General features: G+C 53.4%; 1 pseudogene; it reads left to right on the top strand.

Annotated features, from left to right (window-relative positions):
* Window positions 1–14,385: 14,385 nt before the first annotated feature.
* On the top strand, window positions 14,386–66,755 carry LOC142076266 (scavenger receptor cysteine-rich type 1 protein M130-like; annotated as a pseudogene).
* Window positions 66,756–71,293: the final 4,538 nt, after the last annotated feature.

Raw genomic sequence — 71,293 nt, 5'->3', positions numbered from 1 at the left:
CCATGACCTGAGGGATTTGGGGATGTCCTGCCCATGTCCCAGCCCTGAGCCACGGGGTTAGAGGTTCCGGGTCCCTTTCTGGTACATGACGTTTCGTTTGGGGGTGTCCAGCCCATATCCTGGCCCAAACCCACAGGATCTGGATTTCCCTGTCCCTCTCTGGTCCATGACCTGTGGGGTTTGGGCTTGTCCAGCCCATGTCGTGGCTCTGACCCATGGGGTTTCGGGTGTCCTTTCTTTGTCTGGTCCATGACCTCTGCGGTTTGGGAGTGTCCTGCCAGTGTCCTAGGTGCCTCCCACGTGTGTTGGGGTGTCCTGTCCCTGTCTGTTCCATGACCTGTGGGGATTCGGAGGTATCCTGCACGTGTCTTAGTCCTTAGCCTCGGGGTTTGGGGTTTCCTGTCCCTTTCTGGTCCATGGCCTTTGCTGTTTGGGGATATCCTGCCAGTGTCCTTGCGCTGAGCCATGGGGTTTTGGGTGTCCTGTCCCTTTCTGGTCCATGACCTGTGGGGTTTGGGGGTGTCTTGCACGTGTCTTGCGTCTGAGTCACGGGGTTTGGGGTGTCCTTCACGTGTCTTGCTCCTGAACCACGGGGTTTGGGGTTCCGGGTCCCTGTCTGGGCCATGATCTTTGGGTTATAGGGACGTTATGCCCATGTCCTGGCCCTGAGTCACGGGGTTTTGGGTTCCCTGTCCCTGTCTGGTCCATGAGCTGTGGGGTTTGGGCTTGTCCAGCCCATGTCGTGGCTCTGACCCATGGGGTTTGGGGTGCCCTTTCTTTGTCTGGTCTATGGCCTGTGGGGTTTGGGAGTGTCCTGCCAGTGTCCTTGTGCTGAGCCATGTTGTTTGGAGTGTCCTGTGCCTGTCTAGACCATGACCTGTGGGGTTTCGGAGGTGTCCTGCACGTGTCTTGGCCCTGAGCCACGGGGTTTGGGATGCCCTGTCCTTTCTGGTCCATGGCCTGTGGTGTTTGAGGGTGTCCTGCACGTATCTTGAACCTCAGCCACGGGGTTTGGGATGCCCTGTCCCTGTCTGGTTCATGACTTGTGGTGTGTTGAAGTGTCCTGTCCCCATCGTGGCCCTTACACACGGGGTTTGGGGCGGTCCGTCCCTGTCTGGTCCATGACCTGTGAGGTTTGGGGATGTCCTGCCCATGTCCCAGCCCTGAGCCACGGGGTTGAGGGTCCCGGGTCCCTGTCTGGTCCATGACCTGTTTGGTTTTGGGGTGTCCAGCCCATGTCCTGGCCCTAACCCACAGGGTTCGGCGTTCCCTGTCCCTCTCTGTTCCATGACCTGTGGGTTTTGGGTTTGTCCAGCTCATGTCGTGGCTCCGATCCATGGGGTTTGGGGTGCCCTTTCTATGTCTGTCCATGACCTTGGGGTTTGGGAGTGTCCTGCCAGTGTCCTTGCTGTAACTCATGTGTTTTGGCATGTCCTGTCCCTTTCTGTGCCATGGCCTGTGGAGTTTGGGGATATCCTGCCATTGGTCTTGCGCTGAGCCGTGTTGTTTGGGGTGACCTGTCCCTGTCTGGTCCATGAGCTGTGGGGTTTGGGCTTGTCCAGCCCATGTCATGGCTCTGACCCATGGGGTTTTGGGTGCCCTTTCTTTGTCTGGTCCATGACCTGTGGGGTTTGGGAGTGTCCTGCCAGTGTCCTAGCTGCGACCCACGTGTGTTGCGGTGTCCTGTTCCTGTCTGTTCCATGACCTGTGGGGTTTCGGAGGTGTCCTGCACGTGTCTTGGCCCTGAGCCATGGGGTTTGGGGTGCCCTGTCCCTGTCTGGTCCATGACCTGTGGGGTTTGGGGGTGTCCTGCACGTATCTTGGCCCTCAGCCACGGGGTTTCGGATGCCCTGTCCCTGTCTGGTTCATGACCTGTGGTGGGTTGAAGTGTCCTGCCCCCATCGTGGCCCTGACCCACAGGGTTTGGGTGACCTGTCCCTGTCTGGTCCATGACCTGTGGGGTTTGGGGATGTCCTGCCCATGTCCCAGCCCTGAGCTACGGGGTTGAGGGTCAGGGTCCTTGTCTGGTCCATGACGTGTATCGTTTGGGGTTGTCCAGCCCATGTCCTGGCCCTAACCCACAGGGTTTTGTGTTTCCTGTCCCTCTCTGGTCCATGACCTGTGGGGTTTGGGCTTGTCCAGCCCATGTTGTGGCTCTGACCCATCGGGTTTGGGGTGCCCTTTTTTGTCTGGTCCATGACCTGTGGGGTTTGGGAGTGTCCTGCCGGTATCCTAGCTGTGACTCACATGTTTTGGGGTGTCCTGTCCCTGTCTGGTTCATGACCTCTGGGGTTTGGGGCTGTCCTGCCCATGTCCTGGCCCTGAGCCATGGGGTTTAGGGTTCTGGGTCACTGTCTGGGCCATGACCTGAGGGGTTTGGGGACGTTCTGCCCATGTCCTGGCCCTAACCCACAGGGTTTTGGGTTCCCTGTCCTTTTCTGGTCCTTGACCTGTGGGTTTTGGGCTTGTCCAGCCCATGTCGTGGCTCTGACCCATGGGGTTTGGGGTGCCCTTTCTTTGTCTGGTCCATGGCCTGTGGGGTTTGGGAGTGTCCTGCCAGTGTCCTTGCGCTGAGCCATGTTGTTTGGGGTGTCCTGTGCCTGTCTAGACCATGACCTGTTGGGTTTTGCGTGTCCTGCACGTGTCTTGGCCATGAGCCACGGTGTTTGGAGTGTCCTGTCCCTTTCTGTTCCATGGCCTGTGGGGTTTGTGTATATCATAGAATCATAGAATCATAGAATCATTAAGGTTGGAAAAGACATCTAAGGTCATCGAGTCCAACCATCAGCGCAACACCACCGTACCCACTACACCATGTCCCTAAGCGCCTCATCTACACGTCTTTTAAATACTTCCAGGGATGGTGACTCAACCACTTCCCTGGGCAGCCTGTTCCAAGGCCTGACCACTCTTTCAGTAAAGAAATTTCTCCTATTGTCCAATCTAAACCTCCCTTGCCGCCACTTGAGGCCATTTCCTCTCTCCTGTCACTTGTTACTTGGCAGAAGAGACCAACACCCACCTCGCTACAACCTCCTTTCAGGGAGTTGTAGAGCGCCATGAGGTCTCCCCTCAGCCTCCTCTTCTCCAGTCTAAACAACCCCAGTTCCCTCAGCCACTCCTCATCAGACTTGTGCTCCAGGCCCTTCACCAGCTTCGTTGCCCTCCTCTGGACACGCTCCAGCACCTCCATGTCCTTCTTGTAGTGAGGGGCCCAAAACTGAACACAGGATTCGAGGTGCGGCCTCACCAGTGCCGAGTACAGGGGCACGATCACCTCCCTGCTCCTGCTGGCCACACCAGTTCTGATACAGGCCAGGATGCCGTGGGCCTTCTTGGCCACCTGAGCACACTGCCGGCTCATGTTCAGCCGGCTGTCAATCAGCACCCCCAGGTCCTTTTCCTCTGGGCAGCTTTCCAGCCACTCTTCCCCAAGCCTGTAGCGTTGCCTGGGGTTGTTGTGGCCCAAGTGCAGGACCCGGCACTTGGCCTTGTTGAACCTCATACAGTTGGCCTCAGCCCATCGATCCAGCCTGTCCAGGTCCCTCTGCAGAGCCTTCCCACCCTCCAGCAGATCAACACTCCCGCCCAGCTCGGTCTCGTCTGCAAACTTACTGAGGGAGTACAGTAATCTATACATTTATAATTAGATCTAAGAACCTGATGGGATATGACTGGAGCTATATAATTAAAGTCACATCCAATGATTTTAGTAAAATTGCAAATGCAAAAATTTGAGTGATTTTTAGTGTCTACCTTCGTGCCCTCTACAGATATAAAACTACAAGTAGTTCTCAAACATACGCAACCTTTGCAGTGTATATTAATATGGTTTTAAGGTCAGCATTGGGGTGAATTTCAAAATGACAAACTTTCTGATCAGTGTCAAGACAAATATCTTGCATATCGATAGCATTATTCTCACAAATGAACCCTTGTTGTTCTCGTACAATGCAAGATTCTAAATTTACAGTCTGCCACTCATTCCCTGTTTTTCGAGCCCCTGCCCTATGTTCAAAAGGGTAAAGTAGGGTCTTGTTGTGATTCAGTCCTAACGCTATAATAGGGTGGATCATATATACTGTAGCTTTGCTAATAGTTAATACAAAAGCCTCAACTGTGTGTGTAGCAGGATCATAAGTAAAATTCACTAAGTTCCATTAAGACTGAAGTTTGTTTTCGAAGTCATTTGCGTTGTCCCAAATTATGTTCCGAATTTCAGTGGGGAAGATTCCCTCTTCACCCTCTCTTAGGACTGAAGCAGTTACTGATTGCATCCACAATTGTGCCTGAATACAGCTGAGAGCTAGAGAAACATTATTTTGGAGCCCACCGAGTGAGTTCATGATTATCTCATGGTCTCCTCTGTTTATTCTTTCCCAATCAGGTAACACTTTTGACAGTAGCCACTGATGGGTTCCCAGAGCCAATAGGGAAGATCGTAAAGGCTGGTGTAATTTTGTCGGCTCGGTAGTAGAGGCAGCCAATTCATTCATTATTACCTCTGCGTCAATGCTATTTAGGACCCCTGACCCTGTACCTAAAATACCAGTTAAGTCTCTTGATATTCGTCTTTTATGCAGCCAGGTAGTCCACCCCTCGTAAGAGGTTTGCAAAAAAGGAGAACAGGCCGGTTGAATTTCTGAGACATTGTTCTGCATTTGTAATTTAACTTGTTTAAGGGACCAATCCGGGTTAAATAGCATTTGTTGTTGTCCTGTATTCCTTATTACATACGGCCCGACTTCATACACTCTAGGTTTGAGCTTGAGTGCATGAGGTGTGACCGGTGTGACCGGTGTGACCGGTGCAACAGGCCTTGCCACAGCATTTATCCTAAATTTAAATGAGAGTCCAATGTTATCCCTGGCCCAGAGACAAACCACCTCAGTGGTTCGTATTAGTGTGAAGTTATGCCAACATTCTAATTCCCTTCCGGTACAGGCCGTTATGTTATTTGGAGGGCAGACTGTATTTGTCATGCAGTCCTCCTTGTTTTTAGGGCAGACTTCTGTGGTATCACCTATGGGACAGATGTTCCGATTAATAATCTGGGATGCCTTTTTATGGGTAGTAGTCCCATTAGTCATTCGGCATCCCACTTTGATCTCTTCTCCTACAGTCCCCTGGAGCTGATGAGTTTCTGTAGTGTTACCCCATTCCCCTCTCAAGTATACCTGGCTTCTGTGTATGACCACAGTAGATAGATTTAAGCCTCTCAGATCAGACCCCATGGATCCCAAATATACCCCATGGATCCAGTATATTTGATATAAGCCTGAGACCAAAGCTGCTTAGTATTATCCTGGCTAGAAGTGCTTTCCCATCCCCAAATCATAATTATGACCGTGAAAAAAATAATTTTCCCGGTTGGGCTTGCGTGACCTTCCACAGAGATTTGTGTGCCGCCTTCACTCTGGTATGATGGATCCAGGCATTCTGTTCTTTGATTTTGATTGCTGTGAAGGAGGTGAGGAGTACCTGGAATGGTCCTTCCCACTGCAGTTCCAAAGCCTTTTCTCTGCAAGAGACTTTACATACACATAGTCTCCAGGTTGTATGTTATGTACAGGCCCATCCAAACCCCTGCTTCGAGTCCCAACCACATATTTCTCAACTTTCCTGAGTTGTTTCCATGTAGGAGGAAGCAAGTTGTTTTCATGTAGGAGGTCATGACTTCATCCCCAACTTGTGTGGACATCCCTTTCTGTACTCTGTAGGGTCGTCCATACAAGATTTCAAAAAGGCCAAGTTAGTTTCCTGTCCCAATCTGCTGTTTGATTAAGTGGTTCATTTTTTCTACTTGGCCACTCGACTGAGGGCGATATGGGGTATGAAGCAGCCAATCTATGCCCAAATGGCGGCTAATTTGTTGTACTACTTTGGAGACGAAATGTGGTCCTCTGTCAGAAGATATGGTTGCTGGAACCCCAAAACATGGTATTATTTCTTGTATTAATATTTTAGTTACCTCCTGAGCCTTGGCTGTCCTGGTAGGGAATGCCTCTGGCCAACCTGAAAAGGTGTCAGTTAATACCAATAAATATCGATACCCCCCTTTTCTTGGGAGTTCTGAAAAATCGATCTGCCATTGTTGCCCAGGCCCGTTGCCTTTCCCAATTTGGCCCATTTCTGGTTTGGGGGCATTCTTGGGATTTGTCTGGAGAGAGAGATCGCACTGCTGTGTCACTTGCCTTACAGTAGTGTATAGATTCCTAGCTACGATTTCTTTGATTAGTTGTTTATATAGAGCCTCCGCCCGCCAATGCCTCTTCTTATGTTCTTCCCTTATCAGAGACCATGTTAGATAGGAGGGAATGATTAGTTTCCCGTGTGGGGTGAGAGCCCACCCCTCTCTATTATATGACCCTTCTAGATCTGCAATAAGCTTCTGATCTTCTTTTGTATATTCTGGCTTACCTTCTAGGGAGATTCGCCCGTCAGGGACTAAAGCCCCTTCTATTTTTACCTTTGCCTTGGCTGCCTGTTTTGCCTCTCTGTCTGCCAGCTCATTTCCCCTTTCCAATTCCAAGCTCACTTTCTGGTGTGCCTTGATGTGTATAATTGCCACTTTCTCAGGGAGTTGTACTGCCTCCAGCAGTCTCAAAATTTCCTCTGCGTGTTTAATATTCTTCCCTTGAGAGTTCAATAACCCTCTCTCTTTCCAGATTGCTCCATGTGCATGCACAACTCCGAAGGCATATCTTGAGTCTGTATAAATGTTTACAATTTTTCCTTGGGCCAATTCCAAGGCACGGGTTAGAGCGATTATCTCCACTTTCTGTGCCAAGGTATTTAGGGGCAAAGGCCTTGATTCTGTTATCTCCTGACGAGTGGTAATAGCGTATCCCGCGTATCTTTTACCACTCAGGACATAGCTGCTTCCCTCTGTGAACCAGTTCTCTCTGTCTTCTACAAGGCTGTCTTTCAAATCTGGTCGGCTTGCGTATGTTGTTTCAATGGTTTCTAAGCAGTCATGATGCACTGGTTCTGTGTTTCCCTCTAGGAAGGAAGCTGGGTTGGCAATGTTAGTGACTTTTATTTCCACATCATCCTGTTCTACCAATATAGCCTGATATCTTAGAAATCTTTGGTGAGAAAGCCAATGTCCGCCCTTCGCTTCCAGGACTGCAGATACTGTATGGGACACCAGCACAGTCATTTTCTGACCCAGAGTGAATTTTCGGGCTTCTTGTATGTTTAGTATTACAGCTGCGACTGCCCGCAAGCATCCAGGCCAGCCCTTCGCAGTTGTATCCAACTGTTTGGAAAAGTAGGCAACTGCTCGTCGATCGGGACCCAAATTCTGTGCTAGTATCCCCAGAGCAACCCCTTGTTTTTCGTGGGAAAAGAGGAGAAATGGCTTACTCACATCTGGGAGCCCCAAGGCTGGAGCTGACATCAAGGCTTTCTTTAGTTTCTCAAAGGCTCGTACGGCCTGGTTGTTCCATTCAAGGTGTCCCTGGCTGGTAGTTATTAGGGCATATAATGGTTTAACAAGCAGTCCATAATTATACATCCACAGCCGACACCACCCAGTCATTCCCAAGAAAGTCTGTAACTCTTTCACTGTTCGAGGTCTCGGGGTTTGGCAGATTGCCTCTTTGCGGGCTTGTCCCGAGGTTCTTTCCCCAGCACTGATTTCATAGCCTAAATAAATCACTTTGCGCTGTATTACTTGGGCTTTCTTCTTAGACACCCGCTACCCTTGGAGCCCCAAGAAATTTAATAGACTCACCGTCCAGGTGATACAATCGTTCTCTGTTTTGGTGGCAATCAGGATATCGTCCACGTATTGTAGCAGTTTTCCTTTTTCAGACGGGATTTCCCATGATTCCAAGTCCTTTGCAAGCTGATTGCCAAAAATGGTAGGGCTATTTTTGAATCCTTGTGGCAACACCGTCCAGGTGAGTTGAGTCTTGCGACCAGTTTTGGGGTTTTCCCATTCGAATGCAAACAATCTTTGGCTGGCTTCATGGAGAGGAAGGCAAAAGAAGGCATCTTTCAAGTCTATAACAGTAAACCTGGCTAATTCAGGTGTTAGTGTAGTCAACAGAGTATATGGATTCGCCACCACGGGGTAGAGATCCTCAGTTACCTTGTTTACGGCCCGTAGATCCTGGACCACACGGTACGACCCGTCAGGCTTACGAACTGGTAATATGGGTGTGTTAAAATTAGACTCACATTCTTTTAATAGTCCGAATTGTAAAAATTTTTCAATTATCGGCCAAATCCCTTCTTTATCTTCTCTCTTTAGGGGATATTGCTTAATCCTTACTGGTTGTTGGTTTCCCTTTTTAAGTCTAACTTCAACAGGTAATGCATTCTTTGCTCTTCTGGGTACATCGGTAGCCCATACCCCAGGGTATACCTGATTTAAGACTTCCTCCAAAATTTCTCCTTCTATGGAAGGACTGCTTAAGAATAAACTCAGGATTTGAATGTATTCTTGATCTTTTACTTTCAGAGAAATTTCTCCTTTTTCAAATATAATTTTTGCACCTAATTGTTCTAGCAAGTCTCTTCCCAATAGGGCCTTTGGAGAGTCGGGCATATATAGAAATCTGTGAATTCCCCATTGTTTTCCCAGTTTATATTTTAAAGGTTTACAAAAATACGCCTTTTCACTATGGCCAGTTGCCCCCTTTACCATGATGTAATCATTCTCCAGGGGCATCAAGGCTTGATTCAAAACTGAGTATGTTGCCCCTGTATCACCTAAAAATTCTACCTCTTGTTGTTCCTTCCCTAGCTTTATTATAACCAGTGGATCCGCTAGGGTGGATTCCCCAGGTTCCCGTCAGTCCTTTTTCACATGAGCTACCACTTTCCTTGCCTGATAACTTCGTCCTCTTCCCCTATTCATCGGACATTCTCCTTTCCAATGACCAAACTTTTTGCATCGTGCACATTGATTTTTTTCTAAGCGAGGCGGTTCTTGCCTTTGTCTCTTTTCCTCTTTTTCCCTTACAACTGCCACTGTTCTCCTTCGTACCTGTTTGTATGCTTCTTCCCTGTTACTAAATACTCTCCATGCTTCATCTAGCAACACCTCCAAATTTCTACTTTCTGTAGTGCGTAGCTTCTGGAGCTTGCGCCTAATGTCCCCTGTGGACTGACCCAAAAAGAGAGAGACTAGTTGTTGTATTCCTACCTCGGATCCAGGATCCAGCGGTGTGTTACGGCGCATTGCATCCCTCAGTCGATCCAGGAATTCAGATGGGGACTCGGAGGGACCTTGCTTAATTGCATATAGGGCTGACCAGTTTATGGTTTTGGGTATAGCCTTTTCCATTCCTCTCGAAATACACTCCTGATACCCCTGTAGTTTTACCATTTCTGCAGATCTGTTCGCATCCCATTTTGGATCTTGTAGAGGGAAATATTCCTTAACATCCCCTCCTGTAGTCCTATAGTATTCATCAGCCAAACTCCCTGCTGTTTTTAAAATCAATTGCTTTTCTGTTTCAGCCATATAGTCTAATAATAATTGTATGTCCTTCCAATCAGGGTTATGTTGTTTCACAATAAACTGGAAATGTTTAGTTACACTGATCAGATCGCTCCTATAATCCTTTGCAACCCTTTTCCATTCCCCTAAATCAGCAGTGGAAAAAGGTACCTTGATTAGCATCGTCCCGCCATCAGGCGCCACCGCCTCTCGAAGAGGTGCCTGTAAGACTACTGGGGCAGTTTTCTTTCTGGTGCGGGACGATACAGGGCTGTCCGGGGGGGTGGAAGTTTCGTCCGAGTCTTCCCTTTATTGATCTTTTCTTTTAACCTTTAATAAGATGCCGGGACTGGTTTTCCTTCCCGCACTGTCTCAGTGACTTTATCGGAGGTTTTCTTATCATAGAACCCTCTAGATATACAATACTGCTTTTCCACAAAATTCTACAATGTTTTCGTACACGAAAGATGAAGGCTCTATGCTATCATTCACTTCGTTCGTCTCCGGCCGCTCTCCCTGCAGAGATTACGGAACCGCGGATCAGAACTCCGCACTCGCTTCGCAGCTGTGCTGCGTCTCACTCATACAACACAGACACTCAGTCACACAATAAGTTGTTCCAACAGATGATAATATTTATGGCCATGCCACGTACAACTCCTCAGACTAGTTGTACTCCCACCCAGTAGCTGCAGCCATAAAGATGACCCAATTGCAATTGCTTACCCTTCTCCTGCTTCGTATATACCAGTCATTAGCAGGTCCGTCCTGGCTCCCAACACTGGGATACAGCAGAAACCTCGGATTCACTCGATCTACTCCCAAGATTGCTAGCGGCCGCTCTATCGGTCAGCGGATCCCCCTATTACCGTGAGGGTACCCTCCTACCATACGGGGACTATGCTGCACGCCAGACGTCTCTGTGCGATTTACCAGCAGCCCCAGCCATGCGTACGACTTACAGGCCCCTCTCCTAAAACATACCTTTCCTTTCCGCGGGCTCAGGAGGTTCTTGTCTGCTCCCAGGGTGAGCGGCTGGCAGCGGAGTCCCCTCCGAGGAAATGCTCGGGGCGCGCCCAGGGGCGTCCGCTCCCCAGCCGATCCCGCGGTGAAGCAGAGAGTCTCCTGCCTGGCTCGCCAAAACTGACGTGCGGATACCGGACTGCACAATCTATGAGATTGTAAAGTAGGTATGTTTATTCAGCGCTGGGCGGCACGGGGGGTAGTCCCACCAAAATCGTGCGCGCCTCAATGCAGCACTCACCATAAATATATACAGTAAAATATTACATATTCATAGAGTTTTGTAATACGCCTATACATATGCATGACCTGTCCCCGCTTTGTATTAAAATGAGTTCCAAGAAGTCATTTCCATAGACCCCTCCCATCTGCGCTTGCGCATTGCCTCCTAGTGGTGGTCGTCGGGGGTCGTGGGGATGAAGGCTGATAGTTCCTCTTCGTCACCGCTAGTGACCTTTTGTTCTTGCGCAGGCTCAGTTGCCTTCTTACTTTTGTCCATACCGCAGGGTCAGTTTTAGCTGGCTTCTTGAGACAAGTTTTTAGTCTTTATCAGGAGCTGTCCTTGTGAGGCGCCTCAGTTAATTTACGCCATAGCTAAGTTGGCCTTATCAGGCTGAGCCGGCCTTGTGAGGAGCAAAGTATCAAGCCCCTACCTACTGATTCAATCTTCTAACTCCTATTAATCATTCAACTACTAAAATTCCTTAATCCCTTCTCTCATCACAGCGGTGTGCTTGCCGTGGTGACAGTGCCTGGGTAAGGTGCTGCGACAGCAGCATTTCAATTTCATCTGGTACTGGTACCGCTAGCGGGGATCCAAGCACCACGTTTTTACTCTGTTCAACTAGGAGAGCTGCAGCAGCTGTCCTAGGGACACAAGCAAAGGATCCTTGACCTACCAGACTCTACTGGTTTTGGACAGGATGGTTAAATTTCTTCATGTACAAACCAGGTAGTCTGGCAATCCCAGAGCAGTGCAGTCACTCCGCTTGCTTCCAAAATCTCAAATGGCTTTACCTTGTCTGTTGTCCGGTGAAGGAGTGCTCCAGCATCTTGAGCAGCGGTCTGTCTCGGGGGTTTGGCCATTTCCCCAGAAGCAGCTATCGAGGGGCGGCAGAATCCTACAGCACCTGAAAAGGCTCGCATTTGCTTTTAGTAACTGGCCGGGGAAAATTTTGAATGGCCTTAATACAGTCCTTGGATAAACGACACTCCCCTTGTTGGAGAATGTAACCCAGGCATTTTACACTTCCCTTACAAACATCGTCACTTAGGTGGAGAAGCCCGATGGCCCTTCTCAGCAAAGGCAAACAGTAAGGTACAGCTGTCAGCTATGTAAGATTCCTTGGCTACTAATAAATTGTCAACAGATTGTACCAAAATGTACATTTTTAAACACAACATCCTGCAAATCTTTTACTAAAATCCTTAGAAAAAGTAGTGGACGGCCCAGCAAAGCCCTGAGGGAGCCTTGTCCGTGTGAGCTCTATCTTTCCCCAGGTAAATGCAAACGGCTGGATGAATAGGTATACGGATTTAAGGGAGGAAAAGTTGCCCCTGTATCTACTAGACAGGGGTGATGATGTTCATCAATAGAAAGGTTTAAGACCGGATTCTCATCACAAGGGGAAAGTATTTCATATTCAGAGGCTTCTACAGTGACTGCACCATAGGTCCCTGCTAACTGCCAATCGGGGGTGAAATCTAGCTGCCCCTGCTGCATAGAGCAGGGAAAGATTGCAGCATCGGATTGAGAGGTCCTTTTCGGAGGCTGGTTTTTGTTGGTGGTTGTTGTTTTGTTTCGTTTTGTTTTCTCATACTGGGCACTCCCACTTCCAACGCCCTTGTTGTCCACAATAATTACAACAGTTTACAACAGCCTCCTCTTCCTTGAGATCCACTGCTTCTAGAACTTTTTCCTCTGGCCCTACCTTGGAAATCTCCATCTCCTTGTCCCCTTAATCTAGGATTATTCTTCAACCCTGCTGCCAATAGACTAGCTCGCTGTTCCTGTTCTTTTCCTTTTCTTTTTTTTTTTATCCTTTTGCTTGAGCTGTCTTTCATCTTTTCTATTAAACACGGATGTAGCAATGCTGACTATTTCATCCAGTCCTTTGCCTGCCATCCTGGCACATACTTAGAAAAGTCTTTCTTAATATCGGGGCTGACTGATCTGCTAAGAAAGATACCATTAGAGTCCCATGGGCCACACGAACGTCACAGAGCTTCGCTTCCCCGACAGCAAGACCAAGACTGACCTCTGGCCCAGACCAGAGAGGGGGGAGGACAAAAACAACCCAAAAGTGCCCCAGGCCCCCCTCCCATCTCCGCCATCGTGGAAGATGGGGCAGCGCACACATGTCAGCAACGCAGGACCAGCGGTGCTGGCCCCATGCCTTCTCCTTGGACACAAAAATCACCTCCCAAAAAAAGACATCGTTGAGATGGGAAACCATGGTGGGGATGCGAAATCAGCATTGAGGACAGGACATCAGCAGCAGGATGGGAAACCACTGAGATGGGAAGTTGCTGTGCTATGAAAAATGAAACCATCGCAAGGCTGGCTGAAGCAGGCGCTGTCATAATGATCGCCACGGGGACGGACCCCCCAGAACGCTGATTGCCCCAAACCAACCCCACTCTGACCGACCGCCACGGCAGGTACAGCAGCAGGCTCCCGCTCCTCCTGGTGCTCCTGCCCCCCCGGTAACCCCCCAACCCGCGCTGCCCGCCAATATCTCACCCCATCACCTCTCGTCGCTTCCCCCAACAGAGAGGTTCCCTCTCCGGCTCCCGATGGCGTCGGAGGTGCCCGGCGTGAGCTTCACCGCCCCGGCCATGCCGCCACGGGTCACTGCCGGCATGCTGCCCCCTGTCCCGGGGCTGCCGGTGTCCTGCGAGCCTGCCCAGCTCCACACCGTCACCTCCCAGCTGGCCCAGGACACCGCCTTGCAGCTCCCCGGCGTGGTGCCGCTTACCCCCGTGGCTGCTCCCTGTCCCCCTGCCTATGGCTGGGGACAGCAGGTGGTGACGGGGACGCTGGTGCCCCGCCAGCTGATAGCTCAGCATTGGGTGCCGGGCCTCCCTGTGGTCCACACCCTGCCCGGCAGCACCAAGCAACCATTGGAGGCCTCTGACAATGACGTGGTGGTCATCGAGGACAACGTCCCTGCTGCCAGTCCCCACTGGCCTGCCCCGGCTCTGCCACCCAGCAGAACCAAGACAAAGCCTAAAGGTGAGGTTTGGGGGATGGCAGAGGCCGCAGGCGGGCGTCCTGTGCCCAGGAAAGCTTGCGTCGCCCCGGGGTTGGGCTGGCTTTGATTGCTTTTTCAGCAGGGGTGACCATCCCGGAGGCCCCGGAGAAGCCCCTGGACCTGCCCGACCTGGGGCCAGATGCCTTTGCTGAGGCCTTTCCTGAGCTGGCAGGGGACAACCTGCAGTTTCAGGACGAGCAGTCGTTCACCATGGACATCACCGACACGCTCGCCTGGCTCGACACCATGGACGGCAAGGACACCGTCCCTGATGTCCCCGAAGTTCCCATCAGCCCCTGCTTGATCGCCCTCCTCAACAAGTTCCCCGACCTCTCAGAGTACGTGGTGGAGGGCAGCTGCCCCAAGGAGCCAGCGGCAGCCGCAGGGCTGGGGGACAGCGAGGACACCACCCCTGATGAGCCCAAGAGCTGCACCTTGACCGCCCTCCTCAACGAGCTCTCCAAGTGCGTGGCAGAGGGCAGCTGCCCCAAGGAGCCAGCATCAGTGGTGGGGCTGGGGGACAGCGAGGACACCATCCCTGATGTCCTCAACATCTCCGACAGTCTCACCAGCACCGCCTTCCCCAACCAGCCCCCCGACTTCTCAGAGCACGGGGCGGAGGGCGAATGCCCCGTGGGCTGAGTGGCAGCAACGATGCTGGGGGACGCCGACCCCTTCTCGGGGGTGGTGACTTCCCCCTTGCTGGACACCAAGGGGAAGCAGGGCGGGGTGGCAGCGGTCCTCCCCACCTGGCTGACGGTGAGTCCCGTGGAGACTTCTGTGGAGAGTCCCGTGGAGAGTCCCTTGAAGGGTCGCCCAGAGAGTCCTCCGGAGAATCCCCTGAAGTGTCCTCTGCTGAGCCCCGTGGCTGCCCCCCAGCGCCATCCGCCCCACATGGCCCAACTGGCGGAGGAGGCGCTGCGGAGGCAGCCCCGGGTGGTTTTGACCCGCTTGCCGCTGTCGCTGGGCATCGTCTCCCGCCGGGTGGTGCCCAGATCGGGTGAGGCGGGCGGCCAGCAGGCCAAGCGCCCCGCGCCAGCCGGCACCCCCAGGACACAAGAGACCTCCCCGTGGGACAACATGCCACCCAAGAAGAGGAAGAAGATGGTGGTGTGCCGGGTGGTAAAACACTCAAAAACCCTGCGGGCGGGGAAGCCGGATGGGGACGGTGCGGCAGCAGGCAGCAGCAGGCAGCAAGCGGGCAGCAGCAAGCGCAGGGCATCTGACGGCAACAACGTGCCCACCAAGCGAGCCAGAACCCTGAGGGGTTCTTGAGCCAGGGGTCAAAGTGCTCCACACCCCCCTGACCGCTGTTGATAGGCTGATAGAGAAGGCGTGGAGCACGGATCCCTGCGACGTGCGACCTGCACCCGCCCACTCCCAGCCCTCGCCCATATCTCTCTTTCTTTCTTAAGTCATTAAAGGTTTGATGTTCGTTTCACAGCGCCTCTGCCTGCGGTCATTCGTGCAGCGGGAGGTGGGGGGGGAGTTAATGCAGCCCCGGCCGCATGCGTAGATCTGACCCTCCACCTCTTCACCCCAGTATATGAGGAACCCCCCATGATTCCAGACGGAGACATTTAATCAGAACCTTAATTCCTGGACTCGGGGTAAACGAACTAGAAGGAGCTCTTAACAGTCTATCCGCTACCATGGAAGCCGCAGGCAATCGCACAGTAGATGCCACTTCAGCCTTGCAACAGGGAAATTCTGCTTGAGCTTTGATAGTAGGACGAATCGTCTCGTACTTGATATGCTTACCCTGCAACAAGGAGGTGTCTGAGCATCGACTCACACCACCTGTGGCACCGATGTTAACAATCTCGACAAATCGAACACAACGTCCGTGCCATTTCCAAACATTTACAAACGATACATCAAATCGCAATACCTCCTGGTGGAGTTTCACCTTCTGACCTGTTTAGTTGGGCACCATCCGTAAATTTGCAAAACATAGGAACGAAAACTCTTATTAGTCTAATATTCTTTAGCCCGTTAAGAAGTTTGGTTTGGATTGTGATTAAGCTTTGCTTTGCCATATGTCCTAGAAGCAAACGACCAAACACACTGATAGGGATTAATCTTGCATTTCCCCCCGCTTGGGAAAGCCCTCCTCCTCCTCCACCACCTCTCCGTTCACCGCCCAGCCATTTCGCACGTGGAGAGGCAAGAGAGGCTCGCACTCTCACTCTGCAGGGCTGTTACCCCCACCGCTGGATCACGCCGTTACCACGCCGTAAGGGGTGGAGTGTGGCGAGACGCTCCTGGCCTCAGGGATGGCACGGGACAGTGGAAAGCGCTTACATAGCGTGCTTGCGCTGCTCACACAGCTGCACGGACCCACTCGCACACAGAAACCTGTGACCAATTGCATATAACTCCTTGCGGACCACCAGCCCTTCTGAGACACGTCCAGCTTTGTACGTAAAGGACGTGTCTACGTCAACCTGTCAGTCTTACGACTGAACAGAGAAGGCGTGATCCCATCAATAAGGTGCCCCAACACTGACTCGCGGGCCAGGGGTGCTGCCCAGCGAAGGAGATGTCCTTACGTCATGACGGAGAACACGACAGGTCGACAATTTCCCCGACTGTTGCTCATCAGCGGGTAAGATTAATCGTTAACGGTGTTGTACCTTGCTGCCTTGTACACGGCAAGTGAGATTCCCCCTTCTCTCTTTTGCTCATGCTTAGCTTGCTCCACTCAGGCTTCATTATATTGACTGTCAATTTATGTTATTATAATGAGGTTGATCAGACTTGGTCTGTAGGCTGTTGTTGTTTTATCGTCCGATACCCAAAGGACCCTTGCTGTGTGACAGGCGTTCACCTCTGATGGAAGTCTTAAGCAATAGCCCACGTTTGGCAAAGAAAGCTGGCGAGAAAGGCACCAGGACGCACGCAAAGAGAAAGCCCGACAGAAGTTTCCTCTGCCGATCTAAAAATTGAAGGGAAAAAAGGACTCAAAAACCACAGCGGCCTTTTCCGTCACCCCGATTTAAAGCAGAACAAGCAGCTTTTATTTTAACAGCGTTCAAGAAATCCCTAATAAGGCCTCCTTCAGAACACTGCTTCAGGGTTCAGGAGGCTCAGGTAGACCAGATTAAATGCTCAGAGCTACCAACACAGAACAGGGAAATCAAGAAAGTATTGTATAAAGCAGTATTTGTACAAGGAAGAAAAAAATTCAGCTTTTTCATGATTATAACAACTGTGATGTTTACTTCAGAAAAAGATGAGAATGAGGGAAAATACCCTGCCTAGGTTGAAGGTAGAGCATGACCAGTTCATGAATGACCAGCGATTACTCCGTCCAGAGAGGGCAGGAGGGACGTCCCAGGATTAGGGTGAATTTTACTTCTGAGGAAACAGCAGCAACAGCCTGGCAGCGTGAAGGCTACAGACGACTACCGAGAAGACTGCAGTGCCAGGCTTTTTGTGGGAGCGTTATCCTGCAATGGGCTTTGCCTCGGCAAAGCAGCGGCAAACCAAACAGTGCCACTTGAGCACTGGAACTACAACGGCACAGTCCCAAGGGGCCCGAGTCTGTAAGACTCGATAGACTTAGCTGAGAAAATGAGTCCAAATGAAACGTATCTCCAGGAGATAAAATTGTCGGCAGGAGCTGGCTCATCCTGGGACTCGGGACCACTCAGGCACACGACCTGCCGTCCAGAAGTACCCGTGAAAAGACCTCGACTGCACTTGAGATGTAAACGCTGCCAAGTCATCTCTTATTTGCATCACATACAGAGCAGCCAATTTAGCAAATTGACCCTTACTTCTGCTGAAACCTTCCTTACAGACAGCTCATTTTCTGTGTTCGTAAACTGTAGTTAAGACCTGTGCTAGCACAAAGGCTCGAACCCTGCCTACGGCGAAGAAGCCGTTTAGACAAGCCCCAGTTTTCTTTCCTCGCTGCTGGCTTGCTTCCCAGAAATCAATCAATACCCAAAGCTCTCTATGAAGACTGCATAAAAAAGCCAACTGCAAGTGCCTTTACTTGCCACTGTTTTTGTCAGGCAGCATTCTAGGAAGAAACTAGCTTGTCCTGCTTCTTTTGCTACAGCTTCGTTACTTTCAAAGACGACAGTTTTTACCTCTGCTACTCCAATACAGCCTCACAGCCCAGCAAAATCGTACTGCAGGAGGAAACCTTCACTCTTCCTCTTGCTTACCAAAGTCCAGGCAGTGTTAGAAAACAACAGCAAAAAAGCAGCGCGCTCCATGTTTTATGGAGCCCATTATATCAGCTGTTCAACATTAAGTCCGACTCCAGTCTGAACCCCAGAATAAGAAATGCCGTCTTAAAAATTTCCAGAAAAAAGAAGGCCTTTGAAGTGGCAAGACCAGAAAACGTTCATGAAAGCCCCATCATGCAACTACACATCCCTGATCACAGACCAACTGCACCGTCACCTGAGATAGCCATGTTCCATGCAAACTGGCAGCCACTGACATCTGGAAAATAGCTCAGGGTCTCTTGTTTATTAGCACAAAGCACGTAGGTTGGAATTGAAGCTGGGGAAGAAAACCATAGGCAGTCAGTCTGGTTTCATTCAAGTCCATTAGGAGAAGTCCAGTTCACATTTACGAGGCAGCCTCCCTAGCAGCAATAAGCGCAGAACAAGAGACCTGCCTTCAAAATAAGGCCCAGAGCCTGCTCTTTCAACAGGATGCACAGAGCACCAGCTGAGAACAACCCCTGCTTTCACTACGCCTAGCTCCACCGTCTACATAAGGAGATCCGCTCCCAAATGATCCCTAGCCCTAAAACCACAGATCTTCCCTAGGGCAATGCTAGGTTGTCCTGGTTTCGGCTGGGATAGAGTTAACTTTCCTCCTAGTAGCTGGTATAGTGCTGTGTTTTGGATTTAGGATGAGAATAATGTTGATAACACACTGATGTTTCAGTTCTCGATGAGCAGTGCTCACACCAAGTCAAGGACTTTTCAGCTTCTCAGACCGCCCTGCCAGCGAGGAGGCTGGAGGTGCACAAGAAGCTGGCAGGGGACACAGCCAGGAGAGCTCACCCAAACTGGCCAAAGGGATATTCCGTACCGTGTGACGTCAAGCTGAACAAAAAACTGGGGAGTTTGGCCGAGGGGGTGGGGCTGCTGCTCGGGAACTGGCTGGGCATTGGTCAGCAGGTGGTGAGCAATCGCACTGTGCATCACCTGTTTTGTATATTCTTTTACCATTATTATTATTTTCCCTTCCTTTTCTGTCCTATTAAATTGTCTTTGTCTCAACCCGCGAGTTTGACCTTTTTTCCGATTCTCTCCCCCACCCCACTGCGGGGGAGTGAGCAAACAGCTGTGTGGCGCTTAGCTGCCGTCGGGTTAAACCACGACACGGGTAAATACCAGAGCACAGGGACGCCTGGTCATCAGGTTAAGCTGGTGGGGAGAAGGACCAGAAAGAGAAAAGTAAGATGAAGGAAAAGACTGAGGAGCTGAGAGAGAAAGAAAGGTGCAGGGAAAAGGCCAGAGAGATGGAGAAATCAAGAAAAACAGGGACAAGGACTCTTGCAGAGAGATGGAGAAAGAAAACGTAGGGCTGGGGAGCAGCACAGAGGGATAGAGAAGGGGGGAAGGAGAAGAAGGAAGGAGGGACAGAGAAAGGCGGGGACAGGGAACGTGACATACAGACAGAGAGAGAAAAAGAAGGACAGTGAACAGGACGGAGAAGACTAAGAAATAAAAAGAGGGTCAGATCCGGACAAAGAGACCAAGAGGAAAAATAACAGCAATGGCCTGGAGGACAGAGGTGGAGGAAGAGGAAAGAAAGGCCGAGAAGCAGGACAGAGGAAGAGAGAACAGAAAAAAGGGAGAGCCGGCTGGACGGGGGGTATAGCGAGAAACGATGGGACAGGCAGTGGGACAGAGAAATAAAGACAGAAAAGATGGGAGAGGAAGCAGGACAGAGGCACAGCGAGAGGAGAAAAGGGTCAGGGAGCAGGACAGAGGTGGAGAAAGAAGCAGCAGGGAGAGAGGAAGAGAGGCAGAAAGAGGGAGCAGGACAGAGAAAGAAGAATAAGGATAGGGAGCAGAGGGAGATGGAGAAATAATCTGGGGTGGGCAGCAGGACAGAGAGGGAGTGAAAAAAGGAATAGGGTCAGGGAGCAGGACAGAGGGACACACAAGAATAACGACAGAGAGAGAAAGACCGGGATTTTGAGCCTCACAGAGGGATGGAGAAAGAAAGAGAGGGGTCAGGAGCCCTGTGGAGAGATGGGGGAAGACTGAAAAAGAAAGGGGGTCAGGGAGCAGCAGAGAGGGACAGCGAGAGTAAGAGATGGACAGGAAGGACAGCGACAGTGGGATACAGAATGACCAAAAACCCAGAGATGGCGAGAGGACAGAGGGAGAGAGAGACAAAGAGAAGGAGTGGGAGTGAGAGAGAGAAAGAGGAGGATGGGGACAGGGACTGGGACACACAAGCAGAGAGAGAAAAGGCAGGACAGGGAAGAGGCCAGAGAGATTGTGAAAGATGGAGAGGGATGCAGATCAGGACAAAGAGGCAGAGAACGAAAAAAACCATCACTGGGCTGCAGGACAGAGACAGAGGAAGGAAAAAAGAGGGGCAGGGAGCAGGACAGAGGGGGAGCAAGAAAAAACAAAGGGGTGGGTAGAATGGCAGAGACAGAGAGGGGCTTGGAAACTGGAGAGGGAGGAACAGGGAGCAGGATACAAGAACAGACAGAAGAAGAGGGGCACAGGGAAGCAAAAAGGTGACACCAGTGAGGGAAAGGCAGGGGGGGCAGGGGCACAGGGAGGGACCCGGACGCAGAAGGGGGGCGACACGGCCCCAGGGGCCCAGGACTCACCGCAGTTCCCGCTCTCCCTGCTGCCAGGAGAATGTTACAGCTCAGACACTTCTGCCCTGCCTCTCTCAGCTCTTACAACATGAGGCTTCCTGGACACACAGCCCCACGCACGCACACAGACACACACACTGCCTGGCCGAACCGCACTTTTGGTTAGGCAAAAGTCCCCTGCGGTGCATGTCGGCGATCTGGTCTGCTGAGGAATACTCAGAGGGACCCTTCCTCACCCGGAGAGGCCATCTGCCTCTTGTCAGCAGCCGGGGGCAGCTTCCAGCCAGGTCCCCTTCCTGTCCTTCTCCAGCCGCTTCACCTTTTTCCGATCTCTTCACCTTCAGCCCGAGCCAGATGCAGCCAACGACATCCCCGGGGGAGGATCGGACAACCGAGCCCTCAGCGCGGCCTCTGGCAGAGGGAAAGAACCGTCATCACCGCAGCCGGCCCCAGGCTGGAGCCCCTCCTGCTGCAGGAGCTCCTGCAGACACCGCTCCGTCCCCGCGCTGGCGCTGGCGGCACCCGCGTTAACGGAGGATCGAGCGCGCCCGAGGCCCCGCTCGCTGCTGCCAGGACAGGCCGTGGGGGGCCTGGGGCTGCGGGACAGGCCCCAGGGGAGGGGCTGGGGCCGGGGCAGCTGCAGGGGGCGAGCGGGGCTGCAAACAGCCGTTGGCTTTGCCTTACACCCTAACATATCACACGTGAGCCGTGTCACGAGAAAAACGTGCTCAATCACAACTTCCCGGCCGGATGAGCAAGGACACCACTCGTGGGTCTGCAGGTCAGAAGCCCAGTGCTGGTGCCGCCCCTCAGGTTCTTGACACCATGACAGGTCAACGTGAGACACTTCAAAGTGGCGTGCTTAGTGCTGGAATGCCAAAAATAAAGGAGAGATATGGCCTGGGTGGGACTTAAGAAAAAGAAAGGAAGGTCTTACTCTCTCTGTATCACATTTTCCAAAATGAAATGTGATATGTAAAAGGCAATCCAGACAGGATTAACAACACCAACAAGTAAAACAGATTTCCTGGATTTCTTCTGGATCATATAATCCCTCTCCTAAGGAAACGATCTCCCTGAAGATGCAAGACAGTCAGTGGCATTTCTACGGTTGCTCAGCTACATTTTAGTTCATCTGTTAGCACACAGCCTGGGTTTTAAAAGAGGTTCTAGTGGATAGAAGGGTCAGAGCTGAATTGAACTATCACACGAAGTCGACGGGAGGAGAATACAACAAAACGTATTTACCACAAACTGGTGTATACTTGACAAAGCAGGAATCAGTTTGGCACAGCAGACTTGCCATGCTCGAGATGCTGCTAACGTCTCTGTCAGAAGCTGTCGCTACGTTACGGGCTATTGTTATACCCATGAAACAGCCAGCCTTCACTGGCGTGAGGACTGGCGTGAGACCCTGTGAATTACTGTGCTCACTGACTCAGTCTGCAGGAAATAAACACATAAATAAAAATTAAAAAAACCCCACATGTAGCACAGAAGAGGGCCTTGTTCAGAAATGAATGGCTCTGCAGATAAAACAGTGGGTTAGATCAGTTTCTAATTAATTCCTAAGTTCTCTGTCCTCTGCTTTGACAGGTGCCGATTCAAGACCTCCCTGTACTCAGAAGCTCTACCGCTGGATACCCCAGCAGGAGCGGTGGGGGACAGCAGCCACATAGACCAAGACCTCCTACTTCTTCTTCCTGGCAAGTCAAGAAACCTTGAGGAGCATAAGAGTTATTCCTCTGACAGCAGAACGGGATGAAGGGACTTGAGACTTCTAGAACTTTATTTTGGTCACATTTCACAGTTCCTTCATAGCCACAAAGAATTTCATTAAGGAATTTTCATACCACTCAACTGGTAAAAAGGTATACAAGCCTTTTTATCCCGTTTTATCCTTTCACACTTGTTCCAGAAAACCATTTCCCACTCTCCAGCTCACGATCTCTCTAAGCAGAAAAGTCCTATCTGCCACACACTTGTCATAAACGAGGTAGGGTATGACAAAGTTTCAAATACATCAGTATTTAGAAAACTAGAAACTTTACAATGCAAAAAAGAAAAAAAAAAAAGAAAGAAGGCTGGTGGGGGGAAAATGTATTTTCTACCTTGAATGTTAGGTTCTTAAGCTGCCAGTATTTAACATTAACGTCTCTGTATTTCAAGGTCAGCATTGCAACAGGTCTGCCATTTGTGGATATAAGGGAGAGATTATCTGCCTTTCAACAGTTCAGGCGCCCCACCTACACTTATTCATGGATTTCTTTTTTTTTTTAAAATGTTTAAAAGGATAGAATCCGCTCCTCCAAGGTATAGTGGGCAAAAGAGCACATTTTAAGTGAACTTAAATTACACTTCTCTTGATTTAAATGCAAAAAGTTAGCTCCCCTGGTACATTCATCCACAAGAACGTTAACGCCTCCAACTTCATAGACACCCATAAATTATCTTTGTAAACAGCAAATTACTAAAAATGGTACAACACTCTATGAAAGGGAAAAAGAATGCACACAATCAGCATTTTCCTTTTTGACTGGAAAAATAAAAGCTCTAACAGCACATAAGCCTGAATTAAAAATCAATCCAATCCAAATGGATGTATGGGTTAGGGTATGCCACAGATCTGGACTTGACTCTCGAAAACACTAAGGAATTTTAGGTTCTTACGCAGAGGTTTAACGAGAGTCTTGGCAACTTAATTTGGGACATGAAAGGCACTTGCACTACAGCACCACGTGCAGTAAAGAAAACTGGTCTTGCGGTTCGATTCCAACGCCGCATCCTCAAACCAGACGAGGCTGCTACATCTGAGGAACAAGGATGGAATCTCACCTGCCATCCCGAAGTTACGCTGCGGCATTTCTTCACTTTTTGTCGCTTTCCTCGGGCCTGGTCAATCTTTTGCAGAGTCTGAAGCAAAGGCCCATAGCTTCTTCCTCTTTGTGGCAGTGGATGTCTGGGTTTTCACAGGTTGGTCTGTTGTGGGGCACCACTCGTACCCTGCCTTTGCCTTCCTAAATGCATCCTTCTACTAGAGAAGAAAAGGAAAATTACCAGTCATGCCATTCTACTATCCACAGGGCAACAGAATGCACTGCTTGTAAGATGATCTAATACAGTAAATAATCCTTAAACATCTTGATTTTTTAACAGTTCAATCACGTGCTTAGACTCTGACTTCCAACACAATTTAACAAGAAGAAATATTAAGAGAAGCAGAGCTCTATTTAAAAAAGTGGGGTGTCTCTTTCCTCTCCTGAAGGTTTATCAATCACCCAGAGCAGGCCGAAGGTCTGATCCTGCAAACTGCTCCCCGGTGCTTGTATGCTCACTCTGGGAAACAAAGACAGCTCTTCAAATTCTTTTGCAGATACAATCTTGGTTTACTTTCTCGTTTGAATGAAATTAAAACGTTCATTTAGCAACAAATGCAGCATGAATTTAGGAATTATGAATTTTCCTTGCACTCATTTTTCTCTAGTAGATCCGTATGTTAGAATATTTGAGTCTATTCTTTCCCAAACCAGGCACCGAGAATAAAACACTACCAGGATCATCTCATTTTCAGTAACTTCTGATCCATCATCCCAGCGTTCCTTCCAAAATGTACCATGCTGCATGGCTGCATAAAATAAACTGGGACCATTTGAAACTTCCTTTGGCCTGGAGCACACAGCGCACATCTCAGCTGTTTGCTAGATTCTGGGTCTGAGGCAGCAAAACGAACGAAGCCAGGCTACACACAGCGGGGTGGGGGGAAAAGGTCTGGATCCTGCACAGTTTGGGGGATGAGGGGAAGGATGGGAACCCACTTTATTCTCAGAATGCAACAGTGAGGTTTTCCAAATACCCTGCTGACCAGACCAAAACAACGTTTTTGAACGTCAGCAGCAATGAAAAGAGCACATTGCAGTATTTTAAACGTCTTGCTATGCAAGGTGGAGGATGGACGAATCAGAGGAACGTGGCACACATTCCAGCTGCAGAGGTCTGCCTAAAGCTGACAGGGACGTACAGCACTGGCTGCTGGGGGAGGCTACCCAGTAAGGACCAGTGCCGACCGCAGGGAGGAGGAGCCCAACACCTCCCCATGCACTCGGCAGCTCTCCATGGCAGCAAACGACCAGAAGAGCTGTTTTGTCCTGAAGCACGTGGCAGGGCAGCTGCAGGAAGTTTCTTCCGTGGTTGCACATCTTCCCACCCACCCAGCCGTCACCAGTCCCAGTTACGGCACAGAGAAACACCTCTGTTTCATGCACGTGCCCGCACAGAAACACAGGCAGAGGGAAGAAATCCCTGGGTATCAAATACAGAAATGGCACTGAAACCCTTGTCCTCTGACAGAGTCACTGCCGTGTTTCCCCAGACCAACAAACAGCGTGCCTTGGGGCAGGATCACCATCGCATGCGTATCGCTCGCTTTCATTTCCATCTTAATCTATCAGCTGGCACTTGCTACCTCCAGACTGCAGCAAGGGTAAAAACGATTCCGTTTACAAGCAGCACAGCACCGTGTGAACCCGCGGTGTGAAGTCCTGTGTTTGTAGAAACGGCTATAAATAATAAAAACCTGCAGGGACCGCTGACCCACACACGCGCTGTATTTTCTGAATAGGGCCTAGGGATTAAACCTACAAACTGAGGACTGCGACACCTCTCACCCTCTTCTCTTCCCCTCCGTTTGGTGTGGGAGCTCGTTTCACCAGTGAAGGTGCACCACAAAAACAGCCTCACAGAGGGGCAGGGCGGGGAGGGGATGAGGGAAGAGGTGGAAAGGAAATACGCAGAGAAGCAGCTTTGCTCCCGCTCGGGCCGACAGCACCTGCGGAACCACTGGCCGAGCACCGGCGGGGAGAAGCGTTCGGCTCTGCCACTGAACGGCAGCAGCCGGGGTTCGTCAGGCTGCTCCCTGCAGGAAACAATCGCCACTGCCTCTGTCTTGCCAGTGCAAGGACACATTCAAAAATGAAGAGTTTTCGAGCGAGGGAAACAAGGCTTGAACAATAATAATCGGGCTGGCGATTTTCCCAGGCAGCTGAATATTCCCAGTCCCTGAACAGGGCAGTTGCAGCGAAAGCCCTGGGAGAGTTAACAGAAAACCACACACCTCCTATTATTGTAGTAACTAAAAATGCCGGGGCGGCTCAGGGGGGCTCTGGGAGTCGGGCTGCCCGGTGCCTGTGCCCGGGGGTCTCTCTCCATCTCCTTCCCCTCCCCACCTCTCAGGTCACCCCCAGGGCTGCCCCAGCCGGCCCGGCTCCAGCTGATCGGGAGCCCGTCCCACCAGGCGGTTTGGAGCTCTCCCCCACCACCCCCGGGCGGCCCCAGCCCTCACCTCAGCCGAGACGCAGCCGCAGCAGAGACCGCGCCTCCCGAGGCCAAACATGGCTGCCGGGAAGCTGAGCGTGGGGAAATGACAGCTCCCGGCATGCCCCGGGAACCAACATGGCCGCCCGGCAGCCCCGTGCCCAGCACTACAGCTCCCAGCATGCCCCGGGAACCAACATGGCCGCCCGGCAGCCCCGTGCCCAGCACTACAGCTCCCAGCATGCCCCGGGAACCAACATGGCCGCCCGGCAGCCCCGTGCCCAGCACTACAGCTCCCAGCATGCCCCGGGAACCAACATGGCCGCCCAGCAGCCCCATGCCCAGCACTACAGCTCCCAGCATGCCCCGGGAACCAACATGGCCGCCCGGCAGCCCCATGCCCCAGCACTACAGCTCCCAGCATGCCCCGGGAACCAACATGGCCGCCTGGCAGCCCCATGCCCCAGCACTACAGCTCCCAGCATCCCCCGGGAACCAACATGGCCGCCCAGCAGATCTCTGCCCCAGCACTACAGCTCCCAGCATCCCCCGGGAACCAACATGGCCGCCCAGCAGCCCCATGCCCAGCACTACAGCTCCCAGCATGCCCCGGGAACCAACATGGCCGCCCGGCAGCCCTGTGCCCCAGCACTACAGCTCCCAGCATCCCCCGGGAACCAACATGGCCGCCCGGCAGCCCCGTGCCCAGCACTACAGTTCCCGGCATGCCCTGGGAACCAACATGGCCGCCCAGCAGCCCCATGCCCCAGCACTACAGCTCCCGGCATGCCCCGGGAACCAACATGGCCACCCGGCAGCCCCGTGCCCAGCACTACAGCTCCCAGCATGCCCCGGGGCGCTCCTTCCGGCTTTCTGACCCTGCGGGGACACCGTCCCCCGGCCCGGCCCCGCCCCCCAGGCCCCATGGCCCCTCCCCGGGGCTGCCCCGGCCCCGGTCCCGGAGCCCCGGTGGAGCCGGGAGCAGGAGGGGAGAGGGAGGGAGCGGCAGAGGGGGGTGGGGCAGGCGGTGGGGTGGCCGGGGAGGGGCGGGAGCAGGACAGAGGGCGGGGGAGAGCGGGGGAGCTGGGCGGGGAGTGAGGGAGGGAAAACACTGGTGAGGAGCCGCAGGGGGACGGGGCGGGAAGGAGGCGGAGGGCAGGGAGGGCGGGTGCGGGAAGAAAAACTGATCGGCAGCCGGGGAGAGGGGCAGAGGGAGAAGAAGAAGGGCGGGGAGGGGGGCAGAGGGACGGACTGGCACAGGCCGGGGGGGGGAGCGGGACGGGGGCAGAGAGAAGAGGCACCAGGCGAGCGGAGTGGCAGAGGCGTGGGACAGGGAGCAGGACAGAGGGACAGAGGGGTGAGGGGGGGAAGGAGGGGGGAGAGGCGGGGACAGACGCAGGGCACCGAGCAGGGGAGGGACGGGAACAGCCCGGAGAAGCAGAGGGATGCGGATCAGGACGAGGAGGCGGAGAAGGACGGAACAGCGATGGCCTCCAGGATGGAGAGGGAGGAGGAGCAAAAGGGGACGGGGAGCAGGACGGAGGCCCAGCCAGCGGAGCCGGGGCTACGGGCAGGAAAGAGGGGGCAGGCTGCAGGACAGGGAGGAAAGGTCAGGCCAGGAAGCAGGACACGGCGATAGAGAAGGACAGGGAGCGGGAGAGAGGGATGGAGAGAAAGAAAAAAATAGCAGCAGGCTATGGGACAGACAGGGAGGAATTCGAAAATGCAGACAGGGAGACAGAGAAGGAAAGAAAAAGAAAAAGACAGTTATGAGCTAAAGACAGAGAGGGAGGGATTAAAAAATGGGGGCAGGGGACTGGTCTGTGGCCATAAACATAAATGGTCATTGGCTTCTTTGACTGAACTTTCCACAAATGCCACAAGATACACTCAAGCACCCTGAGATGTCCCCTCCCTTTGCCGGCCCTGCACCGCGGGCAGCCGAGCGCCACACGGCCAAGCCCGCTGCATCTGCCCCAGGCTGTCTTGCCCTGGCTGGCTGCTGACAGGAGGGGACACCAGGTGGTGACAGCCTGGGGGTGACAGGAGGGACACCAGGTGGTGACAGCCTGGGGGTGACAGGACACCAGGTGGTGACAGCCTGGGGGTGACAGGAGGGACACCAGGTGGTGACAGCCTGGGGGTGACAGGAGGGACACCACATGGTGACAGCCTGGGGGGTGACAGGAGGGACACCAGGTGGTGACAGCCTGGGGGTGACAGGAGGGACATCGGGTGGTGACAGCCTGGGGGTGACAGGACACCAGGTGGTGACAGCCTGGGGGTGACAGGAGGGACACCAGGTGGTGACCGCCTGGGGGGTGACAGGAGGGACACCAGGTGGTGACAGCCTGGAGGTGACAGGAGGGGACACCGGGTGGTGACAGCCTGGGGGTGACAGGAGGGACACCGGGCAGTGAGAGGCCTGGGCAGTGACAGGACACCGGGTGGTGACAGCCTGGGGGTGACAGGACACCGGGCGGCGACAGCTCGGGACTGGCAGGCCCCCCCCCCCAGGGGGGCGCTCGGTGTTAGGACAAAGAGCGCGGGGCCGCCATGCCCACGTGACGCGGGCCTTTTGTCATAATGCGCTGGGTCACGTGAGGCGGGGGGTGGGTGCAGTGTGCCGTTGCGTGTGCACAGTGACACGCTCGCAGCGGCCCGTGCGGTTGTCGGCCAGGAAGGCCATGGCGGAGCGCCGCAGCCTCTGAGCGCCGCCGGCCCGCTCGAGCTCAGCCCGCGCTGCTTGCCCTGGCCTCCTCGGTGGAGGAGGAACCGCCGCGGGCCCTCACCTGGCACAGCGGCCGCGACGCTGTCTGCCGCGGTAGACGCCATCACGGAGCAGGCACCTCCTGGCCCCAACCACGTCGTGCGTCCACTACAAGTTCGCCTCCAAGCTGAACCATGACATGGTCACCTTCAACGGCCTCCACATCTCCCTGTGTGACCTCAAGCACCAGATCATGGGCCGCGAGGAGCTGAAGGCGGCCAGCTGCGACCTGCAGATCAGCAACGCCCAGACCAAAGAAGGTGCGCGGGGGCGGCGGGCGCGGGGCCTCGGGCACCGCCCGGCTGGCGGCGTCGCAGACCACCCTGCGTCGGCCGTGGCCTGTGGGAGCCGCGCTCTGCTCTTTGTGGGTCATCCCCACGTAGCGTGAGTCAGGCTGGGGCCCATGCCGCCAGCATGCGGCGGGACCGGGAGGGCAAGCGGCGCTGGGCATTAAGTGGGGTGGGAAGCCATAATGCGATTCGGCCACCATCGGTAGCTGTGACTTGTGTTGGGGGCCTCACAGAGCTGTTCTTCTGTGGTTGCTGTTCTGACAACTACCTTCAGATCTGTGTTGTAGACATGGAGCTAGGCGTAGAAGAGTACGTGGTTGATGTGTGACACACGGCGCTTACAAAAGCTTTGGTTTCCTGGAATTCTTCTAGGTAAAATGAGAAGGAAATGTGGGAGCATATCTTGTAATAACCAACTTGCCAGATTTCTTTGAAATGTGGCAGAGAAGGCTGAAAGTGATAGAAATAGAACAGATGGCTACTTTGAAGAAAAAAGTGGGTTTGGTGACTTAATTTTGTCTTCAACTTGTTTGACTCCACTGCAGTGGAAAACTGTTTTTGTGGCTGTTGCAGAAACTGCTCACCAGCAACGTTTTGGATCAAAAGTGTGTCTGTGTTACAATCTATGCAGACCCTTTAAAGCCATCTTGCACATGAGTGTATCTAAATTATCCTTTGGAATTTCCTGTTAATGTAACTTTTTTCCTACACCAAAGACGTTGTTATTGAGATGCTATTGAGCACCATTTCATCATTCATTTCTATCCGTGGTTTTTTTTCTGGTACTGCGTGTTAACCATATCAGAGCAGTACTGAAGTTTTATGGCAGAACATTTATGGTGAATATGTGTCAGAAATGTTCTTAGAGAAGTCATAAATTCTTTTAAATCTAATGAAAGGTGCTTGATTCTCAGAGAAAATAATGGTTTCTTATTACTTAGTAGGGTATTTCAGTTTGGTAATCTGCCATCTCGATAAGTTTGAATGTGATTAAAGACTTTGGGCTGTGACTTTTCACAAATAAAAAGACTTGTAAAGTGTTTTCATTCCTTAAACATTAAGTGTCTTTTTTTTTTTTTATGTGGTTCTGTGACACTCTTATAACAGGCTTTTCTTTAAAATGTGTACTAGTGGTTTTTTTCTCTTCCTGTTTCATGTATTAAAACTTAAACAGAGTAATACGTACGCTGCGGTAATTATAACTTCAGCCCTAGCCTTTAAAGTGGTTGGACCTAAAGCTTGCTGTTTATCTACAGATATTTAAACTATTTTCAGGAGAACGTCTGTGAAGAGACTTAACAGCACAATGTCAGGAGTCTTAGGGATGCCACTGGATTGCAGGACAGTCGTAGGTAGAGATCCATTTCAGCAGTCTTGACTTTTTCCTGTGGTATTGAATAAAACTGTCAAGAGCTTTTGAGAAATAATTTGCTTTAAGGGCTTTGCTGCAGAAGGGTCTCTGAATTTTGTCTTCAGTTGTTAATACACTTTCAGCTTGACAAATGCTAGCGGGCTGAATGGCCAACTGGCTGACGTCACTACGGTAATAGCTGGGTCTGTGTAAAACAGAGCCTTGAAACCAGAATGTTGGATGGTAATAAACTGTGATGGAGCCCAATTATCATCACCAGAAGAAAAAATGTTTTGAAATAGGCCAAACACGTGGATTCTGTTAGAGCAGGTGAGGAACAGAAAGCAAAGTTTTAGAAGAAAAATTTATGCTCATAAATATGTTACCCCATAAAGTGTTACTCTAATACACATAATACCAGTTTTACAAAGTGTGTTGCTTTGTTTTCATATGTAATCGGAATCCAGTGAATAAAAAGCATCTGCTTCACTGGGTTCTGTGAAATGTGGTGTTGCCTAACGGTGAAGTTAGAGAAGGAGTATCTTTCATACTTTAAAGAGCATCACTCTTGTTTAACAGTGACAAGATCCTCCTCTAGGTAGGTTGTGTTGCACTTTGACCTTTGTAAAATGAGTATAAAGTTTTGAACTTGGTATATTAGTGACACAGGTGCTTACTGAAGCTTTCGTAAGGGTGGTTTTCCATGTGAAAAGGCAAAAATCCCCCAGTGGTTTACAGAGCAAAGCTAGAGAACACATTTCAGTGTAATACATATGTATGCCGTATTTTTGGTTTATATGCATAACCGTGAATTTCATTTTTTATTAATCAGATGTAGATGCTTAAACTCACCTTCAGAAGATAAAGGAAAAAACTAGACCCGGATATTCTGCCTAAATGGGATGTTTGGAATTCTTACATGTGGACATAAAGTATTGGTTTTTTATAACTTGGTCTGTGCGGGAGTCCTGACTAAATGTTGAAATGATCTCGGAAAGAACAAAGTGAACCTTGAGTGAAGATGGCCTACTTGTTCAGATTTTTTCGAGTACTTTAACCTTTTACAGTTCAGAAACTGTTACTTTTCATAATGGAAATCTGGTAATAGAAGCAATGCTAATATAAGCTAAAAGTAAACAGGATTTTGAATATCAGTGGAAAAAAATTATATGGTGGACTCTTTCTAAGATGCTGGGAAGGCAAAATGGGACCTATTTGAAAAGGCGGGGGAGGGGGAGTGTGTCCTCTCCCATGCTTGCTATAGAGGCATGTTCTACAAAGGCAGAATTCCCTTCAAAAAGCCTATAATCAAGAATGATGCATTTAAACTTGTCTCCTTTTAATTTGATCTGAATTTCTTGACCTCTCTTTTATAATAAATTCTCAATATTGTGGAAGAACCGCGAACTCCAGACCTCCGGTTCCTTGAGTGCTCTTTCCTGCCCTGTAACATTCTGACCCCAAACACTTGGAGAATGCGCTCTTCTGCTTATCAGGCAAAATACAAAAAAAAAAAAACACCCAACAGTGGGCCTCTGAACTGGCCTCAATCCAGTGGTTTGTGATCTGGACCAGAAGGAATACTCTGTGTGACTCCGTTCAGCAGGTAGGAACAGCTGCTGTGGGCTTCTAGAGCTGCAGCTGGCGGGATCTCCCCGTTGTTTGTCTGGGCCTCAGCACTGGGTGAGCTCCTTCTCCATCAAAAAGTCCCAGTGAGGCTTTCTTGGCAGGTGGCGGTGCAGTGGTGAGATTTCCCTTTTGAGAAGAGCTCTAGGGGTCGGTTTCAGGATATGACTTCTGTAAAAGCTTCTGTTCTCATCATTGGTAGTCCTTTCTCCTACAGTTTGAAACTGCTCTGAAGTCCAGAGGAAGCTCGCTGTTCCTAGGGGGGAAGAGCAGGAGTGAGTTTCAGCAAAATGATTTCTCAGTTTTCTGAAGAAGCATTCTGTCATCTGGAAATCGAAGTAAAATTTTCATTTCATGGTTGAAATAATATCTTCTGGTAGGTATGTTTTGGTCTAAGAAAGATTCCTGCCCGTAGGAATAATATACTGAAAAATGGAGCATAAATGGTGAAATACTCCTATTTTGTGTGTGATCACTGAGCAAAACCACCCTGACAGGGCTTGAGGAGGTATACAGCATCTTTGGTTTTCAGACCATCATTCTGATTCGCTCTGCAAAGGTAAGGGCTTTGAATATTTAAAACTGTAGGCAGATTACAGGGGATGCCTGCTGATAGTGCTTTAAAATATTTAGTCATATCCAGCTTGTGTAAGTACAATAGAAAAAGCATTCTCATGGAGAGATCTTTGCATTTTAAGCTTACTCAGTCCAAGTGTCTCAGGTAGTTGGTTTTTTTTGTTTGGGCCTTATGTAAAAGGTCAGAAGGCTTTCCTCCGCTTCAGAAGACTAACAGGGTGTAAGCCAAGGCAAAGCATGGAGAGCTTCAGGCACACGCTGTTCCTGAAAGGCTTTTCAAGGCTGTCTTCCTAAGTAATTTCGTTTGGGTCTCTCTGCTCTGCAAAAAGGGAATCGATCGAACGAATTCACGTCCCTTTGGTTAATTCAAACTAGATGATTAGCTTAAGAGGGGAGATACCACTTGAGTTTGAGCCAATTCTGCCCTACTTGTGAAAGCAAGCTCAAAAAAACCCCCAAATGTCTGTGATCCAAATTCTAGCACTGCCAGTTCTGTTTCCATTTAAACGTAAAGCCCTGAGCAGCTGAGAAGTGTGGTGGTTGATGGATTAAGCTCCAAGAAACAGGCAGAGGCGGCAGGCTCTCTTCTGTGTTCTGTCAGGCTTGAGCACTGGCAGCACAGGTGACTGGTTTTTAGTTAACAGCTATGAAAGCAATGGCACAGAGTTCTCGTGCTTTAGCTAAGTGCCTGTTTGGTTGCAGGGCAAGCTAGTCAGACTTTAGAATCTGGTTTAGGCAGGGGAGACTTTGCTGTGGTTTGTTTTTCTCCAAAGATCTATCGGTTTTGTAGCCTAACGGAAGCAAAAGCAGCTTAAGCGAGGTCAGGAAAGAACCTCGTGCATTAGCAGACTCTCCTTTCGTGACCTTTGAGACCGTTTTCTGTTGGCATTCAAACTGTTTTAAAAAAAAGGAAAAAGATTTTGCTGCTTGTGTTTGATTCTCAAACCCAAAGATTTCTTGAAATATACTGTTAGTGTGTTGAGACGATAAAAGCGTGATGATACATATAAAATTTTGCTTTTATATCTGTAAAGGGATTCTCTGAAGTGCTATGTAATTACATATGAATATACATTCTTATGAATTGTATGTTGTTTTCAGAATACACAGATGAGAATGCCCTGATTCCTAAGAACTCATCGGTAATTGTTAGAAGAATCCCTGCTGGAGGAGTTAAAGCTACCGGCAAAACCGATGTTATGTAAGTATCCATAAAGCATTGTATTCTTTGTTAGGGGTTTCAGTGTGTTAACTTTTTTTATGGATATTAGTTTACAGAGGCGTTCTTTCTTGTTAAAGCTGCTGTTAATTTTTGTTGGCATGGGGTAGATTTTAATGTATCTGTCCCAAAGCGGACTTACATTTTTAGGCCTGCTGGGACATGAAGTTTGAACTCCAACCATGGCAACTTTTAAAATTATTCTATTGGGTTTGTTCTTGGGGTTGATTGTTCTGAGACCCAAATTCTAGATCCTGTTTCCTCTATGTGCGGAGATTCTTTATTATATGTGTTTGCTTTTATGGCTTTTATAGTAAAGACAGATACGCATTGTAGCATAAACGCATAATTTGTTCCCATCTCAGAAGAGTCTGATTCTCAGCGTTTGACTATTTCTTGCAGTTGGGGGGGATATGGCAGGTATTCTTACTCCCCAAATCTGTTTTTTTTGCGTACTAGCTATAGAGGAAAGACCAAGTGTCCTGGTTTCGGCTGGGATAGAGTTAAATTTCTTCCTAGTGCTGTGTTTTGGATTTAGTATGAGAAGAATGTTGATAACACACTGATGTTTTCCGTTGTTGCGAAGTACCCTGCTAGACATTCAGCTTAAAAAAAAAAAACTCAAGCATTGGGAGGGAGCACAGCCAGGACAGCCAGCCCAGCTGGCCAACGGGATATTCCATACCAGGTGACGTCATGCTCAGTATATGAATGGTAGGCGTGATCCAGGAAGTAGCGATCGCTGCTTGGTTATCGGTCAGCGCGGGTGGTGAGCAATTGCATTGTGCATCACTCATTTTATATATATTATTTATTATTGTTATTATTATTTTCTCTTTTCTGCTCTATTAAACTATCTTTATCTCAACCCACGAGTTTGTTTCCTCACTCTCACCCTTCCGATTCTTTCCCTGTCCCACTGTGGGGGGGAGAGTGAACGAGCGGCTGCGTGGTATTTGGCTGCCTGCCAGGTTAAACCATGACAGTTGGCGAACCACGCAAACAAAAAGTTCCATTCGTAAGTGATTCCTATTAGTTTCCTCAAGACAATGTCCATTTCAGGCAAGAGAAAAAGAACAATATCCTAAAGCGTATGGCCTTTTATGCGAGTACGATGAAGGAATTGTTAATCCTTTCCAAACTTGAAACTCAGTAAGCAGTTTAGCACATTACCAAATGTTAGTAGTTATCTTTCTAAGTCTGTTTTTACCCTAAGCTGATATCTGTGCTCCAGGTTTTAATTCTGTATTCCTAAGATTTACAGAGGACAGAGAATTAGGTGTATTGATTAAACTTACAGCTATTCAAATGCAATCCTAACTAGAGGATTATTGCTGTCATTTATGTATTCATACAGTCCAGTTCTGTATCAGCTACATTAGCATTGTTTTGAATGGTCCAGCCTTCTTAAAGATAGGCCTCTCCGCCACAATTAGTAGATATTATTAGCTTGTGGTTTTGCCATGTCTTTCTAATGTTGGTTCTCAATAAATCAAGTAGACGGATGAGTTACAGTGTGTCTCGAACAAACAGCACAGCAGCATCCTGGTACCCATGAAGCATCTGCAAGCAAAAAACCCTGAATTTATGTGGCTCTGCATGTAAACTTTGGGCGTATTCCTGCAGTAGCTGTTGCAGTGCTTTCAGGCACTCTCTAGTAATTCCGGACACCACAGCGTTGTGCTTATAAACATGGCCTTGTTTGAGGGGTTAATTTAGAATCATAGAATCATACAGGCTGGAAAAGACCTCTAAGATCATCGTGTCCAACCGTCAACCCAACACACCATGTCCACTAAACCATGTCCCTAAGGGCCTCATCTACACGTCTTTTAAATACTTCCAGGGATGGTGACTCCACCACTTCCCTGGGCAGCCTGTTCCAAGGCCTGACCACTCTGTCAGTTAAGAAATTTCTCCTATCCCATCTCCTATGTCCAATCTAAACCTCCCTTGGCGCCACTTGAGGCCATTTCCTCTCATCCTATCGCTGTTACTTGGCAGAAGAGACCAACACCCACCTCGCTACAACCTCCTTTCAGGTAGTTGTAGAGCGCCATGAGGTCTCCCCTCAGCCTCCTCTTCTCCAGGCTAAACAACCCCAGTTCCCTCAGCCGCTCCTCCTCAGACTTGTGCTCCAGGCCCTTCACCAGCTTCGTTACCCTCCTCTGGACACGCTCCAGCACCTCCATGTCCTTCTTGGAGTGAGGGGCCCAAAACTGAACACAGTATTCGAGGTGCGGCCTCACCAGTGCCGAGTACAGGGGCACGATCACCTCCCTACTCCTGCTGGCCACACCATTTCTGATACAGGCCAGGATGCCGTTGGCCTTCTTGGCCACCTGAGCACACTGCCGGCTCATGTTCAGCCGGCTGTCGACCAGCACCCCCAGGTCCTTTTCCTCTGGGCAGCTTTCCAGCCACTCTTCCCCAAGCCTGAGCATTGCATGGGGTTGTTGTGGCTGAAGGGCAGGACCTGGCACTTGGCCTTGTTGAACCTCATACATTGGCCTCGGCCCATCAATCCAGCCTGTCCAGGTCCCTCTGCAGAGCCTTCCTACCCTCCAGCAGATCAACACTCCTGCCCAACTTGGTGTCATCTGCAAACTGACTGAGGGAGCACTCGATCCCCTCGTCCAGATCATTGATAAAGATATTGAACAGGACCAGCCCCAGTACTGAGCCCTGGGGAACACTGCTCGTGACTGACCGCCAACTGGATTTAACTCCGTTCACCACAACTCTCTGGGCTCGGCCGTCCAGCCAGTTTTTTACCCAGCGAAGAGTGTACCTGTCTAGGCCGTGAGCCGCCAGCTTCTCTAGGAGAATGCTGTGGGAGACAGTGTCAAAGGCTTTACTGAAGTCCAGGTAGACCACATCCACAGCCTTTCCCTCATCCACGAGGCGGGTCACCTGGTCATAGAAGGAGATCAGGTTGGTCAAGCAGGACCTGCCTTCCATGAACCCGGACTGGCTGGGCCTGATCCCCTGGTTGTCCCACACACGGCTTGTGAGTGCCCTGAAAACAAACCGCTCCATGATCTTCCCCGGCACCAAGGTCAGGCTGACCGGTCTGTAGTTCCCCAGATCCTCCTTCCGGCCCTTCTTATAGATCGGCGTCACATTGGCGAGCCTCCAGTCGTCCGGGACTTCCCCAGTTAACCAGGATTGCTGGTAAATGATGGAAAGCAGCTCGGCAAGCTCCTCCGCCAGCTCCCTCAGTACCCTCGGGTGGATCCCATCCGGCCCCATAGACTTGTGAGCGTCCAGGTGGTGCAGCAGGTCATTAACTTCATCCTCTTGGATTATGGGTGTTCATCCTGCTTGCCATCCATGTCTTCCAGCTCAGGGGGCTGAGTACCCTGAGGATAACCACTCTGACTACTAAAGACTGAGGCAAAGAAGGCATTGAGTACCTCAGCCTTTTCCTCATTCTTGGTGGCAACGTACCCCCCCCGCATCCAATAGAGGATGGAGATTCTCCTTGGCTCTCCTTTTGTCATTAGTATACTTTTAAAAGCATTTTTTGTTGTCTCTCACGACAGTGGCCAGGTTGAGTTCTAGCCGGGCTTTTGCCTTTCTAATTTCCTCTCTGCACGACCTAACGAGATCCCTGTACTCTTCCTGAGTTGCCTGCCCCTTCTTCCAAAGGTGATAAACTCTCCTTTTTTTCCTGAGTCCCAGCCAGAGCTCCCTGTTCAGCCAGGCCGGTCGCCTTCCCCGCCCGTTCTTCTTATGGCACATGGGGACAGCCCGCTCCTGCGCCTTTAAGACTTCCTTCTTGAAGAACGTCCAGCCTTCCTGGACCCCTTTGCCCTTCAGGACCGTCTCCCAAGGGACCCTCTCGACCAGTGTCCTGAGCAGGCCAAAGTCCACCCTCCGGAAGTCCATGGGAGCGGTTCTGCTGGCCCCCCTCCTTACTTCACCAAGTATCGAGAATTCTACCATTTCATGGTCGCTAAGCCCAAGCCGGCCTCCGACCACCACATCTCCCACCAGTCCTTCTCTGTTTGTGAACAGCAGGTCAAGCGAGGCACCTCCCCTGGTGGGCTCACTTACCAGCTGCGTCAGGAAGTTATCCTCCACACACTCCAGGAACCTCCTCGACTGTTTCCTCTCTGCCGTGTGGTATTTCCAGCAGGCGTCCGGAAAGTTGAAGTCCCCCACGAGAACAAGGGCTCGCGACTGGGAGACTTCTGCGAGCCTCTGGTAGAATATTTCATCTGCCTCCTCGTCCTGGTTAGGTGGTCTATAACAGACCCCCAGCAGGATATCTGCCTTGTTGGCCTTCCCCCTCATCCTTACCCACAAGCACTCAACCTCGTCATCACTACCATTGAGCTCTAGACATTTGAAACACTCCCTAACATACAGGGCTACCCCACCACCTCTCCTTCCTCGCCTGTCCCTTCTGAAGAGCTTATAGCCATCCATTGCAGCACTCCAGTCGTGAGACTCATCCCACCATGTTTCCGTGATGGCGACTAAGTCATAGCTACCCCGCTGTACAATGGCTTCCAGCTCCTCCTGTTTGCCGCCCATGCTGCGTGCATTGGTGTAGATGCACTTGAGCTGGGCTGCCGATTTCTCCCCCGACATTGGCGTGCGGTCCCTAGGAGCTTCTCTAGTGAGCCTGGTTTTATCCCCTTCCCCCTTCGAACCTAGTTTAAAGCCCTCTCGATGAGCCCTGCCAACTCATACGCGAGAATCCTTTTCCCCCTGTGAGACAGCTGAACTCCGTCCGTCGCCAGCAGCCCCGGTGCCGTGTAAACCTCCCCGTGGTCAAAGAAGCCAAAATTCTGCCGATGGCACCAGCCCCTGAGCCACGTGTTGATCCGATGAGTTTTCCTGTTCCTTTCAGTGTTCCGCCCTGCCACTAAAGGGATGGAGGAAAACACTACCTGTGCTCCCGATCCTCCCACCAGTTTAAACATGTCTGCTTAGTGCTGTCTTGTCAGTGCATCCTGCGTTTCTGGTTGGATGGCACCCTCTCCTGGTACTGTAATGCTGCCCTAAAATGAGAGGATAGATGCTGCTAGCATCAAAGATCAAATAAATACCTGCATGTGGGGATAAGGAAAGAATGGCACTGCTGTTCTAGCGTTGAAAATTAACCAGGCAGATTAGCTTTCTAGTCCTTCAGCTGTGAACATTGCAGAAACAACTGGTAGAATGGTGGATGTTTGGGAATGATGAATGTATGCTGTAATGGTGGAGAGGCCTTCAAAAATGCGTTACTCTCCTTTTAGTATGCTCTTGAAGGTAAATGTATGAAGAATCCATGCTGTGGTAATCTAAAGGATGTCCTTGTCCTTCCTCAACTTCAGGAGGTACGTGGCTGTCATTGCGAGCCTGGTGGTGTTCTAGCAGTGGCAGGGAGCATGCGCCTTTCTATTTGTACACCAGTTGCACAGCAGCCTTTGAATTGCCTCTGCTCATGGGACACTTTGGATGATGTGTGAATTGTTTGTTAACGACATCAATGGTTGCATGGCTGATTCATGATGAGTAGCGTGCAGATACAGATCAATGAGTATGTGGAATCTCAGCAAGTTTTCAAATTTAATAAATATTTCCTAAAATATTGTAGCGTTTTCAAGATTATCTTGAAACAAATTCTGGCAAAGACCTTTTTTCTTTTGTCACAGGTCTCCTAAATCGTATAAAGGCCTAGGACCTGCTTTCAGGTGACATTTCTACCACTGTTTTTAGTCAATATAGCATATGTAACACATTTAGTATTTTGGCACTTTCATGGCTAAGCCAACAGTGCTTGGGCTTCCACAGAGAAACCCTGTTCTAAAGACGATGCTGCTGACATTTTTGTTATTTGTCAGGTGACTGGTTTATTTCACTTAAGTAAACGTGCACTTGGAAGTGTCTAGACTATCGCTGTTCTTTCTTAGAAACTAAAGGACTCTATCTGGTACCTATTTGTAATACTAGCGATAGACAGGTTGGCTAAAGTTACCTTCGTATTTTGATGGTTATTTAAGAACACAGAACTGTTGTACAGACTTCATATTTTTGATACTTACATAGCAGAGACAAAATATTTGAGGACTTCCTCTTGCACTGTTGTGTTCTATATCTGTAAGTCTTAGAGTAATTTGTGACAAAGTCGAAATAGGATTTTGGGTTTTTTTTTTAGTTGCACTGAATGTACCAAGAGAGAGCAGGTTATTTATACGAATAAATTTCCACATTCACTAGACTATCAGAACATAATGTTTTGATGTTCAGGTTTTATAATCTGTTTTCACTGCTTTATGTTTTTGGTACAAGTGCTTTATTTGAAGTTCTGATCACCTTTATTTCTTCTTCTAGAAGTCAAACTGAGCCAGGGAGTGGAACACCAAAAGCAGTATGTAAAAACACAATCTCACCCTTTTTTCTGCACACTGCACTTAATTCTAAACAATGTAGCCTTGGATTAATTTTCCAAACATGAACTTAATATATGTTCCAGTAAAACATAGTATATGTTGTAAATACAATGTATTTGATTCAGCATAGTCAAACCTGAGTAATGCCATCATTTGCACAGTTCCAATGTGGCTATTGGTGTTTGTGCCTAGTAATGCATTGTATTTCATATTGGATACGCCAGACTATTTCCTGAATGACTTTGTGTTCTGCAGGTAATGCACGATCGTTTTTAGATCACGCAGGTTCAAGGTTTGCACAACTGAACATGGTGCCATGTCCTACATCTGCCTGTGTATAGCTAGGAATAAGTATGTTTGTGTAGCTTGTTGTGTGCTTTTTGCTTCTTGCAATAAAAATTGTTTGGAGTGTATTTTTTGCCATTCTGACGTTGTATCACTTAGGTTTTGTTTTTAAATACTTTTTTTTGCCTAATGGTTTTTGAAAATGTTATCAAAAACCACTGAGAAACCATTATTGTTAAACTTGGTACTGTTTCTTACTTTTGACTTGGGGGTTCAAACAAATACCAAAACCAACATATCCCATACGTTCTGAGGACAGTTCTGTGCAGCTGAATGCTTCCTTTTCATGTCCTTAAAGACTTGGGTATTTGTTCCTAAAACTGTGTTAACTGAAGTGATATTGTTTGGGCCCCTCCGAGTGCATAACTGTCTTTAATAGATTGCCGTGAATGTAAATATCGTTGCTACACAGAGTGGTATGCTAAAGTTCTGCATTTGATCTTTCCACTTTATCTGTCGAAGCAGTTTAGTTTAATAGTTTGTTTGCAAATGAGAACACCTAAAACCCAGTGTACAAATTTTGGCACAAGGTTAGAGCCTGGTGCATTTGTGGGTAAAAATCCCTGTCATTTTTCTTAACCTCCGCCTGCAGTACATTTTTGGATCTGGGTGACTTCAGGGCTGGATGCTGCTTTAATTTCCCAAAGGCTAAGCTTTTCTTTAGGATACCGCCACTTTGAATTTACATTTGGAAAAGGGGCAGCATTTTTCTTCAGGTTTGAAAACACTGTCGTTCTGCTGCTAAAATAGAAATAAGTAACACAAGGAAATACTTGGCTGGTAATGGTCTAGATCTTGATTTGCCACTTGGGTCAAATACTATCTGTAACTACACATTTCAAAATAGTCCTTATAGGATAAAAATTACTATGTGGTATTTTTTATTTAATCTTTAAGTATAACTGCTTTTTCTTCACTAGAATAGCGTGAGGCATTACACTGACCCTGGATCACTGGATCTGATCACTTGATAAGCTGTTAGGATAACTTAATCTAGAAATTCATGAACTCTGGGTCTGTGTTCTGTGAAGAATACAGCCTCTGATTCTCGTGGAATGGTATACAATCAACTTAAAATCAAAAACTTTTCGTAGGTAGGTCTGAAAGCACTAAGTCTAAATCTGGCATCTGTAATTCTATCACTGACTGGTTTGAATTCCTTTTTGGACATGACTGCCTCTCATTGGGAGTTTGAGTTAGTTTAACAGTGACCCTAGCAGTTAATGTAATGCATTTATGTAAACCGCATTTAAAGTATTTGATCTGATTCAGATGGGGTTTTCTTTCTTGACAAGTTATTTTTCTCTTTGTTTGCTAGCATGTCTATAAACACAAATCACGTGTTCATAAATAAAGTTAACATTCCTTTAGTTACGTGTGTTCCCTGGCATGTCTGTGTTACATTTCTAAGTGGCACCTTGCCATAAGCTAACATAGATGTCTCAAGAAAAAATTTAAAAAAAGGAAAAATCCTGGAATGGGAGGGAAGACTTAGTGTTAGTTAGAACTAATTAAAGTAAAGGAAAGACAAAGCAAAAACATTCCTTCTTGTTTGCTGTGACTGTACCTGATTTGGGTTGTGGGTAGCCATAGGGAGGGTGGAAGCCTTGCATCTCTCTTTACACGTCCTCTCTCTCTCTCACTGTAGAAGCACTGCGGCCTCAGGTGCTTCTGGTGTTGGAGACACAATTAGCTTTATTCTTAAAGCTAACTCAAGTCTTGGTCTAAAGTGTGGTGGGGTTTTTTTTGTTTGTTTTTTTTTTAAATACACATATTTCTGTATGTATTTCAAAGCAGAACCTGGATCTTAGTGTGGTAGGAATAAATCACTGCAAAGCTCACCGATTATTGTTGAACAGTAAAGCAGCAAAATTAAAATTAGTTGAGATTTTTTTAAAGAGGATGCACAAAAGGTTATACTTTGAATATTTCTTCATTGTCTTGCTCTTCTGTTAGCTGTCATTCTACACTTCCAAATTTGTGCTGCTGTCCTACTGTTACTACAGCCAAATCAAGAAAGTGGATCCTTTTTGTTTTAGTGTTACTAGTTCAGTAACTGCAAGGGTCTCTGGTTGGTATTTGTCCTTACAGGCTGCAGAAATGCAGAGTCATGCCCGTTGTTTTAGCGCCGTCCAGCACCACTGTGATCCTTCCTGGCTGAAGCTTTAGTTTAGCCAAGCTATCGGGTTTTAGGAAACCACTGTAATTTAAATGTAGCACTCCAGCAGTGAGACCAGCTTGTTCCTCCTATTTTCTGTCCCCTTTCCCACTTGCTTTGTGTTAGTTTCTGTTTAGTCTTCTGTTTGAAATGGGAGTGAATACATTGACTGTCAATGCTGGGGTTTTGGGTTGGGGTTTTGTTTTTTGGGTTTGGTTTTTTTTTTCCAATTCTTCTGCAGTATTATCTGAGGGCTGTATACAAGTTCCATGGAGATGTTGTTTCTACTTGACTGATTGGAGGAACTGGCAGGAAGAAATTCTACTTCAGTAGAAATTTAAAGGGAAAAAAAAGACACAAGAATGTAGGATCATTGGAAGATGGCCTTTGGGCAAACGTACTAAATAGTACATTAATTATCTATCTGCTGCTTTTGATAATTGTTGTTATGCAATCATCTCCTTTAAGAAATTAGTCTGTTGCCTGCAGGCCATATAATAACTGCTTCCTAAAAAAGACAAGAACTAGTTAATAGTTTATGAACTGTTCTGTTTCAGTTACTGGTCAATACTAGACTGTTTCATGCTAGACTTCAACAGAGAGCTTTCCTAACTTCTTGTTTGCTTCTGAAAAACCACTAAATGACAGTGGTTGTGCCTGCCATGAGGGAACATAGGCTGTTTTTCCACATGTAAATAGGAGTGGCATATGGAGCGTGAAGCTGCAAAATACTTGATCAGCCTTCCTTTTTATCATAACTAGGTACAAAACATTCTGAAAAGAAGGAAATTTGAAAGAAGGTCTTTTTTTCCAGATCTGGGTGCTCCTCTCCAAAGGCCCATTTTCAAGAACTCTTGAGTTCGTAATACAGTACTGTTGGATGTGCTTTCCTAAACGTATAGAGAAGGCGTGATGAACTGGAGTGAGGAATCATCTTCTGCATGTAGATTTTTTTTTCCCCAGAGTCTGCAAAAACTGCTCCCTTGAATTCTTCCACTGCATTAGGTAATAAAGGACAAGAGCTTTTTCCAAGGAAGAGTTTTAATCTCTCTTCTGATCAATTTAGTGACCTCTTGAGGAGAGCAGTTGCATTTACATTCTATGTTTTTGAGGCATAATAAGCAGTGATTCAAGTGTCTTTCTGATAATGTTTTACTAGGGTCAGCTTAACTGCTGCTTGTGGTGTAATATAATTCAATATACTGGAAAAGGAACAAGATAAGAGTTACCCTTTTTACTTGTGGAAAAACTGCACGTCAGTATTAGTCCTCAATAAGCACTGCAGCCCATTACTAACCAGTGGCCTGAGGACTTTGTTCCTGCAAGCTCTTCCAGTAGGGAGCTGGGAGGCAGGATTGTGGTTGCAATGGAGAAAAAAATCACAGGATTGTGCTCTGAACCCATGTTTTCATCATTATTAAAAATTGGTTTGGGTCTGATAGCAAGGAGAATACTATTAAATTCTCACACTGCCCAAACTATTTGGATAGTACGGCCTGTGGCCTAATAAAATACAAGAAATCAGTTTTCTCAGTTTTTGAAGGCTACTCCTTGACGGTAAAGCCCTTTAATTCAATAATTTGAGCAGTTTATTCTTTTTCTAGACAAAGTGGTGGGTTCCTTTTATGGCTGATGTCTTGGACTGGTGTTTTTATTTGGGTTTTGTGGGGTCTGGTGAGGTTGCATTTTTAAACTTACTGACAGGAGGGGCAGAGTTCATCTTTCAGGGCTGATACGGCTGTGCTTTACTTTGACAGGCAACTACTGTGTTCCTAAAAGCATAACCATGTGCGTTTACAAATGATGAGACGTTAACTGATTAATTTACACTGAAAAGACGTTTCCTGTAGTGATGCTTCCTTCTCAAATAAATATATATTTTAAAATCCTTTTTAGCTGAAAACTGAAAGCTTCCTTACCCCTTCGACTTTTAAGCAGCTGTGAGCATTTGACAAGGGTCCCTCTCTGAGATATTCCGGAGGAAAAGGACCTGGGGGTGCTGGTTGACAGCCGGCTGAACATGAGCCGGCAGTGTGTTCAGGTGGCCAAGAAGGCCAACGGCATCCTGGCCTGTATCAGAACTAGTGTGGCCAGCAGGAGCAGGGAGGTGATCGTGCCCCTGTACTGGGCACTGGTGAGGCCGCACCTCGAATCCTGTGTTCAGTTTTGGGCCCCTCACAACAAGAAGGACATGGAGGTGCTGGAGCGTGTCCAGAGGAGGGCAACGAAGCTGGTGAAGGGCCTGGAGCACAAGTCTGAGGAGGAGCGGCTGAGGGAACTGGGGGTGTTCAGCCTGGAGAAGAGGAGGCTGAGAAGAGACCTCATCGCGCTCTACAACTCCCTGAAAGGAGGTTGTAGCGAGGTGGGTGTTGGTCTCTTCTGCCAAGTAACAAGCGATAGGACGAGAGGAAATGGCCTCAAGTGGCGGCAAGGGAGCTTTAGACTGGACATTAGGAGAAATTTCTTAACTGAAAGAGTGGTCAGGCCTTGGAACAGGCTGCCCAGGGAAGTGATTGAGTCACTATCCCTGGAAGTATTTAAAAGACGGGTAGATGAGGCCCTTAGGGACATGGTGTAGCGGGTATGCTGGTGTTACGCTGATGGTTGGACTCGATGACCTTAGATGTTTTTTCCAACTTTAATGACTCCATGATTCTATGATATCCACAAACCCCAAAGGCCATGGAACAGAAAGGGACAGGACACCCCAAACGCCGTGGCTTAGAGCCAGGACAAGTGCAGGACACCCCCAAACCCCACAGGTCATGGACCAGAAAGGGACAGGACACCCCAAACCCCATGGCTCAGCGCAAGGACACTGGCAGGATATCCCCAGACCCCACAGGCCATGGACCAGAAAGGGCCAGGGTACCCTAAACCCCGAGGCTCAGGGCCAAGACATGTGCAGGACACCTCCGAAATCCCAATGGTCATGGAACAGACAGGGACAGGACACTCCAACACACGTGGGTCGCACCTAGGACACTGGCAGGACACTCCCAAACCGCAGAGGTCATGGACCAGACAAAGAAAGGGCACGCCAAACCCCATGGGTCAGAGCCACGACATGGGCTGGACAAGCCCAAAACCCACAGGTCATGGCCCAGAGAGGGACAGGGAAATCCAAACCCTGTGGGTATAGGCCAGGACATGGTCTGGACACCCCCAAACCAAACAGGTCATGGACCAGAGAGGGACCCGGAACCCCCAACCCCGTGGCTCAGGGCTGGGACATGGGCAGGACATCCCCAAATCCTACAGGTCATGGACCAGACAGGGACCCAGAACCCCAAAGCCCGTGGGCCAGGACAATGATATGGGCAGGACACCCCCAAACCCCACAGGTCATAGACCAGATAGAGACGGGCAACCCCAAAACCTGTGCGTAAGGGCCACAATGGGGACAGGACACTTCAACACACCAGAGGTCATGAAACAGACGGGGACACGGGACCCCAAACCCCATGGGTCAGAGCCAGGACACGTGCAGGACACCCCCAAACCCCACAGGTCATGGAACATACAGGGACAGGACACTCCAAAAGATGTGGGTCACAGCTAGGACACTGGCAGGACACCCCCAAACCGCAGAGGTCATGGACCAGACAGGGACAGGGCACCCCACACCCCGTGACTCAGGCGCAAGACATGTGCAGGACATCCCCAAACCCCACAGGTCATGGACCAGACAAAGAAAGGGCACCCCAAACCACATGGGTCAGAGCCACGACATGGGCTGGACAAGCCCAAACCCCACAGGTCATGGACCAGACAAGGACAGGGAACCCAAAACCCTGTGGCTCAGGGCCAGGACATGGGTAGAACATCCCCAAACCCCAGAGATCATGAACCAGACAGGGACAGGGCACACCAAACCCCGTGACTCAGGCACAAGACACGTGCAGGACACCCCCAAAACCCACAGGTCATGGACCAGAAAGGGACAGGACACGCAGAATCCCATGGCTCAGCACAAGGACACTGGCAGGATATCCCCAAACCCCACAGGCCATGGACCAGACAAAGAAAGGGCACCCCAAACCCCATGGGTTAGAGCCTCGACATGGACTGGACAAGCCCAAAACCCACAGGTCATGGACCAGAAAGGGACAGGTCACCCCAAAGAACATGGCTCAGCGCAAGGCCAATGGCAGGATATCTCCAAACCCCATAGGCCATGGCACAGAAAGGGACAGGACACGCCAAAACACGTGAGTTACAGCAGGGACACTGGCAGGAGACTCCCAAACCCCACAGGTCATGGACAGTCAGAGAAAGGGCACCCGAAAACATGTGGTTCACAGCTCGGGCACTGGCAAGACGTCCCCAAACCCCAAGGTCATGGACAGACATAGAAAGGGCACCCCAAACCCCAAGGGTCAGAGCCACGACATGGGCTGGACAAGCCCAAACCCCACAGGTCATGGACCAGAGAGGGACAGGGAACCCAAAACCCTGTGGGTTAGGGCCAGGACATGGGCTGGACACCCCCAAACCAAACAGGTCATGGATCAGACAGGGACCCGGGACCCTCAACCCCATGGCTCAGGGCTGGGACATGGGCAGGACATCCCCAAACCCCACAGGTCATGGACCAGACAGGGAGAGGACACACCAAACCCTGTGGGTCAGGACAAGGATATGGGCAGGACAACCCCAAACCTCACAGGTCATGGACCAGACAGGGACGGGCCACCCCAAACCCCGTGTGTAAGGGCCACGATGGGGACAGGACACTTCAACACACCACAGGTCATGGACAAGACAGGGACAGGGCACCCCAAACCCCATGGCTGAGGGCCAAGATACGTGCAGGACACCCCCAAACCCCACAGGCCATGGACCAGAAAGGGACAGGGCACCCCAAACAACATGGCTCAGCGCAAGGACACTGGCAGGATATCCCCAAACCCCACATGCCATGGACCAGACAAAGAAAGGGCACCCCAAACCCCATGGGTCAGAGCCACGACATGAGCTGGACAAGCCGAAAACCCACAGGTCATGGACCAGACAGGGCCCCGCAACCCCAAACCCTGTGGCTCAGGGCCAGGACATGGGCAGGACATCCCCATACCCCAGAGATCATGAATCAGACAGGGACAGGGCACCCCAAACCCCGTGACTCAGGCGCAAGACACGTGCAGGACACCCCCAAACCGCACAGGTCATGGACCAGAAAGGGACAGGACATCGCAACACACGTGGTCGCAGCTAGGACACTGGCAGGATATCCCCAAACCCCACAGGTCATGGACCAGACAGAGAAAGGGCACCCAAAACCCCATGGGTCAGAGCCACGACATGGGCTGCACAAGCCCAAACCCCACAGGCCATTGACCAGACAGGGACAGGACACGTCGAACCCTGTGGGTCAGCAGAAGTATATGGGCAGGACACCCCCAAACCTCACAGGTCATGGACCAGACAGGGACGGGCCACCCCAAACCCCGTGTGTAAGGGCCACGATGGGGACAGGACACTTCAACACACCACAGGTCATGAACCAGACAGGCACAGGGCACGCCAAACCCCGTGGCTGAGGGCCAAGATACGTGCAGGACACCCCGAAACCCCACAGGCCATGGACCAGAAAGGGACAGGGCACCCCAAACCCCGTGGCTCAGGGCCAAGACACGTGCAGGACACCCCCAAACCCCACAGGTCATGGTGTAGACAGGCACAGGACACCCCAAACAACATGGCTCAGCACAAGGACACTGGCAGGATATCCCCAAACCCGACAGGCCATGGACCAGACAGGGACGGGCCACGCCAATACACGTGGTTCGCAGCTAGGACACTGGCAGGACACTCCCAAACCCCACAGGTCATGGACCAGACAAAGAAAGGGCACCTCAAACCTCTTCAGTTAGACCAATGAAATGGGCTGGAGAAGGCCAAACCCCAGAGGTCATGGACCAGAGAGGGACAGGGAAACCCAAACCCTGTGGGTTATGGCCAGGCTATGAGTCTGACAGCCCGAAACCCCACAGGTCGTGAACCAGACAGGGACAGTGAACCCATAACACCGTGACTCAGTTCCAGGACATAGGCAGGACATCCCCAAACCCCACAGGCCATGGACCAGACAGAGAAAGGGCACCCCAAACCCCATCGGTTAGACCAACGACATGGGCTGGACAAGCCCAAAACCCACAGGTCATGGACCAGACAAGGACTGGGAAATCCGAATCCTGTGGGTGTGGGCCAGGACATGGTCTTGACACCCCCTAAGCCCACAGGTCATGGACCAGACGGAGACGGGCAACCCCAAAACTCGTGCGTAAGGGCCACGATGAGGACAGGACACTTCAACACACCACAGGTCATGAACCAGACGGGGACAGGGCATCCAAAACGCTGTGGCTGAGGGCCAAGATACGTGCAGGACACCCCGAAACCCCACAGGCCATGGACCAGAAAGGGACAGGGCACCCCAAACCCCATGGCTCAGAGACAAGACACGTGCAGGACACACAAAACCCCACAGGTCATGGTGTAGACAGGCACAGGACACCCCAAACAACATGGCTCAGCGCAAGGACACTGGCAGGATATCCCCAAACCCCACAGGCCATGGACCAGACAAAGAAAGGGCACCCCAAACCCCATGGGTCAGAGCCACGACATGGGCTGGACAAGCCCAAAACCCACAGGTCATGGACTAGACAAGGACAGGGAACCCAAAACCCTGTGGCTCAGGGCCAGGACATGGGCAGAACATCCCCAAACCCCAAAGATCATGGACCAGACAGGGACCCGGAACCCCAAACCCTGTGGCTCAGGGCCAGGACATGGGCAGGACATCCCCAAACCCCAGAGGTCATGAACCAGACAGGGACAGGGCACCCCAAACCCCATGACTCAGTCGCAAGACATGTGCAGGACATCCCCAAACCCCACAGGTCATGGACCAGAAAGGGACAGGACACCAAAAACCCCATGGCTCAGCGCAAGGACACTGGCAGGATATCCCCAAACCCCACAGGCCATGGAATAGAAAGCGACAGGGCACTCCAAATCCCGAGGCTAAGGGCCAAGACAGATGCAGGACATCCCAAACCCCACAGGTCATGGTCTAGACAGGGACAGGACTGCCCGAAACACGTGGGTCCCAGCTAGGACACTGGCAGGACACTCCCAAACCCCACAGGTCATGGACCAGACAAAGAAAGGGCACCCCAAACCACATGGGTCAAAGCCACAACATGGGCTGGACAAGCCCAAACCCCACAGGTCATGGACCGGAGAAGGACAGGGAACACAAAACCCCGAGGCTCAGGGCCAGGACATGGGCAGGACTTCCCCAAACCGCAATGATCCTGGACCAGACAGTCTCCCGGAATCACAAACCCCAAGGGTCAGGGCAAGGATATGGGCAGGACAACCCCAAACCTCACAGGTCATGACCCAGACAGGGACGGGCCACCCCAAACCCCGTGCGTAAGGGCCACGATGGGGACAGGACACTTCAACACACCACAGGTCATGAAACACACAGGGACAGGACACCTCAAACAACATGGCTCAGCGCACGGGCACTGGCAGAATATCCCCAAACCCCACAGGCCATGGACCAGAAAGGGACAGGGCACCCCAAACCCCGAGGCTCAGAGACAAGACACGTGCAGGACATCTCCGAAACCCACAGATCATGGACCAGACAGGGACAGGACACCCCGACACACGTGGGTCGCAGCTAGGACACTGGCAGGACACTCCCAAACCCCACAGGTCATGGACCAGACAAAGGGGACCAGAACCAGAGAGCGACAGGAAAACCCAGACCCTGTGAGTTAGGGCCAGGACATGGGCTGGACACCCCCGAACTCCACAGGTCATGGAACAGACCTGTGGAAGCCCTGTCTGCGACCGTGGAAAACCAGGACAAAATGTTAACTTCAGAAGAAGATGTGCGTGGGGACAATATGGAAAAGAGCCAAAGGGAATCCCCCAAAAAATCACGTGAGCCAGACAAACCAGCCAATGAGCCCATGAACTCCAAACTGGATTTCGAGGTGCCAAAGAGAGAGGAAGGGTGCTGGTGGGGAACTCCCTTTCCCCGTGGTTGTGGGGGATCTGACAGCTACCTGTAAGACCCCTGTGGGGTGCAGGTGGGGGCTATATAGGTTTCCTTGTCCTTAGGTTGATGACCTGATTGCATGTTTCAAAAAGCTCTGGCTGACTGAGTGAGGGGAGAAGTCAGGAGGATGCTGGCACTTGCCCACGTCCACCTGAGCCACACCAGCCAAACCCAGTATGCTGTGTGCGTGTCATGCCAAGGGATGGGGAAGGGAGTGGTGGTGGTGGATGTAAATGTACTGAATAATGTAGGACCTGAGCAGGACGTACACGGTATGGAATAAGGGGTGGAGGTTGTACTGGGTCTGGCTGGGATGAAGTGAATTTTCTTGTTAGCAGCCCCTCTGGTGCCGTGCTTTGCCTTGGTGGCCCAAACAGCTCTGATAACACACTGACATCGTAGCTATTGCTGAGCAGCGCTTGCCCAGCGTCAAGGCCTGCTCTGTTTCTCCCTCTGCCCCAACAGTGAGGGGGCTGGGGGTGGCAAGAGGCTGGGAGGGGACAAAGCCAGCCCAGCTGACCCCCAAGTGACCAAAGGGATATTCCACACCACGTGATGTCATGGTCAGCAATAAAACTGGGGAGGAGGGTGTGTTCTTTGAAGTGGCCTTTACTCAGAGACTGGCTGGGCATTGATCTCCTGCTGTGAGCGATTGATTCTGCACTTATTAAACTGTCTTCATCTCGACCCAGGAGATTTCTTTTTCTCGCTTTTTTTCTTCCAGTTCCCTCCTCCATCCCACTGGTGGGGAGTGAGCAAGTGACTGGGTGGGGGCTGCCACATGGGGCCACTCCACCACATGGGCACATAGCAAATAGGTTGGTATGTGCTTGTGAGGTCCCTGGTGCCTAAGTAGATCATAGGCCGAGAGCTGGCACATGGCTTGTGTAAGTGGTTGTGACACTACTGATACCTGAGTAGCTGATAGGCCAAGAGTAGGCACGTAGCTTGTGAGGTCACTTGTACCTTCACATCTCGTAGGCGAGTAGGTAGCAAGTAGGTGGCTTTGTGGTGGTCAGGTCACTGATGCCTGAGTAGACGATAGGCAAGAGGGAGGCACATGGCTTGCGTATGTACTTGTGATGTCACTCTTGGCTGAATAGCTGATAGGCCAGGACCAGGTGCATGGCCTTTCTAGGTGCTTGTGAGGTCACCGGAGGCTGAGGCCCTCAACAGCAAGTACATGGCAAATGGGTGTACATGTTCTTGTGAGGTCCCTGGTGCCTGAGGAGCTGATAGGGCAGGAGCAGGCACCTGGCATTGTACTGGTTTTGGCTGGGACAGAATTAACTTTCTATTTAGTGAAACAGTGAGCGCGCGACTGTATGGGACTTAGCTGCTGGCCGGGGTTAAACCACGACAGGTACGTGTAGGTTGTTTTGAGGTCACTGGTGCCTGAGGAGCTGATAGGGCAGGAGCAGGCCCATGGCTTGTGTCTGTGCTTATGAGGTCACTCACGCCTGAGTAGCTCACAGGCCGGGAGTAGGCCCATGGCATGTGGAGGTGCTTATAATGTCATTGCTGCCTGAGGAGCTGATAGGGCAGGAGCAGGCCCGTAGTTTCTGTAGGTGGTATGAGGTCATTGGTGCCTGAATAGCCGATAGGCCAGGAGCAGGCCAATATGAGAGGCAGATGCTATGACATCATCTGTGGTTGAGTAGCAGATAGGCCAGGGGCTGTGTATGAGCTTGTGTTGTCACTGGTGCCTGAGTAGCTGATAGGCCAGGAGCAGGACCATGGCTTGTGTCTGTGCTTATGATGTCATCATGCCTGAGTAGCTCACAGGCTGGGAGTAGGCCCATGGCATGTGGAGGTGCTTATAATGTCATTGCTGCCTGAGGAGCTGATAGGGCAGGAGCAGGCCCATAGTTTCTGTAGGTGGTATGAGGTCATTGATACCTGAATAGCCGATAGGCCAGGAGCAGGCCAATATGAGAGGTAGATGCTATGACATCATCTGTGGCTGAGTAGCAGATAGGCCATGACATGTGTAGGTGCTTATAATGTCATTGCTGCCTGAGGAGCTGATAGGGCAGGAACAGGCCCATAGTTTCTGTAGGTGGTATGAGGTCATTGATACCTGAATAGCCGATAGGCCAGGAGCAGGCCAATATGAGAGGTAGATGCTATGACGTCATCTGTGGCTGAGCAGCAGATAGGCCATGGCATGTGTAGGTGCTTATAATATCATTGCTGCCTGAGGAGTTGATAGGGCAGGAGCAGGCCCGTAGTTTCTGTAGGTGGTATGAGGTCATTGGTGCCTGGATAGCCGATAGGCCAGGAGCAGGCCAATATGAGAGGCAGATGCTATGACATCATCTGTGGCTGAGTAGCAGATAGGCCAGGGGCTGTGTAGGAGCTTGTGTTGTCACTGGTGCCTGAGTAGCTGATAGGCCAGGAGCTGGCACATAGCTTGTGTAGGTGCTTCTGATGTCACCAGAATAATACTCAGGCCATGCCCAAATGCGGCTTTTTGGAAGAACCAAGGTCAGCAGAAGTCCGTGCGCCGCGCACACGTGTGACAGCGTAACTCGTACACACGGTGTCGGCAGTAGGAGGGTGTGAGGTCACCACCAGTATAACTCATGGGCACGCAGCAGTGGCAGGAGGAGGGTGGCAGCAGCCGTGGCACCGATGGCACCCCGTGGCTGTGGGGCTCGGTGCAGAGCGGCCGTGTGCTGCCACAAGGGCATCCCGGGGGATGGGAGCTGCCCGGCCCTGTGTCTGCGAGGCCGAAGGAGCAGCCCCTGCAGCCCTGGCTGGAGCAGTCGGGGTGGGGGTGGCTCGGGGGCACCCCAGGGCTGTGCCCGGGCACGGTGCCACGAGGAAACCACAGACTTCCTGCCTGGGCGCTGCGGGGGGAGCGCGGCGAGCGCCGTGAGGCCACGTGGGCTGTGGTTTGTGCACCTGCAGGCTGCGGCTCCCGATGCGCCGGCGGGGAATAACGGCCCCGTGGTGACACGCTGAGAGCCAGGGATGTGTCTGAGCCTCTGGGCTGTTCGTCTGCTGCCAGGGCAGGGACGTGTCCCAGCGCTGGCTCCTGGGAGGGGTCTTCCATGGGCTCTCCAGGGAAGGAAGGGGGAGCCAGCACTGCTGGGGTGAGGTTCTGGCCTGGGCTAAGGCCCATTCGCAGCTGCTGCTGCCAGCAGAGGGGGGTCTGTAGCAGGGGCAGGGGCTGTTTCCTTCCCTTCCTGACACAGACCCTGCTGCAATCCCAGCCCTCGGGTCCCCCTGGCACGGGGACGGCTGGACTCTCTCACCTTGGGCTCTTGGATGGGCCTGGCGTAGGAGATGCTCAGTGCTTCTGGTCAACACAAGAGGGTTCCAGGGGTGAAAACCCCTTTTCCCCCCCAACAACCTGCCCTGTCCTGTGACGGCCCCCCACCACAGTGACGTGACACCTGCAGCAGAGCCGTCTCTCATATATGGTCACGAACGGCGCTGGAGAAGTTCATTGGAGGGCTGGGCTGTGTCGGAGAGGAGATAGCTCCCGATAATGTCTAAAAAGGTCCTGCTGCTTTGATTGGCTCCTCCTGCAGCTGGGCTGGGATCTGCAGAGATATATTGCCCTCCTGTCATCATTGGCCCCAGGAGGCCCCAGGAGCTGAGGCAGGGAGCGTGGCGCAGCAGGGATGTGCTGGCAGGGCAGGAGGCTCAGGATGGGCACAGAGGGACTCCTGTGCCCTCAGATGCTGTGGTTGCTCCTCTGGGTACAGCTGTGCAGCGGTAAGTGCCCGTTCCCTTGTCCCACAGCCCAGGGCCAGTGGGCGCCAGCATGGTCATAGGATCTGTCTGGGAATGGGTTTCTTTGAGGTGCTACTGAGCTGAGGGTCAGAAGGTGCTCGAGTCCATGGACCCTGTGCCTGCCTGTCTGGGTGGGAGAGAGAATCTCCTTTCCCAGGGCTCCGGCGTTTCGGGCAGCCTGTGCCTGGCTGGATTCATAGACACTCGTAGACACCCTTTTGGGACCCTCTCTTCCCCAGCCGGTGGTGGCCTCTGGAGCCGGTGGTGGCCCAGCTGGCGATGGCAGCACCCAGAGATGCCCAGGGCACTGTCAACCTCTGGGGTGCCCCGGAGGGTCTGTGTGCTGCTCCCTGCCTCCCGGTTCCAGGGGAGCCCTGACCCCCTGAGGGCAGTTTGTGCCCCAAAGAGAGAAGGAGACGGGGACATCTGCGTCGAGAGACATCCTTCCTGGGGGGCCCAGCCCAGCGCAGGAGCTGGGCTGCCAGCAGGGGCAAGGAGGGGCTGTGGGTGGGGAGATCATTGGAATCGTCTCGGTGGGAGCTCGGAAAGCCCTGGGGGTGGGGGTGGGTTTGGATGGTGCGGGGGCAGGTGGTTTGCATGGGAAGCCGGCCTGGGTACCCGGGGCTGTTCAGGGGAAGAGGGGTGGGCTGGGGAAGAGCGGGTGCCCTGTGCAGGGCTGGGCACAGTGTGGAGGTGTGCGTGGGCAGGGGGTAGGTGGCCGTTGGGGTGGGCAAAGGTGCCTTGTGTGGTGGGATGGCGAATGACCCAGAAGGGCCAGAACTGCACACCCCCAGCCTTGCGCAGCGTGTGGGGATAGAAGGGACCCCTGCACTGCACTGGGGACAGCCTGGAGGGGAGAGGGCTCCCACCCTGGTATCTCGGACATGGGCAGGGCGTTCCCCCAGACCTGCAGAGCTGGGCCTTGGCACTCTCCTGACTGGTCCCATGTTGGTGTTTGAAGGTGCTGCAGAGGTGAGGCTGGTGGATGGCGGCAGGCGCTGTGCTGGGAGAGTGGAGGTGAAACACAGGGGCGAGTGGGGGACCGTGTGTGGTGACTACTGGAGCATGAACGATGCGGCAGTGGTTTGTAAGCAGCTGGACTGTGGGTCTGCTGTTGGAGCTCCTCAGTACGGACACTTTGGGCCAGGATCTGGCCCCATTTGGATGGATGATGTTGGCTGTAAAGGCACCGAATCTGCCCTGTCTGAGTGCCCACACAGAGGATGGGGTGAAAATGACTGCGGTCGTGCTGATGATGCTGGAGTGATGTGTTCAGGTAAGAGAACAACCTGTTCCTCACCTTTGGGGATGTGACGGGGAAGGGACCTTGGCTGTGCCCTCAGGGAGCAACAAATGAGCACCGGAACATTGCCCAATGTGGCCGGGCACACTGCCGAGCTGGGGCTGTCATTGCTGGTGTTCCCAGTCCCTGGGAAAGCCCAGAGGGAGCCCACCCCAGGGTGAACTAACCCTGCCATAGTGTGTCAGCCCCTCTTCAGTCAGTGTCTTGGGCTGCAGATGGATCCTCCATCCCTGCCCCGGGGTGTCCACTGATCTCCACTGATCTCTACCCATTCTGCCAGTTCCCAGCCAACAATGCTGGGGGTCCCTGTGCTGGAGAAACCAGGGGGCACTTGCGTGGCACTCCACCCCTTGGAGGAATGGCATGAGATGCTGGTCCCCCTGGGACATTCCCCTTCACAGGCATGAGTACCTCAGCTGAATCCAAAGGGCTTTTCAGAGGGCGTGAGCGCTGGGCCCTGGGAGAGGAACAGGGTGGCACAGAGCCCTTGGCTGCCTGTCCCCAGGGCTCGGCTGTGTGGTCCAGCACTGCGAGGCTTAGGAGCTTGGCAGCTGCTTGACTCTGGCTGCTCCCTTCTGCATCACCACGTGCCCAGGCTGGTCCTGGGACATCCCTGGGGCTGTGACAGTCCCACGGGGACACGGCCCCATGCAGGCAGCGCTGACCTGCTGCCCAACCTCTCCTGCCTTCCCATGGTTCCCCACACTGCCCCACGAAACAGAGGCTTTGGCAGCACTTACTGACTCTCATCTGTGCCTGCTGTTACCCTCTGAGCCAGTGCGAGCCGAGGGGGCATGCAGGTCTCCTGTCCCTCTGCCTGGCCGTTGGCTTGGGACCTGTGCACCTCCAGGCAGAGCACTGTGTGCCTGGCTGAGGACGTGCCCTCCGAGCAGGCATCGGAGAGGTCTGGACAGGCACCAGCCATGGGAACAGCTGCACCATTTCTGTGCTCTGTGACATCTGCCCCTAAGAGGAACCTCCCAACACTCAGAACAGCCCTGGGAGCAGGGTGCATTTCTGGCTGCATCAGGGTGATGGTCCTGCCTGGTCCCAAGCTCTGCAGAGGCTGAGCAGGCTGCAGCAGGCATTACCATCTGGGCCAGTTCTCCCAGACCTGAACTGCGCACCCCACTGCAGTGCTGGGGGGACCACACCGGGCAGCACAGGGCACCTTGTGCCGCAGCAGATTGTCTGAGCGGTGCCTGGTGCTGAGACAGACACAGACCCTCTAGTGCTGTGATGGTGTAGAGAAGGGGTGCTGGGGGGCCTGGACGTGTTTGTGTCACCAACAGTCCCCCAACAGCTTCCTCTGGGATGTGCAATGGGGGCGATTGGGTCATGGCTTGCTTGGAGGTGATGCAGGATGTGGTCATGTATCTGTCAGAGGGCTCCGGGAACTCCCAGTTGTTTTGGTTTTTTCCAGGATTTTTCCGGCTGGTGGAAGGGAAGAACCGCTGCTCAGGACGTGTGGAGATCCATGACGGGGACCAGTGGAAAACTGTCTGTGATTCCCACTTTGGTGCCAAAGCTGCTGGTGTGGTCTGCAGGGAGTTGCAGTGCGGTGTGGCCCTGCCTGTGGCTGGGCCAGCTCCCTTTGAAGAAGGGGTGGGTCCCATCTGGGCCGGAGAGCTGCAGTGTGTGGGGAATGAATCCCTCCTCGCCTCCTGCCCCAGGGGGTCCCCCAGGGACCAGCCCTGCACCCACATGAACAGCGCTGTTGTCACCTGCACAAGTAAGGACTCAGGGTGGGGTGCTGAACACTGGGGTGAGCTCCAGCTTGAGGGGGGGCAGGCTGTGCCTGTGGAGACAAGGGAACTGGGGGGTGTGTTCCCACAGGCTGGCAGAGAGGTGACCTTCTGGGGGATCCCAGACAAGGTCAGGGCTGGGCTGATGCCCAAGGACAAGGAGGAGCCATGGGTTGGGAGGGCTCACTGGGACCATCATGTTGCACCGCAGGGGACACAGAAAGGCCTGAGGGTGGAGGATGTCCTGGCAGATGCCCAGGGCAGGCTGTGGTCCAGGGGAGCTCGGGGCCCTGGGCAGAAGCAGCAGTGTGTGCTTGGGGGAGTCCTGGTGGGGGCAGGTCTCTTCTCGGGGTGCTGGCTGGGGAGGAGCGGGTGCCCTGGGTGGGCATGGGCCGGGGGCAGGTTGCAGGGGGTCGTTGGGGTGGAAGGAAGGCTGGGGTGCCAAAGTCTGTGGGGCCACGAATGAGCCAGCAGGGCTGGAGCTGGGCATCCCCAGCCTTGCACAGCCCATGGAGATAGAAGGGAACCCTGCACTACCCCGGGGACAGCCTGGAGGGGAGTGGGCTCCCACCCTGGCACCTCTGACTCTACCCGGGCAGGGGTCCCCCCAGACCCACAGTGCCGGGGGGCTCAGCACTGTCCTGACTGCTCCTGTGTCAGTGTTTGAAGGTGCTGTGGAGGTGAGGCTGGTGGATGGCGGCAGGCACTGTGCTGGGAGAGTGGAGGTGAAACAACAGGGCCAGTGGGGGACCGTGTGTGGTGACTACTGGAGCATGAACGATGCGGCAGTGGTTTGTAAGCAGCTGGGCTGTGGGTCTGCTGTTGGAGCTCCTCAGTACGGACACTTTGGGCCAGGATCTGGCCCCATTTGGATGGATAATGTTGGCTGTAATGGCACCGAATCTGTCCTGTCTGACTGCCCACACAGAGGATGGGGTGAACATAACTGCGATCATGCACGTGATGCTGGAGTGATGTGTTCAGGTAAGGGCAGAGCCTATTCCCCTTCTGTGGGGCTGGGACGGGTGAAGAGACCTGGCTTGTCCTCAGGGAGCAACAAGTGGGCACCGGAGCATTGTTCAATGTGGCCGGTCGCACTGCCAAGCTGGGACTATCATTGCTGGTGTCCCCGGTCCCTCGGGAAAGCCCAGTGGGAACCTGCCCAAGGGTGCCCATACCCTGCCTGGCCCCTGCGCTGGCTCAGATTATTCCCCCACCCTGTCCTGCATTGTCTGTTGATTCCCATCTTTCTCCTCCTATTCACCCAGGACCTGTCTGGCAGTGCCAAGGGCCAGGTCCCCCCATGCAGAGGCACCAAGAGTGACTCATGTGGCCACCCACAGTACCGGGGAAGGGCGTGAGATGGCTAGCTACTGTGGGGTTGTGCTCCCTGGCAGACACAAGTCCCTTGGCTGAATCAAAGGGGTTGCTTGGAGAAGAGGAGCGCTTGGCCTGGTCTGAGGAGCGGGGTGGCATGTGGCACCTTTCCCAGGGTCACCCCATGAAAGCCTGCCCGTGGGGACATGGCCCCGTCCAGGAGGGCTGACCTGATGCCCAGCCTCTCATATCTGTCCCAGCCCCTGGCTGCCTTGCACTTTTGGGTTTGCCAGCATTTACTGGCACTCCCCTGTGCCTGCCCTTGCACTGGGAGCTCGTGTAAGCCCAGGGTTGCTCTCTGTCCACTCTCGTGCCCTCCGCCTGGCTGTTGTCCAGGGACATGAGCATCCAGCAGCGCACTCTGGCCATGGCTGAGGACCTTTTTGCTGGGCAGGTGCCGGAGCAGGGGCTGGCACAGACACCGACCGCAGGTACAGCCTCACTCTACTTTTGCCCTGTGACATGTCCCATCTACCAGCAGTGCCCCACAGCCCAAGACCCCCCTGGGAACAGGGCACGTTTCTGGTGGCACCAAGAGGTTCCTCATGCCTGGCCCTGAGCTCAATGGGGCAGAGCAAGCTGCAGCAGGCAACAGCGCCTGGGCTCATTTCCCTGGAGCCCAAGTGCTCTGGGAGCTGTTGTGCCCAGGGACCAGTGCCGGGCAGCCCAAGGCCTGTGGGGCAGCAGCAGTTTGTCTGAGCAGTGCCTGTGGCAGTGGGTTTGGGAGAGAAGCAAGCCCACAAGTGCTGGGCTGATTTCTGAGGAGCAGCAGGCGGGCCCTGCTCTGTTTGTGCCATCAGCACCCCCTGAGAGCCACTGGGGTGGTCGTGGGGCTTTTTGCCTTTGGCCACCTTGGACGTGGGATGTGGTCAGGGGACTGCCAGAGGGCTGTGGGACCTCTCAGAGGTCTTTGGTTGCTCCGGGATCTGGCTGGTTGGTCAGAGGGAATAGCCCCTGCTAAGTACATATAGTGATCCATGATGGGGACCCTTGGAAAACTGTCTGTGACTCACAGCTTGGTCCCAAAGGTGCCACCATGGTCTGCAGCGTCTGCTGTGTGTCTGCAAGAGACACATGACCTTGAGTGCTGTGATGGTGTAGAGAAGGGGTGCTGGGGGTCTGGACGTGTCTGTGTCACCAACAGTCCCCCAACAGCTTCCTCTGGGATGCACAATGGGTAAATTGGTCACAGCTTGCTTGGAGGTGATGTGGGAAAGTGGGCATTTCACTGCCAGAGAGCTCTCAGTTGGTTTGGTTTTCTCCAGGATTTGTCCAGCTGGTGGAAGGGAAGAGCCACTGCTCAGGACGTGTGGAGGTCCATGACGGGGACCAGTGGAAAACTGTCTGTGATTCCCACTTTGGTGCCAAAGCTGCTGGTGTGGTCTGCAGGGAGTTGCAGTGTGGTGTGGCCCTGCCTGTGGCTGGGCCAGCTCCCTTTGAAGAAGGGGTGGGTCCCATCTGGGCCGGAGAGCTGCAGTGTGTGGGGAATGAATCCCTCCTCGCCTCCTGCCCCAGGGGGTCCCCCAGGGACCAGCCCTGCACCCACATGAACAGCGCTGTTGTCACCTGCACACGTAAGGACTCAGGGTGGGGTGCTGAACCCCAGGGTGGGAAACAGAGCAAGGACCGTGCTGGGCCGGGCACGAGGACAGAAGGGGTGATGGGTTGTCTGCAGCATGAAAAGAGTGCAGAAGGAGAAGAAAGGCATGCTGTCCCGCTGGCCGCTCCGCCAGCTACCGAGGGTACAAGAGCACCGGCCCACCCTCAGTTCTCCTCCTCTGTCCCCAGAGTACACAGGGTTCAGGCTGGTGAACGGCAGCACGGCGTGTGCAGGGAGAGTGGAGGTCCAGGTGTTGGGGACCTGGGGCACCCTCTGTGCCTCCCGCTGGCATCTCTCGGATGCCCACGTTCTCTGTCGTCAACTCAACTGCGGGTTTGCTGAGTCCATTCCTGGAGGAGGGCATTTTGGGAGAGGAACCGGACCTGTCTGGAGAGACTCATTCCACTGTGACGGGACTGAAGCCCACCTGGGACAGTGCCCAGTGACCACCCTGGGGGCCTCACCCTGCTCCCATGGGAACAACGCCGCTGTCATTTGCTCAGGTGAGTGCCGGGAAAATGCTGCGTTAACTCCATTTGCCCTTTGTGTGCGACATGGCCACCCAAAGCAGGGCTCCCAGAGCAGCCCCAGGCTGAATTTCTCCCTGGAGAAACCCTTGCTTCCCCAGGAGCCTTCTGGAGGGCTTTGCCTGCTCAGACTGACTGCTCTACTGCGGGAGAGCTGAGGGCTGAACGGAAGCAGGCATCTGCCCCCAGGGCAGCGCCACTGCCAGGCCTGGCCTCCTGGCTTTTCCTACTGTGGGATGAATCCAGGTCGGGGCTGTTGGGCTCTGCTCCACCCCCTGGCTGCAGACAACCACATCCCACCTCCACAGAGCGCCCTGCAGAGCTTCATCCCACCACCCAGGCAGGAGCTCCTGGGTGCCCCCAGCAGCAGCAGAGCTGGGTGTGAGCTGCAGAGTGGGCCCATGCTTTGCCCTCACTTCTCGTCGGCCCAAGGCCCAATCTTGTCCTGTTTGGTCGGAGAATTCCCCCTCACCCTGCTCCTGAAGGGTGCCGTGCTCCCCAGTGCCGCCAATGGCCGTGGCATCTCTGCTCTCCGCAGGGTCAGCCGGCTTTGCATCCCTGCGGCTGGTGGGTGGAGGGAGCCGGTGCGACGGGCGAGTGGAGATCTTCCAGCGCGGGACTTGGGGCAGAGTCCTGGATGACCAGTGGGATGTGCAGGAGGCCAACGTGGTGTGCCGGCAGCTGCAGTGCGGACAGGCAGAGACAGCCTACAACCCCCCAAAGCCTGAGCGAGGGACGGGCCCCGTAGGGCTGCGAGGGGTCCGGTGCGCAGGGCATGAGACCAACCTGAGCCTCTGCAACACCTCCCTGCCCGAGAGTGCGCTGGCAGCAGGGGTTGCGGAGGACGTGGGAGTCATTTGCCGGGGTGAGCGGCACTGCCCGGGCCCCCCAGATGATGGGGTGGGTGGGCAGCCAGCCCCTGGCAGCAACTGGGGTTTCTCCCCACTGCAGGGAGCCGGCAGGTCCGGCTGGTGAACGGGGCCGGGCGCTGCGCCGGGAGAGTGGAGATCTACTACCAGGGCAGCTGGGGGACTGTCTGCGATGATGGCTGGGACCTCTCTGATGCTGCCGTCGTTTGCCAGCAGCTGGGCTGTGGAGGGGCGGTGGAGGCGGCCGCCTCCGCTCGGTTCGGGGAAGGCTCTGGGCAGATCTGGATGGGTGCCGTGAATTGCTCCGGGGCCGAAGCTGCTCTCTGGGACTGCCCTGCCGGGCCGTGGGGGCAGCACGACTGTGGGCACAAAGAGGACGCGGGAGTCATCTGCTCAGGTCTGTGCTGGGTGGTGTGGTGGGAGCCTGGTTCCCGGGGAGGCCAGGACGTGGGGAGAGCCGCGCATGGCCAAGGCTGTCCCTGGCTGCCTCTAAGCTCCTGCCTGAGCCTGTCCTGCGGACCCTCAGTCCCCCTCAGGGACCTCCCTCTGCCCCTGGGTGCAAGGGGGACGTGCTGGCCGTGCCCCTGCCTGGCTGAGGGCCTGGCGAGTGCAGAGGCGTCCCCTCTCCCACAGCCCCAGACCAGCCTCTTCCCCCTTGCTGCCTTTCCTCCCAGAGTTCATGGCCCTCAGGCTGGAGAACAGCGACGGCTGCTCCGGGCGCCTGCAGGTTTTCTACAACGGGACGTGGGGGAGCATTTGCTCCAACTCGATGACTCCCGATACGGTGTCGCTGGCATGCAAGGAGCTGGGCTGCGGGGACGGAGGATCCCTGGAAACACGCCTGTCCTATGGCAAGGTGTCTGGCCCTGCGTGGCTGGATAATGTGCAGTGTGGGGAGAAAACCAGCTCCTTCTGGCAGTGTCCCTCCACTCCCTGGCACCCGCAGTCATGCGAAGACCTGCGAGACGAGATCCACATCACCTGCAAAGGTAACTCTGAGCCACTTGGGCACCAGTGTCACCCCAGATCCTGCTCCCCGCTGCCACAAAGGCAGAGAAAGAGCTTGGAGGGGCTTTTCCTTTCCATGTCACCCCGGTGGCACAAATGTCACCACAGCCACACACATCCAGCAGCAGTTGCCACCCAGGTTGCCAGCAGCGCCTGGCAGAGGCAGAGGCATCCCCAGGTGAGGTCTCAGAAGAGACCAGACAGGGCTCAGAAGAGCCTCCCCTCCACAGACACACTACTGCTGCTCTGTGAACCAGGGACCTTTAGGGGCTGAGCAATCAGGGTCCCCCCAGGCCTGCGCATGCCCGCTGAATGACCGGGGTTCAGTTGCTGCCGTGACAAAGATGGTACGGGGAGGCACAAGCAGAGCTCAGTCTCGCTCTCTTCTGCACCATCCCCCAAACAGCCCCTTCACTACAGTGTTTCTCTCTTCAGGGGGACGCCCAGAAAGGTCCCCGGCCCCATTGGCCCCGTGCCCCAACTCCACGAGCTGCACAGGTATTGAGCTGCTCCTCTGTGCACCCTTCTTGTCTGGCAGGGCTCTGCGGGCTGTCTCAGTGCCTTGGGAGGTCTTTGCTTTCTCCAGACAGGGAGAAGATTCGCGCCATGGGAGGCGAGGATGGGTGCTCAGGCAGAGTGGAGGTCTGGCACCGTGGCTCCTGGGGGACGGTGTGCGACGACTCCTGGGACATGCGGGATGCCGAGGTGGCATGCAGGCAGCTGGGCTGTGGCCCCGCGCTGTCTGCCCTGAAGGAGGCTGCATTTGGGATGGGGCAAGGCCCCATCTGGCTGGAGCAGGTGGAGTGCCAGGGGACGGAGCCGTCCCTGCAGGACTGCTGGGCCCGGCCCGGGGATGGCGGTGCTTGCCGGCATAAGGAAGACGCGGCCGTACGCTGCTCAGGTGAGCGGCAGGGCTGGGACCCCTTGCTCGCGTATTGGCAGGGAGCTGGGGAAGGCCTTTCGCCCGCTTGGTGCTGGCATGGCCCCTGACCTGCCAAGAGCACGAAGGTTCCTGCAGTGAGGAGCCTGGTGCCAGGTGGGGAGCAGCCGTGGTGGGACTGGGTGTCCTCCGGCCACTGCCCATGGGGCCCTGCAGCCCCAGGGCTATGCCCTGGGCTGCCTGTGCCATCCTGCCTGCTGCCCAGAGCAGAGGCGCTGCACCCTGTCCCGGCCTCCCTTTCTAGCACTACCGGAGGGGCAATTTGGGTGGGACGTGCCAGGGACATCTACAGACACACACAGTGTGTTGGGGAGGAGGCTCCCCGGTACCCACACCCCCACCCTCTCAGCCCAGCTCTCCTTTTCCTCCTCTGCAGCTACACCCAGGACAACAGCATCCCCACCCCGAGCAGGTAACTTGTCCTCCCGCTGGGACTGGGTATCCCCGGGGCCAGGCTGTGCCCCACTGCTGGATGGAAGGGGCTCCTTGCTGGGGTGTGAAACTCCCAGGAGGAGGCACTGGGGTGGTGGTGGGGGTTGGGGAGGGTTTTAGTTTGCTCAGCAGGGTGGAAGCTTCCCCATCACTCACCCCGGGGGCTCTGCACCCCCTGCTGCCGTGTGTGATGGGAGTCAGGAGTGGGGCTGCCCCCAGCTCTCCAGGCCTGGTGCTGCCCCTTCCATGTTCTCGCCCATGCAGATCCCACCCGGGGCCGTTTGAGCAGCAGCGGGAGAGTCTCAGTGCCCGTCATCATCTGCATCATCCTGGGGGCCCTCCTCTGCCTGCTCCTGGCCTTCCTGGCCGGGCAAGTGCTCCGTGCCAGGGCTGGGCGCAGAGGTGGGTCCTTCCACAGCGGTGCCAGGGGGAGAAGCCTGCTGGAAGGGCTGTGGGGTGCTGCGGGCTGTCAGGCACAGGCAGGGCTGGGGGGATGAGGCTGTGTGCTGCCATCTGCCTCATGCACCACCCCACTGACTGCCTGGCTGTGGGGCACGAGCAGCAAGGGGTGGAGAGAGCCCGGAGGCGGGGGGAGCTCGCGATGGGGCGAGCAGGGAAATGGCAGAGTGGGGATGGCCGAGGCTGGCAGCGCTCTGGGTAGTGCTGGAGGGGGCTCTGGGGCAAGGGAGAGAACAGGAGGAGCGTGAGGCAGTAGGGTCCATCTCCGTGGTGTCAGGCCCCCAGGCTGTCCCTCTGCCCAGCCCTGCCCACCACCCGGCAGGACAGGGGCCCTGCTATAGACCCGTGGGGCAGATAGGGGGCAGCTCCAGGTGGAGAGGAGACATGGGAGCTGCTCCGGGGTCAGACAAGGGAGGCAGGACCCAGGGGCCAGAGGGGCATGAGCGCTGTCTCCGAAAGGATGATGCAAGGGTGACGCTGCCCCAGATAATCTCCACAGCAACGTTGCCCTCACGGGGGATGTGCCTGGACAGCACAGTTGGGCTGTGCTGTCGGACCAGTCCTGGGCTGGCCAAAGGAACAGGTTTGGGGGAGCACAGTGGGGTCCCATCCCCCTCTGCCTCTCCCTGGGCCAGCCCTGTCTCTGTCCACAGGCTCCAGGAGAGCTCAGGAGCTCTTCCCCGAGGCTGTGTATGAGGAGATCGGTTACAGCCCAGCGTGGGAGAAGCAGGAAAGGTTTGGTCGCTCAGGTGGGTGGGGGTCCTCCCTGAGCGGGAGGCACATCTGCAGGACCCTTTCCCCTGGCCCCAACCAGGGCTGATCCCCTGAAGCCCCCCAGCCCATGGTTCCTGCAGCGCTGGGGCCATGTGGTCTGTGGGGAGAGCATCCAGGTCCTGGGCCCGGGAGAGGAGCTTCCCCCAACCAGCTGGACAGCCCCTCTCTTCCTGCCCCTGCACCCAATGTGGCACCCAAGGAGCGAGGGAAGGGGCTGTCCTAGGCCAGCTCTGGGAGCAGCTTTGAGACAGTGTTTGTCCCAGGGGAGCAGGGTCAATTCCCAGCCTTCCTCCCCATGCAGCCCCAGCTCTGTGGGTCCCCCTTCCCCCGCAGTGCTGACCATGCGGCAGGGCAGTGGGGCTCACTGCCTGACCCCCGCTGTGCATCTCTCCAGACTCCTATTCAGAGGAATCCCCGAGCCAGCTGCAGCCCTACCCTGGGAACACCGAGGAGGAGGATGGTCTGGGATCAGCACCAGGTAACGGAGGCAGGAAGGGGTTGATCTCCCTGCAGACATGTGATAGACAGCGGTGTCACTGAGCGTCACCGTCAGAGATGGGGAGGACATGGTGCTGCCAACAGCAGTGTCTCAGCCCTCTGTCCCTGCTCATCCTCCCCTCCTCTGCTCTGCAGGACCTATCTTCTCACTCCAGCTCCCCTCTCCTTTCAGATGTTCTTGTCCTGCCCGGAGGTGACCCAGCAGATGGCTATGATGATGCCAGGGAGGTTTCTGACCCTGGCGATGGTGCTGCCCCTGGGCAAGGAGCTTGGGAAATGCCCAGGGCACCAGAGGAGGGAGCAGGGCCCAAGGACGCACTGGGAGGTGAGAGGGAAAGAGAGTGCTGCTGGTTCCTAGGGTGCCGTCCCTGGTGCCACCCAAGTCTCTACCGTACTGACACCCAAACCCCCTGGGAAGGGGGAACCTGAGCCAGGAGTTTTCCTTGGAGGGACTGGGCGTGGGAGAAGGAGCTGAATGTGGTGAGGAGCAGGGAGGAAGGTGATGTACAGACCCCATGGGACGAACTGCAGTGTCCTGCCTTGCTGCTTGCAGGGGGTAGCCTGTGCTCCCGGAGAAGTGACGGGGTCCCTGGAGCTGAAGGAGACACCTCATCCCTGACCCTGGGGAGCATGGGCTATGATGATGCTGAAGAGGTGTCCCTGGCACATCCCCGTGAGGACACAAAGGCTGTGACACCAGAGCTTGCTACGCAACCGTCCCTGAGCCCCAGGCCAGCAGAGCCCATCTCTGCTGTGCCGCTGGGTGCCGCCAGGAGGGAGGAGAGGTCTGTGCAGCTGGGAGAGCTGTGAGCTGTGAAACATCTCCCTGTGCCATGGGCAGCAGAAACCGCCTGGCGTTTCCTCTGTCTTTATTCCCATTTTTACACGGTGCATCCATATTTGTTCCTATGAAAAGTCTGTGAGGGCTTTGACCCAGAGCTGGTGCCCAGGTGTCGGGTTGTCTCCCTGAGTCTGCTGAGGGGGCGCAGAGAAGAAGGACACGGTGGTAGGGAAGGGGCGCGTCTCAGGGACAGCAGGCTTGGGGTCAGGCTGTGGGGCTGCGAGAGCCCATGGTCCCTGGGGAATAATCCTGCTGGGCTTGTGTCGGGGCAGCACTCGTGTGCAGGTACAGGAGGGATGGGAGCAGGGGGCTTGGGGGCACCTTTCCCTCAGCACTGTTGGAGGGCCAGGGGGATGGAGAAAGGGTCCCCATGAGACGCATGCAGCAGCCAAAAACCATGGCCTAGCCCCTGGCCTGGAGAAGGGCCCATCCAGGAGGACGCTCATGCAGGAACGTTTCTGTGGCAGAGGAGATTTTGTGTCCCTCCCCTAAAAGAGGTGCTGCTGGGAGCTGAGCCAGGGTCCCTCTCCCTTGGCCAGGGCTTTCACCAGCCCCAGTGCCCATGGGCAGAAAACCCTCTTACACAGGAGTCAGGCGGGGAGAAGGCTTTGCACTTGGGCAGGACCTGGAGCCCAAAGTGCCCTCCCTCTCCCGCTGGTGGGTCTGCACACCCTCCGGCTCCTCCCTGAAAGGCTCCTCTGCTGCAGGCTGGAAGGTGCGTTGGCTCCCTGTGGGAGCTGCTGCATCTCAGGACTGCTGCAAACAGCAGGGTCTGGCCCTGGAGGAGGAGAGGGCAGGAGGCAGCTCTTGCCAACATCCTCTCCCACTTCATCATTGCCCTGTTCCCTGCTGGGAGCTACTCCACCCCTGGGGTCACCCTGGGGGGATCTGGAGGAGGCCCAGGCTCCCACATCCCTCTGCTCCATACCCTGGAGCCTTTTTGCTGGCAGCCCCTAAGGGAGAGCAGCGTGCCCAGGGTGAGACTCCGACGGTGATGGGTGACACACATGGGCACTGCAAACCCAGTCTACTTCCCCTGGAAAACTCCCACTAGGGTAAGCTCCAGCCCTGCATCTCGGAGAAATACGTTATAAAAGTGAAGTAAAGAAGAAGAGGGGAGTGTTCTCTTCTGAACGCAGGACGGTGGGGGCCTATGGGCAGCATGGACATTGACCTGCAGACTCAAGGTGGCCCAAGTGGGGACCGGGGAGAAGAACCCAGTGCCTGTCCTATGCCACCTCTCCACCAGCTCTGCCCTCCCACAGGTGGAATATTTCTCCCTTACTCTGGCACTTGGTAAAGGTTTGCCTCCTATTCCTCGTGGAGATAAGCCACAGGCCTGGGTGTGCTTGGGGGGCAGCACACCTGAGCAGAAAGAGCCTGTTTCATGGCATTTTGGGGCCTGAACAGTCTGGCCCTGCAGGCTGGGTCCATTCTCTGCAGCAAAGCAGGATTGTCACTGTGCCCCAGACCGGTGGTTTCTCCTGCAGCTCCCGAGGGGGAACTGAGGGTGGTCACAGGGAGACCAACCCTCAGCACTGCTGCCCCACGCCAGGCAGAGCACGGCTGTGGAAAGCCCATGGGAGAGCAGCCTTATTGCTCTTAGTCTGGGGTCACCATTCCCAGGGGCTGGGCACCCTGCAGTGGAAGGTGTCTCACACCCCATTTTTGTTGCGGGTGTTTTTGCCGGGGGAGCAGCCAAGGCACCATCTGGCCCTCCCCGCCTGTGCACGGCTGTGGACAGGCCTGTGCCTCCCTGATCCCACCGGCACAGCGTCGACAGAGACACCAAACACCCCAGGAACAAGAGGTGGGCACCGGCCCCACCAGTCCCACCTCTGCAGGGCTGTGCCTGACCTCAGCAGTTCCAGGTTCCCTGAGCTGAAGCTCTGCTCAAGCCAGCGGTGATGGTGGAAGAAGGACCTGGAGACAGGCTCAGGGTAAGAAATGTCATTCCTCCAGCTGGGAGTCCCACAGCCCTGCCCAGGCTTGTCCAACTCAGACGCCCCTACCTGCTGGCACAGAGGGGTGCTTCCCATGTGGTATGGGATCTCAACTTGGAGACAATCTCAGACCCTTACCCCTGGAAAGCCACCAGGGCAGAGTGGCCCTGGTCCCAGAGGACACCTGGGCTGGACCAGCACCCTCACACCACATCTCTCGGTGCAGCCAGAAACGATTGTAGTGTGCTGCTGACATCTGTCCCCTCCCTGGGTCTCCCCACAAGCACACTCTGCTGCCAAGCATTGTCCCTGGGCGGTGGGTGGGGTGGGTCTGTGGCGCAGGGCAGTACCCTGAGCTCAGGTCCAGCACAGCTTCTCCTCCAGGAGAGGACTCAGCAGGGCACACAGCCCTCCCACAGCCCTCCTCACCTCACAGCCAAGCCCTGGGTGGGCAGGAGGACCAGTGCCCAGCTCCAGCCCACACCTGCCTGAGGCTGGGGAGTCAGGGCAAAAGCACCCCTGGAGATGCTGGGGGTTGAACCCAGGACCTTCCACACGCGAAGCAGGCGCTCTGCCACTGAGCTACATCCCCTTGACACCGGCCAGCGGCAGAGACACCCTCCTCCCGTGACGTGTCTATGACAGCACAGCCCTGTTGTCCCCTGGGTGCCCAGGGACCCTCTGCAGAAAACAGCACTTGAATCCTCCTGAGATGGCAGAAATTGGGACTGCATCTCCGCTGGGGTCTGATCCTGGCACAGGGCTGCACTGCAGAGCGCTGCCCCTTCAACGTCTCTGCAGGGCAAGGGGGCAGGAGAAGGCTCTTGCTGCGGGTGCTGCTCCCACGCTCGGGCCCACTCCAGCATGGGTCAATGAAGAGGAGAAAACCCCTTCCCCTGAGCCTCCTCTGCCACCCAGAGCAACACCCCTTTGGGCCACATCTGTCCCGAACTCCACAGCAGGAGCAGTGCAGCAGGGTGAGGGAAATGCGCTCCCTGGGTTGATGTGCCCCCAGGCTCTGATGGCATCCCAGGGCATGCCATGGAGGGGACATGGAGGCAGACATCTTACACGCCCTCCTCCGGGCACCGGGCCTCCCCCTGCACCCCTCTGTTCCCAGCCTCCCTGGAGGTGAGTTGGACCACAGGCTTCCATCTCCACGGGGCTGGGGAGGTGGGTTGGGCTCAGGGACCTTCCCGTTCCTCCAGCACTGGTGACTGTCCTGACAGCAAAGCAGTGCCCTGGACGGCCCTGGCTGGGGTCTCTGTGGCAGGGGGGGTGGGCATGTGCAGCTCTTAACTCAAAGGTGAGGGTTTGACCGCTGGAGTGGTTTAACCCGGCAGGGAGCCAAACACCACACAGCTGCTCGCTGAAATTTAACTCTATGCCAGCTGAAACCAGGACAACCACACGCAGGGATGGTGTCCTCATGGTGGTACAGCTGGGGCAATTGTGTTGCCCAATGGCATAGATTTTTCCCTGCTGAGCCCCGGCCTAGCAGAGAGGGTTTAGGGGAATCAAAACCAGACCACAGTCACTGTGAACTTCTGGAGTCGCTGAGTGGAGTTAAGGGGATGCACTGCTCATCTCTTCTGCTTTACATACATGGCCCCAAAGCCTATCCTCAGCAACGACTCTCCCGTTCTTGCTCCAGAAAGATCTAGAAGGACTCTTTTGGAGCAGTGATAATCCTGCAGGCACTACCCCTGCGGCCAAGCATTTTCAAGCTCGTGCTCAAAGCTGATGAGACAGTAACTTGGCTTGGACAGACAGTCTCTACCTCTCCCCTCCTCACACTTGCGCTCACTCACGACAAAAGCCAAACTTCTCTGGAGGTGCATCCCTGAGGAGCCGGCCAGTATGTGCCATTCCTTGGCCTGACTGGGGAGAGGCTGAGACTGGAGACAGAGGGAGACGGTCTGGGTCACAGCTGTCACTGTGTTCCTGATGGGCGAGCAAGGTTCTGTAACAGCAGGAGGCTGCAAGAGGGGAGCCCCGCAGCTTGTTGGAGCTCATGAGCAGGTCTTTCTTCCTCTGTGCAGGGACTGATGGCTGTGGGGGGCTGCGGCTGGTCTAGACAGTCCAGTCTGGTGGGTGAGTATATTTGGGCATGGCTTTGTCCTCTGTCCTTGGCACGTCAGAGGTCTTGCTGTGACAAGAGGGAGGGAGGATGCTGCCATTGGGGCCTCAGCTCCAGGGAGTGCGTCTCCCTGGGACTGGGGGGACAGTGGTCTCCCCGATGGGCAGTATGTTCTGGTCTGGGTACTGCCAGGTGAAGGTCCAGGCGAAGGGTGTGTGTGAGGATGGGAGCTGTCTGCGCACCATCAAGAATGACAAAGAGGAGAGAGACAAGGTGTTTGCAGAGACCCCACAACGGAAAGATCCCAGTTGCTGTGGAGCAGGGAAGGAGCGACAGATGGAGACCACCCCAAAGAAGCACTGAATGTAGAGTCCTGCCCAGAGGGAGGCTGGGGACTTGTGGTGCAAGAGGAAGGCTCCTTCTAACCCGCAGGTCTGCAGCTACAGTGCAGGGGCAGTGCTCTGGCAAGAGGTGAAGGAGCAAGG

Source organism: Calonectris borealis, unplaced genomic scaffold (assembly GCF_964195595.1).
Source record: "Calonectris borealis unplaced genomic scaffold, bCalBor7.hap1.2 HAP1_SCAFFOLD_40, whole genome shotgun sequence".
NCBI classification, from domain to species: domain Eukaryota; kingdom Metazoa; phylum Chordata; class Aves; order Procellariiformes; family Procellariidae; genus Calonectris; species Calonectris borealis.
The sequence above is the reverse complement of the archived record's forward strand: the minus strand, read 5'-3'. Positions and strand labels throughout refer to the sequence as shown.